This window comes from Olea europaea, chromosome 5 (assembly GCF_002742605.1).
Source record: "Olea europaea var. sylvestris chromosome 5, O_europaea_v1, whole genome shotgun sequence".
In the NCBI taxonomy this organism is placed as follows: Eukaryota; Viridiplantae; Streptophyta; class Magnoliopsida; order Lamiales; family Oleaceae; genus Olea; species Olea europaea.
In genome coordinates, this window is record NC_036241.1 from 16,110,033 (window position 1) to 16,182,121 (window position 72,089).

A 72,089-nucleotide genomic window follows, 5' to 3' on the forward strand; every position below is an offset into this window, starting at 1 on the left:
GGGGCAAAAAATCGCTCCCAAACAAGCTGTATATATTGCCCAATTTCAATGCATTTTCATACTACTGCAATATCGTAAGTCGTGATTTTTTACTTTCGTTCTCACATGTATCTCGTGCTAGCATGAAAACGGCCAAAAAATGCATTTTTATCTTCAAACAAACAGGGTTTGACACTAAATTGTAGAGCTGTAATTTCATCTTCATTAAAAAATTTATAAATTTTTATAATCAATCAAACTTAATTTTCAACCATACATTTCAATGGATCCACAATACTATCTATTTTCCACTACTCTTTTATTTATAGATTAAATCGTTGATAAATTCTTCCCAAAAATTTAACTAAGCCCATGTTTAATTTGGATAAAAATTTAGATTTTTAGTAGTAAAAGTTGATGAAATATATATTTAAAAAGTTGACAAAAGTTGTAAGTCATATAAAATACGTAGTTGAAAATGAGTTTGAAATAAGTTTTGAGTCTAAATCTCGGAGACAATCAATTTATAATAGTAGATTTTGTTTTAATCAAAATAATGAATGTCCAAAATAAGTTCTAAATATTTCGAAATTTTGGGAAGTAAACAATGTTTGGCCATACAGTGTTTTGTCACTTGAGATTGAATAAAAGATTAATTCACAATAATTAGTGGGATGTTTGATTGATTAGGGTTTGAAAATCAGTCAAACTAGTCACTTTCTAGCGTGTCAGAAAAATCAAATTACTGTAAATGGGCATTTTGGTGGGTGATAGATATTAATTCGTAGTGGACACGTGAGTTGAATACATTTTCTTTTGCCACAAAAATAAGTGGATTTTGCATAGACGTCCCTATATTATCAATTAAAAAAATTGTCACATTTTCAAATAGTAATGTTATTTATAATCGCTCACTGCAGTAGTCATTCTATGTGGCGTCTTACATAGTTGTTTGTGATTTGATGTATTAACGTGACAGTTTTTTCTTACCTCATATATCAAATTACTAATCGCTATATGTATGTCACATAGAACGACTGCAATAGTGAGTGATTGCAAAGAGAAATATTTATTTTTAAAAGGTGTTCAAAAATATCTTTTTTGTGCAAAATGTCCAAATTACAGTTGTAGATACCTCATTGGGTACACTTATTGCTCATTAATACTAATTAATATCATGACATTGCGTGTGTTTGTCCTACATTTTTGCCCGACTAAAAATGGGAAAATTGAATGTTAGTCTGACACCATGGGTCTTTCAGTGCAGTCCCATTTACTGCAGTTTCTACCCCATTTTCCCACATTTACCCTTTGAATTTTGATAGACTGCTAGGATCATTCCTACTTTTGGTCCAATTGAATAAGGGCAAAATGGAAAATGTGTGGTAATTTATATACATGTGAAATGAGGGCAACCACAGTTTGACACGAATGCATTAGTAGGATAAAAATGGGCATCAAACAGGGGCGATGTTTGACTTATGTAAGAAAAATCTATGAATAAATCTAATATATAATAGATAACAGAATTGTTAACCAAAAAATAAATAATAAAAATTATTTTGTAATCTTTCCATTAGGTGCTAATCGTAAATACTGACAGTTCAACTGTCGACCTAGAATATGAAGACCAATAGAAATAAAATTCGAACTCTATACTTAGTAAATGCCTGAAAAGATATTTGAACTGTCAGTCTCACTGGTTTGCTACTATTCAGTATGATTTATTCGTATGTACCACTTACATGATATTAAAGTTTAGGGATGACAAAAAAATTCGTCAAACCCAACACGAGGCAGGAATTACCTGCTTAATCGAATATTCGGGTCGAGTATGGGTACCAGAGGTCTCCTCCCATTTAATTTTTTTTTTTAAATTCAATACTTTAAATGGAAAATTTCATGAAATTTCATCAATTCTAAAAGAACATGGCAAATAAGATTATCTAAAAAATATGATAAACAATAATTTAACTTTTAAAAAATAAATTAATTAATTAAAAAAAATTAATAACTATATTATTTTCTTATTTTAATGAGTTGGGACAATAAAATGAAATATCAAAAAATGAAAAAAGGAGGGCAAGGACCCTGCCTCTTCCCCCGACCCACCTCGCTTTGCCTTAAACGGGTAGCGAGGTGAGTATAGGGGTAAAAATTGCCTGGCGGGACAGCTCCCAACCTAACCAAAACTCACCTTGTTTCCTTCCCTATTAAAGTCTAATGTATAAATTGTGCCAATGTTTATCATTGATATTTCAAATTTTCGAGTGTGAACAATAATCTAAGATTATTCGTATCGTATAGGAGCGAGTTGAGCACAATTGATCCGCATGTTCGAACCATGTTCCAACACCAAGCATGTAAAGTTGGATGGTGCTTAACGCTTGGAGTTGTAATTTATACATTATAATATTGATATTTGTTGTTTATGGTAAATTATCATTTTCGTGTTATAACAGTTGCAACTTTTATTTGGGTGCAAAAAACATTATACTTTTTACAAAACATAAGATTTCATTAAGGAAAATGATAGTCTGACAGGGTCAATTGCACAGACCCTGCCCAAACTATGAGAGGGTGGGCTTTTTTTTTTGTCCTAAAAAAATGGGCGTGGGCTCTCTTTTTTGAGAGATAGTCTGGCCAGGGTCTGGCAAATGACCTTGACAGATTAGCATAGTCCTTTCATTAATTGCGAATTTTCAAGTAGTAAACTAAATAAAATATTTGTGCATAATGATTGATCGGACACGCAATATTACGGTTATACATTAACAGGTAATCTTCGATAAAAGTAGAAAATTTAAATATAGCCGATTACATGAAACATTGTTCGCCTACGTCACCGTCGTCAACATTTGAACTTTTGCTCCCACTAACTTCCTCCTTATAGTTAGAACTTATGACAATGACCTCGAGATCAACTCATCATCACCGGAGTCATCTTCGTAAAGGACCATGTATTCAAAAATATCATCAATTTCAAGGTCTAATGATCGAGATGATTGGTAAGAAACGTCATCCAAGTTAGGAAACAAGGGCTTTAGTAGTATTGTTGATCATCTAAAGTATTTACAAAAAATTCCTTACAAATGATATTTAGATAATTCAACCTGCTACATAATAAAAATATCTTTCACACATGAACATGAACTAAATAAACATAAAAATAAGTTGTTTGACGTATATGTCACGATATAACTTCAAAATAATACGAAAAATTATAAGTCCAAAAGCAACACATAATTATCTGAGTCAATGAAGTCCAAATGTGTACTATTCTTCCATCTCTTCCGACCACTCTTAATGTAGGGAGTTCAAAATCCATCTGCAACTCCATTAACATGAACAAATTCCAATGTCAGCGGATGATTTAACATTTAATGAATTCGTATGACATAGTGAAGCACTCAAACACATTTTCATTTTATTATAATTGTTGAAAAATCCAGTACCTATCTATTAAGAATGACTGATTTTCACAACAGATATTCCGTCTGTACTTTAAAGAAACACCCCAAGTACAAACATGAATAAGATTTTCTAATCTACATTAACCATAGAATGAACCACATTGTAGCAAATTGAATCAACCATACAATAAAACATAGATTAAACCACATAATGACCATAGAATGAATCACATTACCTAAGCTATGAATCAACAAATTGAACACGCTGTAGTAAATTGAACATATCAATCCACAAATTCAACCTACCTTGCTAATCCTACAATGAATATGTACATTCTAATAAATCACAACGGAAATGTGTATTCTAATAAACCAAAAATTCAACCTACATTCAAGCACACCCTAAATCTCTTACAATATCTTAATTCATGAGAGAATAAATCACAATGGACATGTATATTCCAATTTGGAGGCAAACCTGCCACCTATTAGAGACATATTTAACTTGCTGAAAAATTATACATTTTTGGCCAAAAATTCAACATTTTTGAATAATATTAAAAAATTTAAAAATCGTAAACATTAGTTAATGGAACAATGGGAGATGAACATATCTTGCATTAGAAATGAGAAAAAAAATCCAACTAATTTCTTGCCGAAGTTGCTTTTGAGGATACAAACCTTTTGCCCTCTAATAATTTCAATGTGTATTATGGAAGGAAAAATCAACCACTTCAGAAAGAAGTATAAATGAGGAATCGATTACTGTGTAGTGGGGTGTTTTATCGACTATGGGAGTTGAGTGGTTTGGTGTTAGTGCGAAACTTGCATGCGTATGGAATCATTGACAAGTAATAGAATTGACTCCCATAGAGAATAAATTTCAATTCAAATTTACTAATTATATATGGAATTCCAAATACGTAACACAAGAAATAGTTTTTGATTTGATTTTATACTAAATTATATGAGAAAGCGGTAAAAAGTATTTTTATATCAAATTATGGCTTATATGTGATTTGGAATCCACAAATTGTTATCAATTTCAATTCTTTATTTGTAATTTAGTTCCGTTCACGCGTTCTTGTCAATCGATAAAGTTAATGAGTTTAACTTTCTTTTTCAAGACAAACTAATTCTATCATAACCATGATCCGAATATATTCTTAACTTGAATTCAAATGGTTAGAATGCATTAGATTTTGGATTACCTATATGATTGCACAAGTGATAAATGTTATTCATAACATTAATGCAAATATGTTGATTTTGCCGCGTTCTAAAGTTATTGTGAGTTTTCCAACATTACAACAATCAATTAATTATTTAATATATAGCCAATCAATTAAATAATATAATGAACATGCAAAATTAATCAAGAAATGTAAGAATTAAACTAAATTACTAGTATTGAATTTAAAACAAATAAACAATAGGATTCATCTTATATAATACAAAAAAGGGATCCAGCCTAACATGATTTTAAATAAATTACAAGAAGAATAACAGAAAAATATCACTTGGAACATGAAAAGAAAATAAAAAGATGTTGATTAAGTTCAAAGTAAATTCTTCAATTTTTTTGATGTAATTAGCCTTCAATTCTTGTTAGGGCTTGATTTTTTCTCCCAAAAGTAATGAATTGACATCTTATTCTTGATAAATTTGATAATAATAGTGTATGAAGAGGAAAAAGAGAGTTCTCCAATATGTAGCCCTTGTTTTGTATTTATAAAAGCCAGAAAATAGATTAAAAACACGTTCAATTTAGAATCAAAAAGAGTTTGAATCGCAAAAGGAAACTCCTAATTCATTTGCGACAATAGCCCTCGCGCGCGCTGACATAAGTACCTCGCACAAGCCGTTGATCCAAATGGATCTCGGGTCATGAAAATAGTGTACTGTGCTCGCATGCAAAAATATCCCCAACATTTTCGTCGGTTTACCTCTAGTCGTCCCTGAATAGTTTTCGGTATATTGGTCATAACTTTTTCTTCCGATATTCGATTGAAATGATTCAAAGTACGTTAGAAAAATAATCAAAGAAATACAATTCTTTTATAAATAAAATTTCTCCAATTCAAACATTTGGTATCCGAAAAATGAGTCTCAGGTTGAGGCTAAAAATTCGAAGTATAACTTTTCAACTGAAATTTGATTTGTGAGAATATTTTGGCTCTATTTTACTTCTTTTAACTCCCATTGCATCCAATTGATCATACGTGATTTTTAATCATCATTTTATGGTTCGAGTCAACTAATAGATATTTACACTTTGGTTCCCAAACTTTGGACTTCTTTAATTTCTGCCCCTTTTTGTTCTTTCTTCCAATGGTACTGATTTGCCTTGAGTTTTATCTGTTATTAACATTTAATTAAGTCATAAATCATCAAAATTAATTACAATTAATCTCATTTAACAACCCAGACAAGTGTATAAACAATGGAGGAGGACTAGAGGAAGTAGAAAAAGAGGAAATTCCAGCAATGGGAGTGGGTTGTGGGTTTAGTACATGGGTGTGAGGTGGGGGTTTAGTGGGATGTTTTCAATTTCTTGATACGAATTTTTCAACTAGTTAAATCAAAATTAATGAAGGATGTGCAAGGTTTTAAAATTTGTAGAAGGGCAAAAAAGTTCAGAGTGATATTTTTGTCCAAAATTATTAAAATGAGATATTTTTGTAAATGCTAATCCAAAAATGACACGTGGTGCAATTTCCTCAAAAAGAAGCGAGAATGGTGGAAAAATGCCTGTCCTCGTTCTTCGGGGGGGAAAAACGTCTTCTTACGAAAGACTGTCCACGTACGTTTTAAGGAAAGAAGAAAGAATTTTCTCGTGAATAAACAGTAACTTTTGGACGACACCTTGGTGTTTGAACCGTTGTGTACGTGAGCTGTCTTAAGTTGAGAGATAGAGAGCATGTTTGGGAGTGATTTTAAGAATTGATTTTTTGATCGTTAAGAGAAAAGTGGGATCCACCTGTGAGAGAAGAAATCAAATATGACGGTTGGAATAATGAAATAACGGTCAAAAAATCAATTTTTTGGATGAAAAAATTGGGCCCAAACAGGCCCAGAGTCTGATTGAAAGTGATTTTGAGAATTGATTTTTTAATCGTTAGAAAAAAATGAGGTTCACATGTGAGAGAAGAAGTCAAATATGATGACTGAAATAATGAAATAACTGTCAAAAAATTAATTTTTTGGGTGAAAAAATCGAGCCCAAATAGACCCATAATTTAGAGCTTGTTGGGAGAGGTTTTTTAAGAGAGATAATTCTTAATCTCTTCCAAATAAGCACTTGATAAGTAAGGAAACTTTATGAAAACTTTGAAGAAACATTTGATCACAATTCATTGAAAATACGAAGAAAAATATAGTCGTTATGGACTTTACACAAGAGATAGAATTCAAATTTGATAATTTGATGTGATGAATAACGTTCATATTTTTCATTTTAATGGAGAAAAAAATGAGAAACAAACATGGTATGTTTCACTCCAAAATATTAATAAGAAATTAGATTTGAGTTATTAGAAAATTATTTTAAAATTAAATATTTAATTTCTAAAAATATATAATATTTTTTATACAACGATTTAACGACTTGCTTCTTTCAGAATTTGCGTTTCTACTTATCATATATCATTTTCTTATGATTTTAATTAAAATCACCATAAATATCATAAAATGCTGAATAGCATAATTATTCATACAGGAAAATAATACGACTCTTAATTTAACATTCACAGAGAAAATTTAAATATTCAGTGCTTGTGCATAAATTCTTTGATCCCTGCAAAAAGTTTTTCTGTTTCTTTTGCTGTATTTGGATCCATGTCAACAGCAATCTTGTTCAAATAAAAGCTGTGCCCTACTCCATGATTGATCAGCAGTTCCACTTCTTTGTTAGCCCTTTTCATGGCCTCATAGAATTCCATTTCAGTGTCCTGGATCAAATCCTGATCCGCCACGCAGTACAGATATGGCGGCAGATTCAGGTTCTGTAGCGGCGGCGCCGCCTCCCCCATTGGACAAGTTATGGGGTGGTCCTTGTTGCTTCCAATAGGCAAAGCCATGTTTAAAAACTTGTCCACCATGTTGCGAGTTAGAAAGGGCGATTCCGGTTGTTCCATCTCCGATTTGCTCCGCCTTGAACGGACGAAACCGGGGTGGATTGGAATCGCGCCAACTAGTTTAAGCGGAGTCAAGTTTTCATTTCCAGCACGCGCCGCCACCTGGTGTACTATGTTGCCACCGGAGCTGTCTCCTACTAAGAAAACGCGTCCAAAATCTACATGGTCATTGAACCAGGGCTCGTAGGCCTTGCCCTGTGCTAAAGAGCGAAGCCAGAGGAGTGCATCGAACCCGTCGTCACAGGCGGCAGGGAGGCGGTGCTCTGGAGCACGACGGAGGTATACAGAAACAACTATGGCTCGAGTTATACGAGCCAGGCGGGTGTAAACAGCATAGTACATGTACCAGTCAGCCTGGCTAATGCAAAATCCACCACCGTGGAAGTGAAGTAATATAGGAAGTTTGTCCATGTCTTCTACGTTCTTTTCGGGTAAATAAATTCGTACCTTTTGGCCCGAATCTGCATCGATAATGATGTCTTTCATAGCAATTCCATCTACAAAGTCATTGTGTGGCAATACAGGATCTGCCATGAACTGGACCTCAGGTGGTCCAGTCCACGTCCTATCGACTGAGCCATCGTCGAAAACTGTTAGCCATCCCGATACTTCATCAACTATCTTTTTTTCTTGAACCATGGTCTTAACCGGACTAGCTGAGGAATAGGAGGGATCGAGGGATTCTAGACAATTCTACAAATAATTAAGGCTGGGTTGAGTTGGGTAGAGGAGAAATAGGGTGCCATTTTATAGACGTGGGAGGGAAAATGTTAGCGAGATTACGTCAATATTATAATTGACAAGATGGGTAAGCTACAGGAAAATGTTTAGCAATGACAAGGGTAGTTCCATGCTTTTATTCTTTGGAACTTACTTTATAGGAGAAAATTTCAATTTCTTTTGAATTGCTTTTTCTTTGAGTTCACACTAATGGGTATGATTGTTGGTGGCAGTTTCTATTAATGTAAAGAAAAGGGATTTAGTTAAAGTGAATTTTGTTAGTTGAGTTTGTTAGAATTATTGTGAATTTGATTATCATTTTGTTCGACAAATAATGTTATGAATCGAGTTTTTTTTAGCGATGTAGTTCAATATATTTGATTAATTTGTATCACAGACTTTAAAGATATCGGATCATGTATGAGTTGCCGAAATTATCGTGTGAAAATAAATTATTCATTTGATTGAGAACACGGGTTCGTCTTGTTATAGAATTGAAAGTGGTATGAAGGGTAGGGTTGAAGAAATATTTTTTTGAAAATTGGTATAACGTAGAAGGTTCAAAACTTAAAATTAATAATTTTGTTTTATAATAAAATAACATTATGAGGAAGATTAATATTAATATAAATTTATTGTTCAATGATAATGTTATCATTAAGTAAATTAGTTTTGATTTAGTGGCTTCTAATCACTTAACATACACGTTAATAAAAATCATTGTCATTAGATCATTGATTGCAACAAAAAGTTTTAAAAATATTGTCAATAATATAACATGTAATCTTGTCCAAATTTACTGATAATTTCTAGTAAGATACACGATGAGACTGAATCTCATAAAGCTGATAACTTGTTCGTAATTTGACCAGATGTTTAGAATCAAACAATTATCAACATAAAAGAAGAGAAAAATGAGATTTAGAGGTTTTTATTTATCATTTACCAATCTTGTAACATATGTCAAAGTGCGAGTTGCCTGTGCCTGTGAACTTTAATATGTCAAATGACCCTCATTTAATTAACATGTATAAGCAAGGCGTGACACGAATATCATCTATAAGGAATCATGTTACAAGTACAGAATTTTTTGACAGAAATTCGTTACAGATAACACATGGCATTGTATCATTGAAAGACGGAAAAAAAAGGTCCAATCGCACATTGTCACGTCAGTTTCGATACAAATTATGTAATGTTTTTTCTTTACTCACGACTTTATAGATAGGGAATATACGGAAATAGTACACAATGAGTTGTTTTGGCATTTTATAATTTAATTGAGACAGTCTGGCTTGCTTTTTTTAAATAAGGATTTATTTAATATAAATTAAATACGTAATCTCTATCTTATCTGAATTATAATAACATAAAATTAACAGCACTTGTCCATCTTCTATTGTTACCCCATAAAAAAGTCCGCCAGTTCAAATTGGGGGACCTCGCAAACATGTAGAAATGGAGCATTATAGCTACTTCGTTAACTTTCTAGCTTAACTATACCACGAAATGCCCAGTTCCTTACCTACAAGAAGAGAGCTACGAGCGAATGACTAATCGATTATAGGTACGAGGCTAGAACTCAAGTTCGATACTAGATCGAGATGGGCTCAAAAAACCCCACACCACGAATGGAAACGGAAGCTTTTCAATTTACTTCCTTACTTCGGACAAATCTTCATTTGAAATGAATTCTTTCATAGCTGCTCATTTGTGAACAAGTATTAGTTTTCAATACGAGACTATGTCTTTAATGGGGACAATCGATCAAGAAGCACATCGAAGATTGCAATCTAATTGAAAATATAAATATTATTCATGTAGTAGATGTGTAATAACAAAAAGTACATGTATCTTGACAACGAGTTATGTTACTTGTACGTAAAAATTGTACATAATGGATTACGTAAAATGATGTAGAAGGAAAAGATTGGATTAAAAATTTGACTATATTTTAAATTGACAAATGATATCGTGACATTTAACATTATGTAACCCATTAAATAAAGTTTGATATACATGTAACAATGTCCTTTTAACAGCAATCTCATAAATTATAAAAATATAATTTAATACGTTTATACGAGAGGTCAACATTAGCACATATAAAATATTGAGTAGATCGTGATTTAATTAATTCATTAATCATTTCCTACCTTCTGCTTCTACTTTCGCTTAAATAAATGCAGCGAATTATTTATTTGTTTTTTTTATTGGCATTGATAAGTAGTTTTTTTTTTTTTGATATCCAGCTATCCACCTTACAGTGACTAAATCCTGGAGTCTACACCTTGGCCTCTCAAACTGCAGACAGGTTAAACTGCAAGTTGTGCCCCAAACTGACCAGTGCTCAAGAACCCCCCAACTGATCTGTCAAAGTGTCAAGCAAGTCGTTTCCCATCTTTGCACCTTACCTTTCAGTAGAGCTCCTACCTTTCAGGATAAATCCTGCCTTCCAAAAATCGAATTCACGACCTCTGATCTATCAACCTTAAAGCACCCTCATCTTTGTCAGTTGGGATGTGCCCTGGGAGGCAAGATTGATAAGTAGTTATTATAAGTATAGCAACTGGATGAAGACAACATAAAGTGTCATTTCTAAGAAAATTCTGTTTAATTTGCTGGAAGAGACAGTAACTTGCCAAAAAGAAAAAATATATAAAAACGAAAACTCTACCTGCAATTATATATATATATATATATATATATATATATATATATATATTCCCTTTTTATATAACAGAAAAAGTAATTATTTAATCTTCATGAAATATAAAAAGTTTAATTAGAAAGTAAACATGCTGCAGGATAAGAGGAAACTTCAATCCCTTTTTTCTTTCTTTTTTTTTTTTTATTTTTAAATATACATCTAATTATTGTCATTTACCCGGATTTATGGGCATATTGACTTGTGCCCCAGAGAGACGGTTGAAATATGCTCGCTTAGCGTTTATTTTCATGAAAAGAAATTATGTCTGAACTTATCATTTCACCATTTTTTGACATTTGAGATGAAATAAACGAAAAAGATTGGTCTATTCGACGTCTTTTGCATCTACTCTCACAAAATTAACTTATCGAAATCGATCCACATATTTAAATTTCACTTTTTTTTTTTTTCATATTCTTCATAGTCCAATATTTGTTCTCGAAGATCTTTGTTTCCACATACCCGATCTCGACTTTTTGTTCGAATTGAAGAGAAGCGATGCAATTTATGGCCTTAAAAGTCAAAATGAAAGAAATTTCTAGTTGGAATTGCCATCAATAGGACAAAGTATTATTTTGTTCTTGTGAATTCATTGAGGAACTTATTTATTTTATTTGTGAGTAGACTATAATATTATTTTAAGACAAAAACATTCACGTATAAAAACTTACGTGTTGGAAAAATAATGTTGTAAGTAGGTAAGTAGTCAATTTTAAATGGCGAAGTTGGAATGTTATTTCCTCCCTTTGCAGATTTTCTTGGTAATTTACTTGTTCAAAACTATTTTTAGACATGAATGAGCAAAATTAAGTCAAAAGTAACCTAATTTGTGATGAGAAGTTGAAAGAGAAAAATAAGAAGATTAGCTTTACATCCGAATATCAAAAAAATTCCAATGCTTTAAAAGTCATTCGTTAGTTATTTGGATTTGAGTCTCGAGCGAAAAATCATACGTATAGAGTTTGTTCTAACAAACTTGAAGTTCGAGATGTCTTTGAAATATTGCAAAAACTTTAAAGATCAAAACGAATTTCAATGTATGTTACTATGTCATTTTTTTTTCTTTTTTTTTACCCCTACATCGATATTTATTCAAAAGCAAATATGCCTCCGGGATGTAATAGAATGAGATAATGTCTGTGTTTTGCACAAACGAAGATATTTCGAAACCAAAAAAAATGAAAAAGAAAAAAAAAAGTGAGAGAGAGAGAGAGAGAGAGAGGAAGAAACTAAATACTAGAGAAGACTTGTATTGAGTCTATGTAAGATGATAAAATAAAAGCTAGCTTTGAAATAATTTAAAAAGGCATAGAAAAAGTAGCGAAATATCAAAAAAGGTTAAACCCTAATCTTAAGGGTCCCCCATCACTCTTGTCCTGGAGCATCGTGAGGGAGGTAAATCGCAGGTTATGCCTTCAAGAGTATAGGGTGGAAGGCTGCTTGTACACTTGTACTTACCCAAGAGCCAAATCCATATTTCAGGATTCGAACCCTTGACGCAGTAAGTATTGTCTTGTCATCTCTTTAAGATTTTGAGAATTGATTTTTTGACCGTTAGGAGAAAAGTGGAGTCCACCTATAAGAGAAAAAGTCAAAGCTGGAATAGTGAAATAACGGTCAAAAAATCAATTTTTCGGGTGAAAAAATCGCTCTCAAACAGGCCCTGAATCTTTAAATATATATATTTTTTCTTTTATATAAGTATTTTCTTGTCATCTTCAAAGAGAAGAACGAATCTTTGAATAGATTTTTTTTTTTTATAACCTTCCCAATAGTTCAACGTTTGAAGAATTGACTCTTCCTTTCGAATTTGGAAACTGAAATTACAAGAAACATCCATAAATTTCAAATTTGTAAAGAAGAAACCGTGAATCACGTAATAAAATATCCCCTCGAGTGAACAAGGAAGCAGGCAAAATGCATGTTCTCTACTTCTCTATCCACCCAAGCGATGCGTTTTCCTCAAACAAGAAAACTGATCGTTCAAATTACTTATACAAACAACTTGTCTATTTATTTATTTCAGCCTTGTTTTTGTGGAGATTTGAAGTCAGGTCGCATGCCTGATAAGATTTCATTCTTACCACTTGAGTTAAGCCTTGATCTCTGAATAATTGAACATGTACAAAATGTAAGTCCATCAAAATGTATGTTAATTACAAGATAATTACAACTGTGATCCCACACATTTCAACTTCTTGTAGCTCTTACCCTAACTTTTTTAATTATTGCACCTTATTCTTTAGAGAAATGCTATTTGGCCAGGGTCATTTGCAGAGACCCTGGCCAGATTATCTCTTATGGTGGGGGGGGGTGATATTTTTCATTAAAAAATGGGTTGGGTCCCATGTAAGACAGAATCTAATCAGGATCTGTGCAAATAACCCTGACCAAATAGCATTTCTACATTTCTCTATCCTTTATTTCTTTTCTCCTTCGACTGCACACAAGTAAAATATTTGGGATTGTGACTATAACAAATGAAAAGTTAAGGTAAAAACTGCAACAATTTAAAATATTTGGGATTGTGACTATAATTATCCCTTAAATTAACATAAGAATTAGAATTAATGTCTATGAAATGCATAATTTAACATGAGTGGAATGTTAATTTAGTTTAGAGTAATGCTAGTCATACAGAAAATTACCGATAATCACCATATGTGATATATATACATTGCAATTTGTTATTTGAAGTATTAGGTAATAAAAAAATCACCATATTAATGCATCAAATAAAAAATTATTATATGTATGTCACATAAGATAACTACCGATAGCCTTTACTATAAATAACATTTTCTTTAGGTTACATAGACATGAAAAGAGAAATGCATAATTTACTTTGAATGTTAACTAATTTAATTAGAATTATTAATAGTGAAACGTAATCACCCTATATGTTATATACATGACAATTTTTTATTTGAAGTATTAGGTAATAAAAAAAAATCACCATATTAATGCATTAAATAAAAAATTACCATATGTACGTCACTTAAGATCACTACCGATAGCCTTTACTTCGAATGACATTATTCTTTAGGTTACATACTTGACTTTGAATGTTAACTAATTTAATTAGAATTATTAATAGTGAAACGAATAAATGAAGATGAATGATAATTACGATACATGACTGTGAATTTAAATAATTTAGAATTAATCTATAATATATTAAATATAGTGAGAATGATTTTTTGGACAATCCTAACCTTATCTATAAATATTAAATACCACATCAAATGGAAATCAGTTTTTGAATGATTCTAACCTTACTACAATTTAATTATTTCAATAATACCTCACTTTAGTTACCATCCACATTTGATAGATTCATTTAACTTCTGTACTTTGAATTACTGATTATTAATTCTCAATTAAATAACATTTACATTCATTCAATTATTAACTAATTAACATTCATGATCATCTTCATTTATGTATTTCAATGTTATTAATTCTAATTATAAGTTAATTAGAATTTCACACTCAAAAATGTGTTTCATTATTCAAGTCCATATATGCTAGTTAACATTCAATTTTACTAATTAGAAATTAAATAAATGATATAACATTCATTGTCATGTATATATTCCATGTTATTAATTATAAATTAATTAACATTCTCCCATATTCAAATATCACTTTTTTAACAATTATAAACCATTTCATAATAACATACAAGCACATTCAACATTAATTAGTAATAGAAGATACATACATGAAGATGAATGCTAAATCTTATGCTTAATAAATATATCATTTATAATTTTTTATATGTACATCGATGATAATTAAGTTGAGAAGATCCTTGATTACAAAGTTTAAATATGCGTTGAAAAAAAAGAAAGTAGGATATTATTGAAGTATAAAAGTTATTCTCACTAATGCATGTAGCATTTAATAGATTATAGATTTAGGGTTTAATTCTATATCTCTAATAGTTATAGAAAATGATGGACTTAACATAAATTTTTATATACAGTATTAACATGAATTCATATATAATCTTAAATATAGTTATGACTTAGTTCTCTATTTAAATTGTCTATCAATAAATTCTATTTCATGCATAGTTATTAAACTCGACTTAATCCGGGTGAAATTTTTTTTTGAATTGACAGTTAATATAGCCAGTTATTATACAAGATATTGACACACAAAAAGCCAATTTGACCTGGTAAAAAACTAGTCGACCTACTGATCAAAAACCAATAGTCGATTTGGCTAATTGATAATTATAAGTTTTTATTAACTATCTCTTGCTCAATATTACCTAGATATTTGGAAAAAATATCTCATTTTATTGTCTTCTACGTTTATAATTTTTCTCTCGTCATGACGTCCATCTTCCCACCGATTTTCTTTAGCTCTTTTGTGCTTATTAGGCAGTACATTCTTGTGATTGTGGGAATTATATCGTTGCACAATGATATAGTTTGTTGAGTTTATTATTTTGAGTAATAACATGATATTTTATTCAATCTCGATATGACTTTTTTGGTTATAAAATGTTCTTCGTAATTACTATATTTGTTGAGACCGATTGATCAATAATGTAGGAATTGAGATTTAATAAATACAACTTATTGTAATTGAAGTAATTAACAAGATCACAAATAACCCAAATACAAGATTAAAGTAAAGAAATAAAAGAACTGACAGAGGAACGATGTTATTTTATTCAATCAATGAAAAGAGAGAATTACAACAATAATGATTTCAACAAAACTAAAAGAAGAGCCTTGTATTTATAGTATAAAATCTAGCCCTAAAAGAATTCCAAAAAAGGTAAGAAATCTAATGCAATTTAGACTCGTATTTGAGTCACACTTCTAACAATCTTCACCTTGACTCAAATTCCGGTGTAACAAACGAAGCTCCAAAATTTCTCCTCCTTGAGAAATAATCCGTCTGCATCAGAATGAACTGACCAATCTCCTCAACGCAATAACCAAACTCTCCACGATAACACGTTCCCTCGCCCGGCATCCACAAGCGACACCCGAACCCGAACTCGGGTTCCCAAAATTCTTCCTGAAATTAACAATCACTGGACAGGGTCGAAGCACACCCTGTAGCAGAAACCACACCAAATGCACAATCATAATATCCCTTGCCAATATTGTCACCTTCAATGATTTCTAAAGCATTACAGACATCTCCAAAACTGTACCTACGCTTCATGAGTCCATTGGCATTAAAAGAACACAGTGTACTCGCTAAAATGGATGGTAAAGCGGAATCACCAACACTCCTTTGAACAAAGTTCTTAACTGACCCAGAGCCCAACCCGAGAGGTATTGTACCAAATTGAATGTCCACTATGGTACTGAACTTGTCCAAATGTTTCTGAATTGGTTCTGCGCTCCCCTGCAAGATGTACAACTGGGATTTCCTCCGTCCCTTCAGTTCAACCTAGACACCCCTTCGAACCTTCAAGACTCCACCTCCACCAGAAAATTTGTACCATTTTTCATCCAAGGTACTCAGTGATATGAGATTCTTTGTCAAGTCTGGAACATGGCGAACCTGATCAAGTGTCCTCACTGTTCCATCCTGTAGCCTTAATCTGACTCGACCGATTCCTGCAACCCGACAAGATTGGTTGTTTTCCATGATAACTCCACATTGGTTCACTGTCTCATATGTTTGAAGCAAAGCCTTATTGGGACACATATGATACGAACAAGCAGAATCCAGAATCCACTCCTTAGGTTTAGATTCCCTGTCAGATACAGCCAACATCACATCTCCATCATCACAAAAATTTTCAGCAATATTAGTCTCGTTCGAATTACCTTATTGCCCTGCATGATTCGCATGTAAATCACCTTTACCTTGCAACTTGTCGCAATCTTTCTTGATGTGTCCTTTCCTCTTGCAGTAATAACAATACACATTGCTCTAATTCACCTTCGATCTACCCCTCCGTCAATCACCATGAGTAACAAGAGCATCCCCACTCCTAGATGCAGGATCTCCAACCAATAATTCCATCTTCTCTTTTGAGAACAAGGCGTCGTATACCTCCTCAATGGATAACGTGTCAAGACTATACAGAATAATATCACGAAATGACGAAAAAGAATTGGGTAGCGAACACAACAGGACCAAGGCTAGATTCTCTTCATCATATTTTATCTCCAACGTTTCCAAATCTGCAACAATCTCCTTAAACACAGCAAGGTGGTCCTGCAGTGACCCTCCTTCCGCCATGCTATGAGAATATAACCTCTGCTTTAGAGTCAGTTTGCTCGTCAAACTTTTTGTCATGCATAATTGCTCCAGCTTGAGCCACAAAGCAGCTGCTGTCTTCTCCTCTAAAACATCTTGCAGCAAATTGTTGGATAAATGAAGTTGGATTTGTGCTAAAACCTTCCGATCCTTCCGTTGTTTCTTCTCCATAGACAAGTTTGCTGGCATCCTATCAAAACCTAGCAAAACATCATCAAGATCCATCTGCGTCAACACAGCTTTCATCTTTACTTGCCACAGCAAAAATCTTGTATTGCGATCAAATAGCGGAATTTCATACTTCAACGAATTCATCTCTGAAAAATCTCAATCAAATCACGAAGAACTTGCAACCTACAACACCCAAAACTTAAAACTACCGAACGTGCAAGGGGCAAAATAGTCCAGAACCACAATTTTTTCCAAAACTAAAATTGGACACCACCACAAGGTCCGTCTCGTCGTCCGAAGAAAACTGCCTGAAGACACCATCGCGGGAAACCGCCGCATGAGCCGACACTCTCCTCACTGGAGTTCAACCGCCGGCGACCGACCGGAAACGCGCCGACGACCTGTGACCATTTCTGGACCGTCTCTGCCTGCTGAGTCCACTGGTGGTGTTCATTTCTCCAAACTCTTTTTGGTTTGACCAGAAAACGCAAAAACAAATCTAGCAGAAGATCGAAAAATTGGACAGATTTGTTTTCTGATTTTCTGGTAATTTTTAGACCTTTTTCCGATCAGTTTCAGGCCAAAAATCCACCAACAACCCCGCTCTGATACCACTTGTTAAGACCAATTGACCAATAATGCAGGAATTAAGATTTAATGAATACAACTTATTGTAATTAAAGTAATTAACAAGATCACAAATAACCCAAGAACAAGATCAAAGTAAAGAAATAAAAGAACTGGCAGAGGAACGATGTTATTTTATTCAATCAATGAAAGGAGAGAATTACAACAATAATGGCTTCAACAATACTGAAAGAGGAGCCCTGTATTTATAGTATAAAATCTAGCCTTAAAAGAGTCCCGAAAAAGATAAGAAATCTAATGCAATTTAGACTCCTATTTGAGTCACACTTCTAACAATATTAAATGTTATTGAACATATTTTTCATTTTATGTTATAAAATAATTAAAAAATATAAAAATAGAATTAACTCGCTGGTTCAGCCTTCGAAGTTGAATCAACAACCTAATAAACCGCTTCTTCATTTGGATTAACATCTAGGTTGTTTATTATTTTTATTATTATTATTATTATTATTATTTGTTTTTCGGTGAAGGGTTTATTATTTGATTTTACTTCCTTCCCCTCCACGCCTTCCTACCACACAGATCTATGGGCTCAAATCACAAGCCCAACACGGCTGGTCTCCAGAGGCAGGCTAGCCCACTTGTTGGGCATCTGTAATTCGGCCTATATCTTCTGACACTAGTATTTAAGTGTGTGGAAATTATACAAATTCAAGGATTTTAACATCACAATTCAAAAATCAGGATTGAAATTTCATTGTGCAAAAATCAGGTATCAATATAATAATTTAATATTAATCAACACCCGATTCATCTCCAATTCCATTTTTGAAAACCTAATATCTCTCTCTTCACTTTCCTCTCCAGTCGCCGTCTCCATTATCTATCATCTGACTGGCGGCGATGCGAAGTTTCTGAGAGAAGTCACCGCTACTGGCGTTTCCTTATCCCCTTTCATATTTACAGGAAGCTTCTTTCCTATGCCTTGCCACATCACTCAACGGTGCAGTCGTCTATCTTTTCTCTGCTATCGGATCGACGGTGCGGTTGATGCGAAGTTTCTTGAGAGAAGCTATCATCACCGACACTCCCTTATCCTTTTCCATATAAGCTTGGTTCCTACGCCTTCTACATCACTCGACGGTGCAACGTCGATTGAAGAGGTCTGTGAACATGGCTTGAGACACCACATCATCTTCTTCTTGTTGGCGGTGTTTATGGTGGTGTTGTGTCAGGGGACAGTGATGTTGATTTGGTGGTATTTTTTTATTTTTTATTTTTGATTAGGTTGATTTGGGAGGAAATGATGAAGCCGTGCATCCTACCTTTTCTCATTCTTTCTATTGCAATCGAGTGTAAGTGGTGGCGGCGGTTGTGATGGTTGCGGTGGCGAGGTGGTCGTGGTTGTGGAAGTTGTGGTGGTGGTTGCAGGTGTAGGTGTTGGTGGTGTGATCGCCACATGTTTTTGTGTGAAAGTATATTGGTGCGGTGTTTGTTGGTTTTTGGAGTGGCGGTGGATGCGGTTGTGGTGACAGGTGGTAGTCGTGGCAGTTGAGTGGCCTGCTAGGCATAGTTCGATTGTTGTTGTTGAGGTATTTTAGTTAAGTTTGTCGGTTTTTGGAGTGGTGGTGGTGGTGATGGTGGTGTGGTGTGGTGTGGTGGGGTGGTGTTTGTGACCAACCGATAGATCGGGATTGGGTGTTGGGATGTCTGTGACCAACTTTTTGTCCCCTATGTCACCTTAAAATTCAAGGATTTGTGACTAAAAAGTAATATGTAACTATCAAATTTGAAAATATGTGACCTGTGATCTATAATTTTTTGAATTTGTGACAAAATTTTGATTTGTGACATCGAACAATGTCACAAATCTGTAACCAATTAATTTGATGATATGTAATCAGTAAATAAATGTGACTTATAATTGTGAATATGTAAATATTAATCGTATAACTGTGATTTTATCATCATTATTTAATAAATATTTTTAATTAATTAGTTAAAACCTGATTTTCGCATTAATGAAACTTGTAACTTGAATTTTGAACTATGCATACTTAAAGCCTGATTTATGAAAGTATTTAATACTCATCCATTGGATAAAAGTAGATTATTTATTTATTTTTTGATAAGCTCAAAATTAAAATCCAATCTTAAAATTAGATTCTTTATCCTCTCACTAGTCCTTCCCATTTCTTACCTAACGACCATCTAAAAGAAAATTGATATCTATTTGGCTAATTTATGAATTTCTCGTAAATGGCAAACCTCATTTTTAATTATATTCTGATAAATCTACAAATGTTATCCATTTATCCATCCTCAATTTTATTTATTTACATAAAGAAGACCATTTATAAATTCTTTCCAAACAGAGCCTAAAATATAAAAAAGAAAGAAGAACAAGTAGTCTAATAAGAATCAACAATATCAAATTCGATCTAAAACATCACAACTTGTTTAAATTTTAGTTCACTTACAAGCTGAGAAATGGAAGTTTACTTAGAGTTGATCACTACATCTCAAATGAATCGGTTCAATTGAAAAAGAAAATCCAAAGTTAGTTCAGAAATTAGGTAGTGTTTGATTGGAGGTGAAATTTCATGAAAAATAGAATTGGAATTCCACCTTCCAATTTAATGGTGTTTGATAGCATTTTAATGACCTAGAATTGCATTTCCATGTTTTGTGTCACATCAGCCCAAATCCATCAAATGAAAGAATTGCAATTCTCACCAATATGGTGAGAATTGCAATTCTAGGTTATTGCAGCGTTTTTTAAATTTTTTTCGATTTTTTTTTATTTTGCAATGAAGACAAATTCTAAGGGTTATTGTAAAAAATATTTTCCTTTAATTGACAAATTTCATGTAAAACAAAGTCAAACGAACATAAAAAGATAGATGATTTTCTTGAAATTTTTGTTTTTTTTTTGGCAATGGAAACAAATTTCATCCCCAATATCAGTAAATTATATTCCTTTAATTGATAATTTTCATGTAAAATAAAGTCAAACGGAGATAAAAAAACACTTTAATTTAAACATTTTCCACGTGAAAAATTATACCAATCAAACACAATAATTTACGATTCTCAAGAAAACAATTTCCGATCAATTCAATTCCCTGAAATTCATTTTCTTTCCACCCAAATTCCACTTTTGCAATTAAACGGACCCTTAGGTTAATTACAAGATAAAATACGAAAATTTTACTTTGAGTTAACTAGTTCAGCTCCAAAATGATTTAATTATAATTAGAATTGACCAATTCCAATTCAAACCTATCTTTCATATGTATAATAATGAAGAATAATATTATTTGTTGTCGCTCAATCGTCACAAGTATGTCACGTAAGACGATTGTGATAGTGAACAATTGCAAAAGGTAGCAATTGTGTGAGACACGAGGAGGACAGGGCCTTCATTTTCAGAAAAAATGAGATATGAGGTCGGCCGGTTCGATTTGGTCTACTCTGGTCCGGAAAATGACAAGTGAGATACTTGCCTACGACTTGATATAAGTCATGAAAAGACAACTATCAATTCATACGCCGATAAGCATCACCGCCGCTTCGAAAAATCTTAATCACACAAAAAGTTAAAACACTCGTCGCTCTAATATCTCTCCCTCTCTCTCGAATTTCGATGAACAGAGAAAAATGGGCTATTCTTTTGAACGGCATATCAATGCCTTTTTGTGGTTATCATTGATTTCCGTGACTACTTTTTTGCTCAGAGAACTTGCTAAGGTGTTCAAGTTATGGATCAAAGCTCGGCACATACCAGGCCCTCCTTGCACTTCCTTCTACGGACACTGCCGCCTGATTTCTGAATCCAATTTCACTGGTTAGTTTGTAATTTCTGTTTTCTTCTTAATATACGCATTCTTGTGTTTAAGAAACTAAATTTGCATTATGTACGTGTACAAAAATTGGTGCTGAAAGTTCTAGTTGAAGACTAATGGGGAAATGAGCGAGTGAGAATAATATTGAATTTAAATTTTGGAGATTTTGTCTGTAATGAAAACTAGAATATCCTCTCTTTTGTTGTACCTTGTGCCGGGATAGGTGTACCTTGAGTAAGAGGTTAGAACGTGCGTAAACTAGCAGAAGAAGTCGATGCTTTTACCATAAATGGAATTAAAACCTAAAGATGAAGATGGATCATCTCTAGTGCCGTATTGTACCTTGTGCTTCGAGCCTAGTTGGCTGGGGGTGGGGAGAGAGATAGAGAGAGAGATTAATTGAACATGTAATGACCATCACAGTTGATCTTCCATTGAAGGTGGCAAGAAAAGTAAAACGAAAGGGAGAAATTAACTGATCATGTAATCTTAATGTTAGTTGATCTTCCGTAGAATGTGGGAAGAAATTTTTTAAAAATATATGGAAAAAGGAAAAATTAATTGTACGTGTACCTATAACACCATTTGAAGTGTTGTACTTTATGCTAACGGTAGTTGTAAGTTCTGGCCTGCTGGAGTGAAAAATGAGTCTTGAAATGCAGTTGTTGACAAATTTCTAGACATTTTGTTTTCCTTGAACTGCATTAATATAAATTTTATATTCGTAGAGATACCAAAAGAACATAAATGATGCCATACACTTTGGTTTTAATTTTCCAGACCTTCTGTCGGAGTCACACAAAAAATATGGACCGGTGGTGAAGCTATGGTTAAGGCCTACTCAACTTTTGGTGTCAATAAAAGATAAGGAACTGATCAAAGAGGTACTTTTAAATGCTGAGGATAAGCTGCCTCTGACCGGAAGGGCAAGCTACCTGGGTTTTGGAAGATCTAGCCTTTTTATCTCTTCTTTTGACAAGGTGTGCTATGACTGGCCTTCTAATTATCATTTTGGCATTTTTTTCATCTTTCAAGTACTTTATGTGAATCAGTAATCAAATTTTCTCTGGCATTGCATATATTAGTATTGATGCTGTATTGCTTGATGACCATACAGTTACAAATAAGTTTCATTGAATTGCAAATAAGTTATAAATAAGTTTCATTGAATCGCTAGTAAGAGCTTTATGTAACAGGAGTGAAAAAATTTGACAAAGTATTACAATGGAAATTTAATTCAAATCTGAAATGACCAATTCACTTACATTTTGCTCTATCAGGGTTTCTCTTCACATTTGCGTTGCTTGCTGCTGAATAATGTATATGGAGCGCATTTGGTCATTGAATAAATGAAATTTTGACAAGTAACTAATTAAGTTCATGCATAAGGCGATGATTTTTCGAATTTCTCCTTCCCTTTTGCTAATTAGTTTTCTAGTTTGCTTAATCATGCTAATGTTCAGTTTGGTAACCATAATTCTCCATGTTAGTGGGCCCTATCATTTCCCCCTACAGTTGGTGATGTTGTATCTGTTCGTTTATAATGTTTTCGTTTGGATTAATAATTCGATTTCGACCCTGGTATTTCCAATTTATAAAGGGTGAACTAACATTCACTTCATTTTACTGAAAGCTTTCTTGAACGCTTAAAGCCCAAACTAATCTGAATGCCATATTTTTTCCTAATTTACTTTAAATGAATAAAAGATGATCAATACGATTAGTGCAGCTGTGGTACGTCAAGTTTATGGCTTTTTTACCATTTGTAAATTACCTTTAAATACTTCAGTTAGATCGCATTCAAATGCTTTTTTCTGTCTAGTCTAGCTCAATTACTCAACCTACCACAAAATGTATGATTTGCATAGTAGGCCATTTCAACCATGAAGGTAGGTGATAGGTACAATGATGAGAAATCATGTATACAAGATTTTTGCACCAGACCTCTTAACCTCTGATCGAGCTATGGACATGAATAAGAGGTGGCTGGGGGAGGAGGGGAGGGGCTAAGGGCTTCCTTTTCAATCAAGCTACAGCAGCTATTGATGTGAGTTGTAAAGTGTCTTGGTATATTTTTTATTACGCCTGGCCTAAATTTAATTGGGAAAAGGCCTAGTGCCTGTGGTGATAATTGATTGGTTTTGGCCTCTAATATGAAGGCAGCCCTTTAAGCATAATTCAACCTCATGATGTATTTCCATCTACAAGTTAATATTGTTTATATTATTGCCACATGATAATGAAAGTAGTAAAAGACATTTGAAGTACACTTTAGAATGCTTGCTTGGGTCTACTTATTATGTTAATTGCTGCACTTATGTTGCTTATATGCGAATTTTGTAACGTATAGCATTATCTGGATTTTTATGTCAAACTAATCGTGTATCGTTTATCTTTCTTGTCATGGCTAATTAAAAATGATTATAGGTATCTGCACTTGTATCATTGTTATTTTTTGATATATGTCTATTCATTATTTTCTACAGGTGGAAGATCAAAGGAAGTCCTTGGAAGTGGAACTAAATGCGTCATTGCTTGAAAGAGGGAGTTCAGTTCCTGCTAAAGTTGTGAAGAGCGTCCTGGAAAGGGTTCAGACTCTCGTGGTCGACGGAGGTCTACACTGTGAAACTATTTCCCAACATCTGTCTTTTACTCTCATGGGAGCTACATTGTTTGGGGATGTATTTTTGACTTGGTCTAAGGCAAGTGTATACATAGAGCTACTCATGAAGATTGCCAAGCATGCTTGCTTTTGGTCATCATATGGTGTTACCCGTTATTGGAAGCAGGAATTTTGGACCTACCAGCAATTATGTTCCGAGTTGAAGGGGTTAACCCAAGAACTTATCAGACAATGCAGACAGAAATATGAATCAGACTCTCTTGAACGAGATTTTGATAGATATCACATGAGACATGAACCATGTGCAGAGATGATAAGTATGATGTTTCATGGGTCTTTAACTATGTCCACACTTATTGGTAACATCTTGACAAGGCTTGTTACACATCCAGAAATACAGCATAAGGTGACTCTCTTAACATGTTCGTTTTGAGATATTTCAATGTATACTTCTTCAGCACGACGCTTCTTGTAAAGGCTTGTTTAGTTAAATTTAATAACAATGAACGATAGCCTCACCATGGAGATTCTAAATTACTTTGTTACTCGAGGGCCAGTTGTGTAGTAAATAAAAGCTTGAGTTCTCAACCCATTGTGTTTATTGTAAAGGCTACCCAGATTATATTTGCTGAATTTTTTGTGTTTATGGTTTGTTTTCTGATAGATTTTGCAGATTTTATGTTGTTGCTTATTTTTTCCCGTGAGTCATTTTTTTTTGTTGTTGTTGCTTATTCATAATTTTCATCAAGTACCAACAGAAGTACACTCTTGAGATTCCCGTTTGTCTCATAGATGCTCAGATTACTATAGAAATTTTTTGTATTGCTTCAGAATTTTATTCCTCGAGCTCCTTGTATTTTCAGAATTAAGATCAACGGTCACACAAAATCCAACAAGTCTGAATGAAGACCTGGGGATCCAAATTTTGAGAAGTTGATCTAACAGAAAACACAGCCAAATTATAAAGGACATAGTTCATCAAACTTCGACTATGTTTTATATCTTTTGTGGGATATTAATTGCTATCTTTCATGACATATTTGTTAGGGCTATTTATTGATAAATCTCTAGTTTCTGATTTACATGTCATGGATTTGTATAGATTCAATCAGAGATTATTATGGTGCGGAAAATATCACAAAGACATGATCAGCAGGGTGTTGGTGGGCTTCCCTTTCTATTGGCAACTTTATATGAATCTGCTCGTCTTCTTCCTGCTGGTCTTTTCCTGCAACGATGTTCTTTGAAACATGGTAGAAGAATTTTTTTCTGCCATATTGGATTTTCCCTATATAACATTATCTGTGGCTGCCTGCTTTGTTACCTTAATACTCTTCCTTGCCTATGCATTTTTACCTGGGGTATTTTTGGATCTGCGTCGACATACTTATATCAAACTGTTATGAGTTAGATAAAGTCAAATTCTCTCAACATATTAGGTTTTATTTTGCCCAAATGTATTTTTCGTGTGTGAACTCTTCCACGGAGATGCCTTAACCCAATACGTTTGGAGACAATTGTAAATGATCGTCTGCATAAAGACGGTAATTTATATGTGCTATCTTTTCTCATAGTATGCTTTCTCTGTTTTCTTATTCATCTTTCTGAAATGCAATTAACATTTATTACTACTTTTTTCTTCGGCCTCTTTTTTATTTCTTATCATCACTTGCGTTGGGTAGCTAATCAGGGTTATCGTGATAGACTGATAAATATGCTATATATCTGCTATACTTGGATTTAGAATATCTATTGTCGAAGCTCCTAAACAATGCAACATCCATAGAATATAATTGTCTGATTGATGAATTTTTTTGCAGTTCTATTTCTATGTGACAGACTTCTTTGCACAACATATAATTTTATACTAAAAAATTGTTATCAAATAGGTTCATTTTTTTTAGGGAAAATTGCAGCTGAGGTACCAAACCTTTCGTTTATTAGCAGACTTTGCCCAAACCTTTAGTTTGTGCCACCGGAGGTACCAAACCTTCAAAAAATGCGCACCCAGAGTCCAAATTGACAGAAACCGTTAGTTTGACCATCAAAATCGTTAGTTGACCCCAAAATTGACATTGACCAAAATTTTGACTGATTTTTAAAGGGTCAAATATGTAACTTTATATTTTTCATATAAAAATTTAAAATAAAAGAAATATACTTCATCTTCTCCACTTCACCCTACAAACATCTACCCCAAAACCAAAAACAAGGAACCACTCACTTCACCCTACAAACACAACCACCCCAAAACCAAAAATCAGGAACCACTCACTTCCCTACCTGCCAGCCGACCGGCCAATGCTACCCCTTCAACGCCAGTCAACCGCCCAACGCTATCCCTTCACTGCCTTCAAATTCTCCAAATAAAAAGTCGACCGCCCAACGCCATACACATTGCTGCTCCGCCTTACGCAGCCTTGTTATTTTCGCCTATCACCTCAAACAACGGCTTGACAAACAGCGATGCCACCCCATCACTCCCTCCTCCACCCTTCAAGTACAGTGCAGACAGCGAGCCAACTATATCGCAATATGCCTCCCTAACCTGGGAATCTGAATCCTTCAGCCTCATTGCCAAATGGGATGATAAAGAAGATGAAGATGAAGCAGAAGACGATCTCGGAGGGCCTGATTGGTTGGAAGGATTTGAGGGTTTTGAAGATCTTTGGGAGCTCATTTTTAATGAAATTTTTGGTCAAGAGTCTCGAAACAAATTCGATGGGAGATTTTTTTGCTTCTCCTCAATGATTGTAACTGCATACTAACTAAATCCAGTTTTCTCTTCGACGTCACAATTGTATCTTCAATCATCTGAAATACAAATTTCAGCCAAAAATAAAGGGAAAAAATCATATCTAAAATTCATAAAAACGAAAATTCCAAATTCTTAAAATTGGATTTGGCTCTAGGATTGGAGAAGAAGGGAAGTGTGGCGCAAATTCTTGTAATGACTGGAGGTTGAGACGGTGGTGCTGGTTGTGGCGGTGGATGGTGACGGTGGTGGTTTTTGGGGCTCTGGGATTGGGGAAGAAGGGAAGGGTGGTGGGTGGTTTTATATTTTGATTTTTGTTTTTTTAAATTTAATTATTAATAAATATTATAATTGTCTTTTTTGTTAAAAAAATGTAAAGTTACAATTTTAACCTTAAAAAATCAGTCAAAATTTTGGTCAATGTCAATTTTGGGGTCAACTAACGGTTTTGATGGTCAAACTAACGGTTTCTGTCAATTTGGACTCCGGGTGCGCATTTTTTGAAGGTTTGGTACCTCCGGTGGCACAAACTAAAGGTTTGGGCAAAGTCTACTAATAAACGAAAAGTTTGGTACCTCAGATGCAATTTTCCCTTTTTTTAATAAAGCACCATCACAGTTCCAGTGTGGTTTTTAGGCTCCATTGAGACAGGATGGATGGGGTTCGGATTCCCCTACCATGATATAAATGAAAATAAATAAAGTTTTAATCAGTATTTTTTCGCAGTGTCATTAGCCTTTCTTCCTCTAATTCTGTTGAGTCCATAGTTACATAGACGACAATGTTTGCTGATACGACTTAATGTTACATGTTAAATGCTGAAAGTATCATAGCAGTATATTATCAGGTTAAAAAGATTAATAGATTTTGTTAATGTTACCTGTTAAACAAGTTACTGGTTTTGGGCAGAAGCAAAATGATTGCTCATAAGCTTCTTTCAGATAAGCACTTTATTTTCTTAAAAATCCAGACACTGTGTCAAACTTGGGATCATTGGAGAAGTTATAATCAATATTTTGTTGAGATTCATGGAGATTGTCGCTGAGTTACCCAAGAAAATGTACTATCAAGATATTTGAACCCTGTGATTTTGATGCCTAATAGGGAAACTAGAGACTAGGAATGAAAAATTAGTTTGGCTAGTCTGGTCGTATCATATGACCTTCAACGAGGCTGTGATTACCAAAACTTTCATAGCTTTCTTTTGAAATGCTCTGAATTCTGACATTATCAGTGTAGAAGTGAATATGCAACAATTGAGTGCCATTAGCTGACTGCTTATAGGAGATGATAATTTGAGATGTTTTACCAGATGAGCAATCTGATAGGATCCTGTTGAAGTTGCTGTTCAATCATAGAATCAAATACAGAAATGAAGACAAAGGCAGAAGCAAATGAAGGCTATTGGAACTTGTAATATGATATCTATAATATAGAACCACTGTAATTGGTAGAATTATGATAGCAGGAAAAAAACAGCAGTAATCTGTAAAAGTGTATCTCTATATTCTAGTAACAATGAAAAGAAATAACAGGGTATTTGGCATTCGAGAGGCCAATCTCTCCACTAGACTTTTCCATATTTCAGTATGCCTCTATTCTCCCCTGCTTCCTGTTTATATACTGGGTTGTGTAACCACCCTTTTCAACCATTTCTGTTATCCCCATGTGTTGGTTGATTATTTCACTTGTCAATTTCCTTTGCTGCTCTTATTGGTTTTGCCATGATGCACCGGATATCATTAATGGAGCCTATCACAATCCCCAGCATATTTGTGCTTCACGACACCATTCAGCTTTTGAAATTTTTGGATCCTGGATGAGATCGTGAACTAGCAGAAGTTAGGGTCCTCCTGAGGTCAAATTGCCGTACACTGCTTATTAATGATGTCATCCAAATTTCTGGTACCGGAGTAGCTTTTATGACAATATATTGGGTCATTATTGAAATTTTAAGATTCTTCCTGGACATAACCGCTTCTAGATTTTTCATTGCATATGTCGTCGTTTACTCAAGTATGAAGCAGTTAAATGTAGTCTTCTCTCCTGCAACTCCACGTATGTGACTAATTTGTTTTTCTCCTCTTTTTTCCTCTTAAATTTTTGGCTGGTGCTATTCAATGAAGACATGAGTCTCAATAATGGTATTATAATACCAGCTGGGGCAGTTCTTGTTGTGCCAATTCAGTTGGTTCAAATGGATGTATCCAGTTGGGGGAATGATGCAAGCAAGTTCAATCCATATCGATTTCTTTCCAGGATTGAAGAGACGTGATGCAGATCAGAAAAAGTCATTGGCAGGTTAGGTTACTGCATACCATTGTTGTTTTCTGTGAAATTTGTTATATTTGGAACATTGCATCTCATGTATGTGAAATAAGTTATATTATCATGACCTTGGCCCTTTATATCATGGTCATTCAGTTGCTAATTTCCACTGGAAACAACAAAAATAAATTAAAGAAGTGAAAGTAAGTACTTGATTTTAGGACAGGTTTAATGCAAATAAAGTAAAGTGGGAACTATGGAATGAATTGGAGTTCAAAGTTATTCTGTTACTCTATGTTATGATGCTTATCACAGCTGTGTCAACCTCATGTTTTAAGTTCCTAATTGGGACATTAAGTTTCAAATATATATTGTCCCTTTATGTGCATGTGTGTGTTTGAGGCACTTTAGATGAATGAGTCGTATTTAACCCCTCTTGGTGGCTTTTAATTTGAAAAATCCTATGTTTTGTATAGTATTTTTTGGAGAATGTGTAGTTAAAAATTGGGGAAAAGTTTTTTGAGTTCACGTGTAGAATATTTTATTGTGTGAATGTATGGTTGAAAATGAGTATGAGAAATAAATTAAATTAAAGGCCACCAAACATGGGCTTAGTGTATGACTGGGACGCATTATGATTTCCTTATAATTTAATGGTTAACATCACACATTAATTTTAACAACATATTTCGTAGGACCCACAAATTCATCACTCATTTCTATCATATTATAATTTCTGCAACTTAAGTCAAACTAATGAAAATTTAGTTGGCACCAATCATATATATTGTTTTCTCTCTATGTGATATTATTACCAATTAAACGATGCTACATTTATTTGACATATTTCATGCTTCTTCGGCAGGATCTTAGGTCAATATCTTAATGTAACTCCAATTTACATATTTTGAGTACTCTTCTTCATGTCAACTGTGTCTGTATCTCACCGTGCACTAGCAACAAATTTTTTTCCTTCTTCCCACTTTAGGGTATAAAATGGTGAAGACTCTTCCTGGTAACTTATATTGGGTGTTTGCTTGGGCTGTAAATTTGTGTTTTCTCCTTTGTGATTTGTCAATGTGTTTTTCACGTATTTGTGTCTTGTTTTCTGTTGGGTCATATGAGTCCGACGAGTTTGTAAGGTTTCTTCTCATTGTGCAAACTAGATCTTGTTGATGAAGGGGATAGCTCCTATATTGTGAAAGACCCAAGTGAAAATGAAGCTTTTCTCCCATTCGGATCTGGTGTCCGTGCCTGCCTTGGAGAAAAAATAGCAATCCTTGAAATTTCAACACTAATTGCATCTCTTCTTGAACACTACGAGGTTTGCTCCGATTCACCACCTTTCCTATTGAATGTTCGCATTTGTTAAATTGTGCAATAAACAGATGCCAAGACAGATCTTGCTTATGTATCATGTAACCCATTCTGCATAAACTTGTTGGAGTTTCGAATGACATGGCTGAAAATCATTTCACTTGGTCTCATGTTTGAGCACCATCGAAAACCACATGTATATCTGTTCACTCAATGAATGGCATACTTTCTGTTTGTTCCAGTAAAATTTAAATTTTGTTGCATTCTGCCTTCTGATCATCGATCACCTTGTTGAGTCGTCTTCTCGAAATATTTAGTTGACTTCTGCCACTTGGCATTGTAATGCAAAAAAGTGATAATTTTACTCAGCACCTTCATTTTAATCCGCACTCTTCTGCAGGTAAGGCTTCAGACGGGATCTGAAAGCAATCCAAATTCTATGGGGAACAATTGTGTTCCTCGGCTTCTTCCAAATCCCAAGATAATTTTTTTGAAAAGGCAGAAGTAAATAAATGGAGCAAATTTTGGTATGTGTCAATCCTTTTTCCTTCTGAACTACGTGGGATGCAGTTTTTGGGGCTCATTTCGCACTCAAAGCAGAAGGATGTTATGTGAGTATAATATTTCTATGTTCATAGTTTTTCCTCAGTCTTTGAGATGGCCTGCTGTAAGTTGTACCTTATTCCATTTGCTTCCCCCTTTTTTTTTTAAACATGATGTGGAAATAATTGGCAATGTAAGCATTTCTGTGTATGTATAAAAAATACATTTTTTATTTATATTTATAGTTTGCACACTTTATTTTAGTTATTCATAACAAATGACATTTTTTTTGCTAGAAAAATGGCAATATATAAAAATTTGCATCATAAATAACTAAATAGGTCAAATACCCATAATTTGAAGATAACAAATCATATTCTATGTTATGTTACTTAACACTTTACATACCATTTTTATTATTCTCACTTAAAATTTTCTCATAGAAAAATAAAAAGCAGAAACTGAAAAATTATGCATGGATGCTTTAAAATTTGTGAAGTTAGAAAAAAATATTACCCTATAACGTCAACTTAAAAAAAATAAAATAAAATCATATCATATATTAATTTACTTAATTGTTGAACATAAATTATTTATTGGAAGATGACCAGTAATTTCCCTTCGTACAATTGATGCATTTTTCAATATTAGATTATTAGTATTTATTTTCTATTTTTCATGTTGTAGTTCAAAGAAATGAAGACCGTAAATTTTGTAAACATTCTTACCATCTTATAACCAACTTTCTTTTTTTTTTTTTTTTTAATAAAACATCAAAAGATTTTAGTAATTAAATTTTGAAAAATAATAAAATAATTAAACAATCGGTGTCAATTTTATATAATTTAACATATAGGGCGTGATCTTTAAGTTAGAGTATGCTCTGGTTTGTTTAGCTATTTATAATAACAAATTTGTAAATACTTCAATTTGTCATTTCAATCTTCCCATTTTTTATTTTTTATTTTTTATTTTTTTACCACCAACTAAAATACATTTTGCAAAATAAGGTATGCAATTGTAAATACACTCTAAATGCAAAATGTATTTTGTAAATTCCCTAAAATGAATGAATAAATATTTTTTACAATTGAGAAAATGATAATTATATTCATAGCTTAACACTAATTTTGTAAATGTACCACATTTTTTTTTGCAATGCACTTCCTAACCCCTTTTTTTTTAATACTTATGTCTTTAATTTTATTATCGCGTTCGTATCCTTAACATTCTATTAATTGGTAGTTTCTACTAAAAATATCTATTAGGAGGATGTAAAAAGACTTATTTGCCCCTTATATAATTAAATAACAAAAAACAACAACTATAAAATTCGATAAAATATTTAATTACCACTCTTGTCAAAATATTTGAATTGAAATTGTCACAATAGAAATATGCTAATTGAAAGTTAATTAAGAATGTGAAGAAAAAAGTTGAAAACATAAGTACAAAACTTGTGATTATTTTTCCTTTTTTGTTCTATTTCTACATGTCATTGCCATCACACAATTTATAGTGACGTTATTTTATTTCCATTTATTAAAATTTAATATTATTAAAAATTTAATTAAATAGATACGCCTTTTAAGAAAGAAAATAAATTTATATATATTTCAGTTATGCAAGGAAACTTGTGAAGAGAACTCAATTAACAAGTCGGAATTAAAGCCTAATTAACAGTAATCAAGAGTAGTTTTTACTGATTTATAAGTTTTAATAGGATCCAAATGCAAACTAGTTTAGAATATATAAATATAATAAAAATTTATTACACGTTAAAATTGTTAATTATGTTCTAAATTTGGTTATATAATGCCAACCAATGATTACAGAAAGAGATACGTTTCCATATTTAAGTGATTTAACATTAAATATATCTCTATATGAACTTCATAGCTTCGTTATTTTTTCGAACTTGAGAGGAAAAATAAGTGGTTTAGCAATGGAAACCTTAGACAAGGCAATGAAAATGAAGGAAAAAGTTGTGGAACAAGGGTCCCAATTGAAGGTAGACGATGAACGTACTTCTCGTGTTGTGTTAGATCTCGAGCTTTTTAATCCAGGATCTTCTCGTACAAGTGAGTCATCAAAAGAGGGGCGACGATTAAAGCCTAAAGTATTCACATGCAGCTTTTGCAAGAGAGAATTTTCGACTTCTCAAGCACTTGGAGGGCATCAAAATGCCCATAAACAAGAGCGTGCATTGGCCAAAAAACGACATGGCCTAGTAATGGAGGCTGCACGACCAACACCTCCTCCTCCTCTGGGCGGTGGCCAACAACCGTATCCCTACCGTCCTTACTCCAACATTCCTCATCATCAAACGATCCCTTTTTGTGGCGCTTCGGATAGATCACTTGGTTGGGTTCGATCTGATTCCTTGATTCATAAACAATCTTATAATCCATGGTTTTCGTCTAACCATGAAAAGTTGTCTAGGCCAATTTTTCTGAACTCGTCGACATCATCGTATGATAAGCTGTTGGGGCAAAATAATCAAGAACTTCAATTGGGACATGCAAATAGTGATCAAATTGATGCAGCGGGAATTGATTTGAATCTAAAGCTTTAATTTATTCATTTTTTTTTTAAATTTCTTGAATTTTTACAGCTTTGATTTACTATTTATTACATTTATCCATTTTTCTTGTAATGAATGAAATAAATTAATTATTGAATTGAATTGCTATTCTTCATCAATTTGAAATTTTCTTATTACTATGCGATGGCATGTAATTTAATTACTTTTTTTTACTGTCTTTCTCTCCCTAAATTAATGAAAGCAAAGACTTAATCAATATTTTTTTATGAAATCAATATTAATTTTTAAATCAAACCTTTTCCCAAATAGGTTGGAAAAGCACTCAAAAAAAAAAAAAAGTTGGAAAATAGTGTTTGTACTTGAAAGCTCTAAAAGGTTATGATAATTTGGGTTGCAAAATTTAAAAGTTTACTTTCAAGTGAATTTACTTGTAAGTAGAAAACAAAAGTCTACAATAAGGGTTTGTTTGAACCACATTTTTTCAAAAAAATACATTCTTAAACAGTGATTTAACATCATTTTAACCACATTTTTCAATAAAATAATATTACACGCAAATCCAAAAATTTTCTTTATTTTTTAACCACATATTTCCCATCAATGCACTATTCAAAAATTCATTTTAAGGAAAATAATGTGTCTCAAACAAGGGCTAAATAACTTTTTAAGTGTATTTCGAAAGTAAAAACATAGATTTAGGAGGGAAAAAAAAAGAGTTACTTAAACTTAAGAGGAAAAAATTCAATGAAGGAAAACATAAAAGTAACATTACCTTTTAGGCTTCGGCAAATATACTAAGAAATTGGTATAAAATGAAAGCCATTAAAATCTTTACGGAAAGTCTAATTTTCCTTGGTTAAATAGAGTTCAAACTAGGTACGTTGGCTTTTGTTTTCCTTTTATTATCTAGCTCAAGAGTTTTCTTGCCTAATGCTTAAAAATTGTGACATAAAAATAAAAATAAATTATTCACTCTTAGGTTACAAATTAATATTCAATATATGCTTAATATAACTAAAGCGGGTAGTTTCATATGAGCCTATTCGGTAATGATTATAAGAATCAATTTTTTTATCATTAGAAATAAAAGTAAATTCTTTCTGTAAGTGAAGAAGTAAAAAATGGCGGCTGATATAGGAAAGTAACGATCAAAAAATTGATTTTTTTGGAATCAAAAATCAAAACCAAACAGGGTAAAATAAAAATAAATTATTCACTCTTAGGTTACAAATTAATATTCAATATATGCTTAATATAACTAAAGCGGGTAGTTTCATATGAGCCTATTCGGTAATGATTATAAGAATCAATTTTTTTATCATTAGAAATAAAAGTAAATTCTTTCTGTAAGTGAAGAAGTAAAAAATGGCGGCTGATATAGGAAAGTAACGATCAAAAAATTGATTTTTTTGGAATCAAAAATCAAAACCAAACGGGGGCATAAAAAATAGATGAAACAAGGTGCTGTTTATGACACTAACTCTCGAGGGGCACAACGTAAAATTAATTTTGCACATAAAGAAACAAATTTTCTCTAACAATTTGGTCGATTTTGGGTTCGATAATCATCCCTACTTTTGCATGCAATTACTAATTGCTTACAATCTGGATAGATTCATTAAGAATGGAAAGTGGTAAGCTAACTATAATAAAAATATATACAAACTGGTGACTAGGAAATTCATATATATTCATACAAGTCCCTTGCTTGTCTGCACTGAAAGAGGTATTTTTATGGTTATGTTGATCATAAAGTTTATTCACATTTCTATATTGACAAATTCATAACGTTTAATCAAAGTTATTACGTCAATATAATCACAAGCGATCATTTGAAAACTTAAATAATTACTAAATTCACGCAATAAGTGAAGATGGCAAACATGTCCTTGAGCTCTTTCTAGGTGGATCGCTTCAATCAAGACATTGCTTAAGACCAACGTGTCACACGACAGGTGCACGATAGACTTTGCACTTTTCATCCTTCAGCCCTTCACCTACTTATAAAAGCCTTTCTCCGTCTTCAACTTCGATTCGTTATGCTCATAAACTACAACAAACCTTAAAATCTCTTATCGCCTATGCCAAGAGAGCACTGCATTACCATTGATCCTATAAGCCCAGGGAATGCTATGCATTCTCCACTGAAACAACTGCATGGCACTAGCTTTTGTAGACATGGTTCAATTATTCCCATTTGTCTCTATTTATCGATGGAGAGGTATATGAAGGAACGAATCAACGTTGTAAGAGGTTGCGCACTGGTTTTTGTTGGCAGCATACTTGACATATAAGTTGGATTAATCTCGTTTACCAGGGCCCATGCACCTTGGTTGAACTCTTCTCCTTGGATGAACTCTCATATTACTGAAAGTTCACTTCGATAATAATGGTGAAGACTTCTTGATTCACTAGCCCAGCACTTCTTCCAACTCCGTCTCGAAGAGTAACTAGGACCAATTTAATAACCATTTCATCTTCCAATTGAAGACTCTCTACTCGGGTATTTTGATTTTCACCTAGCAACCCAAGCAGGCAGCAGAAAATTTCAATGTTACCTAACAATGAAAGAACTTGACATCTGTATGTTCCCAACCTACAATTACAGAGTCATGGCTGTTTATCATAGCTAAAACTGCTGATCAAGTATTGTATTGGAAAGAGATATACAAGCCGATCTCAAAGTGAACTCACCACGAGTGTGCCCATATCTCACAAGAGAAATATCGGCCATAAACTTGACACCAATAGCTGGCTAGCTATGCAACCGGTACAAATCTTTGGAGAAGTGAAGATAAATCTAATGAGAAAAAGGATAAGCTGTCAAGGATAAAAACAAACCGTTGCTCCACTACTTTTGGCACCATATAAATCATAAATAAGATTTTTCTTCAACAGTAGCAACATTGATCCTTGCATTGTCTCTGAAGCATTTTCAGCATGTACCATGTCTATCGCAACTGGAGCAAAATAGTCCTTATACTTCCAATGCATTCTGCAAGCATGGTAAGGCATTGGCGCAAGCAATTGCAAAAGTGAGACGCCAAGAGCATTGAGAATGCATCTTTGCAAAATTTAGCCCCCGTTTGGCCCCCATTTTTTGGAAATGAAAATGGGTGAAATAGTACTTTTTTGAAAAATGAGTGGTTGAAAAAGAAGGAAAATTTTTGGTTTATGTGTAATATTATTTTATGGAAGATTGTGTGGTTGAAAATAAGAGAGAAAAAATGGAATGTAATTTAATGGAGGCCAAACAAGGGCCTAATATGTACACCCTTACTATGTCCTGTCTAGTACTTGAATGAATCCAAGAAAAGACCGAGAGTTAGGCCAGCCTTCCAATAATTGCTCATGGTGATCAAGTTTCTTATGTTATCCACCAAGGGAAGTGAAGACTTATACATGAGAGCCCCTATACCCTCCACTACAGCTACAGTTAAAGCAGCAGATAGAATGTCCCAGTCCCCTGTTTGCCCTATTACAGTTGCAAAAGCGGTAGCACAATAAAAGCCAACCAAGAAAAACATTAACTTGACAGGAAGATTTTTCCTCAATTCCTTGATTCTAGCATTCAACTTTACTTGAAGAGCTTGGATGGCCCTAATAAGCCTAGTTCCACCAGTGTCATTTGGTGAAGAATTTAGTCTACCACCATCGGCTGCACTTCTAATAGACCATGCCATCCTCCTAAACAATTGTAATATAAGTTTTAGCTTACATGCATGCATAAATGCACTTTAAAAACATAGAATCTAAGATCTTTGTTTATCTAAACAATGACATGGCATCCGTTAAGAATCTAATTATTTTTAATAATCTCTACGAGAGTCTTGAAGAAACCAGTGTAAGAAAAATCAACATTACTATTCTAAATACTCAAGTTGTCGAACATAGAAGTGTGAGCCACATGACAAAATGTCAACTGCAAGTGCAAAAAATTTTCAAACGAAAAACAGTGCAGCTAAGGCAATCAGATAAATAGATGGCAAGAAACCTTGATCTGGAACTTCTAGGTATTAGGCGTTCGAAACTTGTCAAATAGCCAGGTGATGGCATTTTAGTAGCAATTACCATGAAGAAACCTGAAAGCCAAAACGCAGAATTAGTTTGAAGCTTTAGCCCTCAGTATTTGACTACACCAAGCATTCTGCTCACTAAATTGAATTTGTTATGCACTTTATTGGAGTTAGTAGCTTTATCGTTCAATAAAAAAGTAAAGAAACTGAAGCAGCCTAATTATGTTTAATCTATTCAAGCCACACAACCCAATCACAAAGAAGTTTCAGAAGCAAATTTCCTTTGGCATCCAAGTTTTGGTCCTCCAAATTTAAAGAATGGCCCAGTACCATTGTAAAACATAAAGCTTCAGAAGCAATTCGTCATCATTTTTTCACAATTTAAGTTTTAATGCTAACATCGAAAAGTTAATTTCTAAATATTTGAATTATCCATACTTCCTAAGTTTGATAATCTAGCTTTTCTATATAAAATCATCTACAAATGAGAATTAATGACAGCACTCATAGATTAACTATTTTTGGTAAGAAAAGAGCAGATAATAACATCCATATTTGCCCATTGATAAAGGATAACTGATAAGTAAAACATGGCGGCCAGTGGCCACAAATGGTCAAAACATCTAATAATAAAAGAAAATGATGAAAATAAAGAATGAACAAAAGGAACAGAAAAAAAAATAAAATACATCCAGTTATCTCAATAAATTCCACAGACAAACTCGTCAATTAAGTCCAAAGGAGAAATTTTTACCCACCTTCGAGCGCAAAATGGTAAAAGGATGGTACCACATTACAAATTTACATGCAAAATATAATACCCTACCAAATAAATTGTGTTCTGCCCCCAATAATTTGGACATTACAACAGAATAGGTAATAATATTAAATTACAACAATTAGACGTGTAAATATTCAACCTTCTTGAAAATTAAGGCTATTACTTTAATCTTCTGTAACCTAGCATTTCTATTTCACGGCTCTCTTTTCCTCCAAAAACACGTTTCAATCCACGCTTAGAGAATTCTCTTAATTTTCAGAAAAAGCAAGTAGAAAAAATTCATACTAAAACGGTCTCCTTAGTCCTAATGGAGTAAAATTTTAATTTCAGATTATAAAATTAAATTTTTAAAAAATAGGAGAAAAATAATTAATGGGTCGACAGAATTTACCCGATCGGAGACCTCGACGGAGAATTACCAGAAAATTAACTAGACTTAGTTTCGTTCGAGGTTATGCCGTCTGGTTATTAGCGGTGGTTGCGGGAAGATGCGTAAAACCCTTCCAGCAGGGAGTTGTTAAACAAGAGTCGTCACAGCAATTTACTGCTTTCTCTTGTTGATTTTTGTGGGTCCCATCGCCAGGAATCAACCCATCTTCCAAACAAGTTAGAACGATTTACGAAAATTGGCTTTGCATTATATTTAAAAAAAAAAAAAAAAAAAAAAAAAAAAAAAAAAAATGGGTTAAACCCTAACCTTAAGGGTCCCCCACCACCCCTGCCCTAGAGCATCATGAGGAAGGTAAATCGCAGGTTATGTCTCCAGGGGTACAGGGTGGAAGGCTGCTTGTACACTTACACTTACCCAAGAGTCAAATCCATATTTCAAGATTCGAACCCTTGACGCAGCAGCCTCAAGCAAAACTGGATTTCTCCACCCTCCTCTTTTACCACTTGGAGATGTGCCCTGGGGCAGCTTTGCATCAATCCTCGAAGAGAGTGTTTTAGAGTTAAAAAATCGAATCGAATCAATCACAGCATGACTTATCATGGATAGTAAGAACTGAATGACCAAACACACACCGGAAGATATCATTTCTCTATAGACGAAAATACAACACTTCATAAACGAAATTTATGTTTGGCAAAACTTAAATTAAAATATAAGCTTGTCAAATATACTTTTTATTTACAACTACGGCCATGCTACATATACAATTAGAGTTGACAACCCCAATTGACTACCACACACACAAGAGTGGGTCCAAGATGAATAAAAAAAATCGTGAACCCCCTTCTTGTCAAGAGGTTGTCAACTAAGGTTGTACAACTAGCAAAATTCTTACAACTACTTAACCCACTTATGATCCATGTATACCCGTTAGATCAACATTTTATAATCACTAAAAATTTTGATTATGCTCTAAATGCTTGTTTGGTAGGGATTTTATTAATTGAATTTTTGACCGTTAGAGATAAAGTGAATCCTACTTATGAAAGAAGAATTCAAAAATAACGATAAAAAAATTGATGTTAATTGGATTAAAATTTCTACCAAACATGTTCTAAATTACATTGTGACAATATCCATCATAATGTATATGTCTGAATGTGAAAAAGGAAGTGGAATCAGAAAAACAGTACATGTAGACATGTACAGATGTACTACATCTTAAAGTATCAAAAGGCAATGAAATCAGAACAATAGTACATGTAACATCTTAAAGTATCAACAAGGCCAAAGATATATGGATAATTTTCTAGAGGGCCAAAGAATATAAAAATATTCTTGGCTCTTGTGATTTCTGTTACAAGTCCTTAAAACTGAAGTTCAAAATGCAAACTGTCACATAAGGAATATTAGATTCTTCTCTGACCAAACTCCATTGACATAATGGCACACATTGTCCTAACCACAGCCATGCTACTTAATAACCGTAGTTGGTGCCATAGTACGAAGAGTAGCCTCCAGTTTGTCCTGCAAGACTAGGATTTGAAGGAGGTGTATATACCGAACCATGAGTTGCATAAGAATTATAGCCTTGGTCAGCAGCAGGAGCAGTCTTTGATTGTGGGGCTGCAGCTTCTGCCATGAAATTCTGTAGTACAAAACCATTATAATTATTTGATGAGATTCAGCAACTATTTGAGCATATTCAATGCCCTATTAGTAATGATAAAGTAAAACTGCATTATGTCCAGGTAAACATTAAACCATCAGTTTCTGCCATTTTAGGTTTCACAACGGCCCAACATCAGTTTCTCCTCATTTCTCTTCCTACTCCTCACACCCCTAACCAAAAACAAAAGGGTAAGGGTAAGAGTAAGGGATGGGATGTGGTGTTAGGAAGGGTTGTGTTATTTCAGCAGGAGTATTTTATCATAAATAAACACCTTAGCTTCTTGATAAGACTCAATTGCAAAGAAGCTAAACATCAAGAGATAGAACATCTTTCAACTAATTTCAGATCTTACGGCTTACATGTAATCCCAATTAATAAAAAAGCAGCAGCATCTCAGTCAAAGTATACCATGTACATAATTTATTTCGAAGTTCATAATAAAAACTTGAGTCTATTCGTCAGCTTGAATCCATGATAAGCAACTTCATTCATATGCACAAAAAGGACAAAAGATCAAGGCATGGTTGAGCAATCACGTGCATAAAAAATTCTGAAAGGGCCAAAGTTATAAGAAATAGATGCATACATTAGAATTATAAATTTAAAGCCCGGGTTAACAGTATTACCTGAATCAACTGCTGAGCTGTTTGGACTTGAGAAGCAGTTCCAGTAATCTCAACTGTCATCTCCCCAGGAACCCCCCTAGTTTCCTGTATAGTAACTGCAGCACCACTAACCCGCCGAATATAGCTTACATTTGCACCTGCTGTACCAATTACAGCATCAGCATAAGATAGTGAAATCTGCATTTGTTGTGTGACCTGCAAAGTCGCAAAACTCAAATCACTCAAGGAAATAAAACATATACGTCCTTTTCCTTTTGTCTACCACTGTTTCCATATAGTCTTATCCTATAGCACACTTTATGAGATTTGTTCTGATGGGCTCAAATGTCCAAATGAATAAATAATTAAATCTGGTTCTAGCTAACCAAAAACTCCATTCAGAAATCACCGCGAACAAGTATCAATCAAGAACAAAATCAGCACTGCCACAGGCCCAACAACCAAAAAGAGAACACACAAATACTGATTAATTATTGATCCCAACTGTTCTCGCCTAGCACTAAATACTACTTAGGTACCTGCAAGTATGAGAAAAAGGAATGATGACTTCAGTTTTCATCTGTCAAGGTATTTATTAAGCCCCTGTTTGAGCTCCATTATCTAAAAATTCATTTTGCCTCAAACTCATTTTTAACCACACATTCTCCCAACAAAATAATTTTGCATGTAAACTCAAAATTTTTCCTACTTTTTAACCACAAATTCTCCAAAGAAAAAACACTATTGTAAAATCTATTTTCCCCTTATAATGGGGCTCAAACATGGACTAAAAATGACAATTTTTGAGTTGATCTAATTATTATGAAGTGATACTCAGCTAGGCAAGGCCATGGCAAGCGATAATTTCCAATCAAAATAGCTAGCATTCGGCCTTGATAAATGATCAGTTAATAGCTGAACAAGTAGTTCCTTCAGTTCCTGTTAAACCTCATCTGCGTGCAAAGGAAAATCATATTACACTACGGATAATTTTTGCCACTTAAAAAGGATGGAGCTCATAGCACAGCAGTGCTTTTTGTGTTTGAAGAAATTTCATAACAGGAATGCTAATTTAAAGTCAATCGTCTCTCCGCATTTTTTTAGGATTCACCATCACCACTTTAGTCTACTTCACATATCTAGTTGAGGTAAGTGCAACTTCAACAACAACAACAAACTAAGCCTTGTTCCCAATAAATTTGGGTTCAGCTGTACAAAACCTTTCTCACCAACCCATTTGATCCACCATAAATCCATGGCAAGTAACAATGAAATCGGAACTTCTGCAACCACATAAAGCCATGTGAATTATGGCCCCGCCCCTACCCCTTCCTCTTCTAATTCTAAAAGCACCAACCAATCTATTGTATCAATAAATTTAACAAAGGAAAGGGAGTCTTAAGTTAAGATACACACTAAATTAGTTCTTATCAAACAAAACAGGCTGTGGAAATTGACCTGCAAACTCAATCTAGGGCATAACTTCAACCATAACATAGTTGAGACTTGATAACTTGCAAAGTATATGCATGCAAGAAACTGCAAAAAGCTTTACAAGACTGCCAATTCTGTCGATAAAGCTGTATTGCTCCACTGATTGATTCAACCTACCTTATCCGACATTTGATGAGGAAGAAGAAATTAAGATAAACATAGAAAAACCAAACCCACGCGAAGAGTAATGAAGGTGTGAGAAGGTAGGCTTGATCTATGCATTGTCATTCCAGGTCCAGCCGTGTTGGAGATAGTTGTTATAAAATTGATAGAACCTAAAATGGATGAAACGTACTTGGTTTCCCAGGATGAGTGGCGCCTTCTTTATTCCTTCTAAGTGATAGGTTTGGAAGTAGGTTCCGTGAGTCCAAGCCAACAAGAAAAAGCACAGAAAGCGAAGCTGCTGACAATATATAAGGCCACTATTATAGAGAGTTCATGAGTACCTGCAATTTCTTCCCTTTTTACCAGCAAGTATTGTCTAGGCATAATTTACGAGAAACTTATCTAGTAGGGTTTCAAATTCTTTGTTCATGGCTACGTTCTATGATGAGATTTTGAAATTTATATATAAACCAATATCTGCTATTTCTGATTCATATTTGCATCAACATAGTAGCGTTCATATCAGTCGCAAAGAAGAAGAAGAACCTGAGTGATTATTGATTGCATGGGCTGGTTTGATGATGAATGCACTGGCATTGGCACTTCTCTTCCATAATCAGATATACCCTGATGAGGTTGTTTTTCTGACAGAGATGGCATGTCAGCTGAAGGATAATAATTATCAAATTGCCTAGGAGGTGGCATGAAATGAGGGCTGGCCCCATATCCAGGACCTCCAGCTGCATTAGGAGGAAAAGCTTGAGGAGGCGGACCCCAAGATTGGGCAGGAGGCATATGTTCCATCTGCGAATTGGGCATTTGCATCTAACAAGAGAAGCAATAAATGAGGTTCAGAAATATATTCGCTTGATTAAAAATCTGACCTGAAACTGGACTTTCTAATGAAAGGCAGGCTTACTTGCATTTCGATTATTGGTATTATGCTGCGGTCAACTAAAAACTTTCTCAGATGACAAGCAATTAATTCAATTGCTTTGTGTATACCTGTCGGCTCTCCTACAACTTCCACAATCCTATCATCTTGAAGGGCAAAAACAGGTAGGTCTTCTGCAATGATTTATGTCAACAGTTAGAATGATACGAGACAAAAGGAAAGATTTAACTAACTACATTTCTACGTAGCACATTAGCATTTGACTATGATAGTAATTGAACGTATATTTGGCAAAATCTGTCATCTTGTTCAGTAATGAATAATTGTTATACAAAGGTAGTTAAAGAATAAACAGAAGATACAAGAAAAAAGGTTAAACAGAAAACCTAGGTCAAGACTTAGGAACTGAATAAATTTGAATTACATCAATAATATATAGTATATAATTTATTCTCTGATTTAATATTTTACTCTGATTCAGCAGCAAATCAAAATCAAATCTACTCCTAATTTTTTGAAATAAATGCATATTCCTCAAATAAACGCAAGCATTAAAACTAGAAATCTAAGATTTCTATAGAACAAGTGAGTTTCTTGAAATTAGAGAAGCTTAAGAGAACGAGTCATGTAGACTGATCATTAGGAAGGAAGGTCCAGTTTCAGATATAATTTATAGATTTAACCTGCTCTCTTCAGTTAATTTAGTTCATTTGCTCAATTATATAATTTATTCAGTCACTGAAAGTAGCAAATAGATGAAATGAAGATTATAATTCTAAGCATGCTTAAAAACCGTGCAACATTGCACACCATCTTACTCTACTGCTCTGCCTCAACTTGCATCCTTTTTGATATTTTCCAACACATTATTCAGATTATCGGTTATTTTATACCAAATCCACGTAAAGCAAATATTATGGACTGGAGATGATGAAGAATTACATATTTAAACACTAGGCTCTTGATGAAAATCAGCGAAGACAATAAAGTTGACTAGAAAAAATTGAAGAATTGCAGATTCACGTCCTACGCTGTTGAAGAAAAACAGCAAACACCAGCTTCAAGAAAACAATACGCAGGAAGTTCTTTCTACATAAGAAAGTACACAAAAAGAATTCCATGAATCTAAAAACATGAGAAACTACATAGAGAGATGCAATACCACCAAGCAGATTATTAGAGGATTGATGTGATCCTTGTCTTGATAAAGTAACAAAATAAGATCATCATTAAAAGGTAAATAATTATATTCATAATAAATTAAGAATCACGGATATGGACAGGGTGGAAAAGATATAAAACTACACAACATTAAGAAGCCTAACATCATTTTCAAAAAATAAAAAAATAATAAAAAAGAGTACAAAAACTAAGATACGTCATATGACATTTATATTTTTTGTAACATCACCAAAAAAAAAATTTATTATCCTGATGGAAAACCACAATACACAAGTTGAACATATTTACACTCTGTTTGAGCTCCATTTTTTTTTAAAAAGTGAATTTTATAATAGTGAACTTTATGGAGAATGTGTGGTTAAAAAGTAGAAAAAGTTTTGGATTACGTGTAAAATTATTTTATTGAAAAAATGTGTAGTTAAAAATAAGTTTAGGAAAAATGAGTTTTTGGGTAATGTGGCTCAAACAGGAACTTACAATTATAGAGAAAAATAATATTAATAACTATAAATTGGTAAAAGCTTTTTGAATTGCAATACTCAAGATGAGATAAAAACAATAGTTGATGGAAGAGAGCACAGATACCAGAGGATGGATTTTAAATCTTTGGTAATTACTATTTGCTTCATCCTTTTCCACAATATTTAAGTCTTCTTCCACTTTGCATCCTCAATAGAACCTAGAAGTTTATTTTATTAAAATATAAAGTTGTGTTTTAACACAGCAAGTGTCCTTTGGTGTGTTTGGAGCATGTCCAAGATCAGAAAAATAGTAGAGGTATACTGAGCATATGCTCCATGGCAAATCAATTTGATGGGCTATGCGAATGGCTTGTATGGGCTTTGTCAGCTACTATTCGGCAACATGAGTTTTAAGCATTTTGGGCCAATAGTTTAGACTCAGGACATTGCAAGTCATACCTAGATCACCCTCCCTCGTGTGATGGTAATAAGCCTGAGCTTGTGTAATAAGCAGCTCCCAGTGCTCCATACAGTATCAGAATGGTTCAAGTTCCAATAATGTTTCCATCATCTATTAGAGCACAGAAGTGGATGCTAAACTAAGGTGCAACAATGAATACCTATTCCTCAAATGCCTCTTCAAAAGTTTCTGTCTGTCAGTCTCGGAGTGTTGAGAAGATTCGAACACTAAGGGAAATTTCTAAAATCTTAGAAATTATCTTATTTTTAGCTTTTTATGAAACAATTAATATTTGGAAAGTTATGGTATATTTTTTATATATAAAATGGATCATAATTCTATAAGAAAAAAACTGACATGTTTCTAATCCTTAAAAAATAATTAGGTTCCAAGATTTTCTTTTTCTTTTTTTCTCTTGCAATAAAATTTTTTCAAATGTGAAACTGCAAACCACACCCGTTGTTTAGGTGAAAATTATGGGAATGGTTTATATGGACATGGGTCCAAGTTCTTACAATGGGAGTCTCTTCATATTTCAATTTTTTGGAGTGTCTCCATGTTTGATGCCCACTATAATGTCTTTACTTCCTAGGATACTAAAGCTAAAAATAAGTAGAATATTTGATCTAGTTGAAGATGTTTGTTTCACATTTCCTGTTCATGAACGAGAAATCACATTTTACTACTGGACAACTTGTGATGTTACCAAGGCTTCTATCTCATGAGTTGCCTGGCCACAAAAAATGATCAAACAAAAATTCATTTTCGTAGCATGTCATTTATTTTCAGTAGAATGAATATTCTTTTTGTTGATGTCAAATCATGAAGAAGTTTTTATTCCTGCGCCTTCAGAGAAAACTTTTTCCAGTAAGAGTCATCTTGAACATATACAAGAATATACTATCTCCCTCAAATTGACTCAATAATTTAGTTCAGTCTCTTCAATTATGCAATTTTTTTTATTTTTTTTTAAAGATTTAGAGGATACATTTCATGGGGAGGATACAAGTAAACATTAGAAAATAAAAACTTGATTCTGACTCATTCAATTAGGCAGAAGAAGTTGTGTATATAAAAAAATAATAAAAAAAAAAATTTTAAAAAAATAACAACTACTGATTTAAAAAGATGTCAGCGATTTCAGAAAAGGGTAAGACTGTGATCAGGTTGCCAGGCTCTCTGGTCAAATTATTGGAACCAAAAAAAAGGGAGCGGAGCAAGTTCTAGTCAAGGGTCGCCTGGGTTAAAGAGAAAAAGACACTATAATGCTAAGCCAGAGAAGCAATGTAGATACAGATGCAATTCAATTTCCCAATAGTAGAACTGCACATAGAAAAGCATATGAAAAACCTGGTCCAAGAACTCTAACAATACAATTAGACTCTTCCTGAATGGATTTCACTGTTGTGCCTTGTTTTCCTATCAAAAATCCCGCTTGTGCAGCTGGTACAAGTAGCCTTGTTGATACCTTGCTCCCTACAGCTGCCGGATCATGAGAAGAATCATTGTCCAGCCCATCCAAAACCTGTTTGTGAACCCTAAGTAGACCATCTATTGCAGATGGAAGTGAAACATTAGGGTCTTCCTTGGCAGATACCATAACCTATACAGAAGGCAAAAAAAAAGGGGCAGCACCATCGATGTTACAAACTTTTCCATAAAAAAATATAGAACTCATATAAACAAGAGAAGAGGTCCCTTTTGTAAGAGTGATCAGAAAAATCTAAACAGTACTAGGATGCATAAAACGCTGGGCAGAGATCAGAAAGCCGGAAAAATTTTAAAATGTTGTGTTTTACAAGTACAATTTTGTCTCATTAAATTATGTAAAGGGGAAAAAAAGGGCACTGAAGGATTGGATGAGTATTTCTGTTAATACATACTAAGTTGGGAAGGGAAATGGAGATAATTTCATCGGAGCTAAAATTGAAAATTTAATGAAATCACCATAGTGGAAGGTGAAACTCGTAATTCTGTACAAACACAAAAATAGCATATCAACAGTTTCACCAGGGTTGTTGACAAATAGATGTTTTGAGATGATTTATTGAATACTCTTATGGATTGTAAGCCCACGTGAGGCAGGTTCGCTGATATGTTTACATAACGAACTGAGCCATGGCACCTTCAAGGGACATCACCAAGGTTGTCAAATCCCTAGCGATACCAGTAGTTAAACAGCCCATGTTTCCAAAGCCAAGCTCATATCTGCCCTAGTCTCATTAAAACATTCACCAGAAAGTGACAAAGTTTTGACTCGATGCCCTCATTGTGAGGATTTGTTCCATTAAATAGAAAATTAGGGTACAAATCATGTACTGATTTCTATCAATTACAGCTATTTTGGGTCTATCTATGGTATGTTATATTTACATCGTATATACACTAATTATGGAAAGAAATCCCTTAATTGCTTCCCGTTGATAGAAATTAGGACTTCCATTTTATTCACCTGACAAAGAAGCGACTTGTGCCACATATACAGTGGCATGCAAAGCTCCAATTGCAAGACATATAGATGCCACCTAGCCTCATGTACATCTTTTTAGAGAATAAGCAAAACACCGATGTTTAGTCAATGGTGCTAGTATTGTAAAACTGGCTGAAAATTGATATCTAGAAAATCAAAGAAGCAAATGTGCCAAAAATACACTAGGAAATAAATGCAAAGACGTATATCCATCTTTTAAAAGTAGAAAGCATGAAGCAAAGCATTTCATGTTTCATGGACCAATGCTTAAGCACTAACACCATTGGAATTAATTCCCGTAGACCATAACTGTCGCATTGCTTATATTTTTTTCACGCACTCTTGCAAACTCGTGCATGAATTAAAAATAAATAGTAAACAAATACTACATAGCAGAAATAAATATAACAGTTTATAACTGTTTAGTTGGTATTTCCCTAAACACATATAGATTCAGTTCAATCTATGGCTATTAAACAGTGTACTGCAGCTGATATAAAATGCATACCAACTCCAACTAGAAAGATGTAAAATGAAGATTTATGCCAATAAACTAATATCTAGATTATCCTATCAAAAGAACATGAACTAGAGAAGCTGACAGAAAATTTCTTAGCCAGCTCAAACACTAATTTGAACTTGTGAAACTACTAATAACAGGCAAGGACGCTTAACACACGTTGCAACAACTGAAATGTCAAAATTAAAGAGAGAATAGAGACTGAAAAAAAAAAAAAGCACTAATAAATTCCGTACTCCTAGCCAGCCAACAAAAAATCCACAGTAATATGTTAAGTCACAAAAATAAAATTTCACTTACAGCTCTTTCTCTCGTCCCTGGAGGGCCGTCAAGAACCTTAATCCGAGCTTTTGTTTCTTCACATGTTTTCTTAATGTACTCTCCCTTACGTCCAATTATACTGCCAACCTTTTGTGCAGGCACCAAAATCCTGAAAACACTCTCCCCAGGCCATCCAGGCCATTTCTCACCCTCCGCAGCAACTGAATCATCTCCAAGGTCCAGTTTATTTTCTGAATGTGAGTTATCCAGTATTCCATCTTTGCATTCATGTTCATTTTCATTTTCATGTACATCCACATCTTCATTTTCGATTTGTTGCTCTTGATCTTGATCTTGCTCTTGCTCTTGCTCTTGCTCTTGCTCAATAAAACTCTGATCAAGTTCAGCCATGAGCTCTGTGCTGAAAAATATAAATGTAAAAGTAAATTAATTCTGCTCAAAAGCAGAGTGCAAATTAACTATCCACAAACTAATACATCACCAGTTCCCAATCATCCTTCGAAAACAGTCAAAATTGGATATGAAGTAGTTAAAGTTTTTGCACTAGAAAGAAATGCAACTTAACCACTTTATGAGGTCGTCTACTGAGAGACAAGCAGGCAAGGAATCATATGAATGGGAATATTTGTGAGTAACTAAAATATGATATGAAACGAGAAAGAATGAAAACACAGAAAGTTTGCTTTAAATTGTTAAGCTGAGAAGGTTTTCCTTGTACACGGTTTATCATTAGCATGACACGAATAAAACCAGGAATTCCTTTTGATGCAATCAACCCATCAGATAATCAGCTGTAAAAATTGGAACTACACATACATGTAATGCACTATAAGAATATAAGCAGGGATCTATCATTTTCGTTAATAGAAGAAATATGTGAAAGAATTTTATCATATCTCCAACTTATTATTTTGTCGTACATATATGTCAAAAGCATGAGGAAATAACTGTAAACGTTATTGCTTCAATATACTTCGTATTCTCCAAAATATATCGTATATTTTTAAAAAATAAATAAGGGAAGAGATGTAGTAAAACAAATTATACTACCACCTCATTACAAAATATCAATTTTCATTAAAATCAGCACATTTTGCTATAAGACAAAATTGACTGATTTTGTAAAGGACACAAGGAAAGCTGCATATCCTATGCAATATTTTAATATAACTTTAAAAAATTCTAAAGTTGCAATTTGAATATGATGTTAGTGTGTTTCAAGGTCATCTTTTGCAGAGCTCTTGCAGCAAGTTAAAGTTGAAAAATTGCACAATTTCTTCGATGAAGAAAAACACAAGAGAAGGAAAAGAGATATTCTGGTATATGAAGTTCTTAAATTGATCTTACCCCTTTTCTTCGCTGCATGATAAAAAAATAAATAAATGATAATAAAATCGTGATTGCATAGAAGGTGTCTTCCAAGTTCCAATTTATTCACAATGCAAGAATTCCTAGAACCAATTTAAAAGTAATTACTAAAGATAATTCTCTAACAACTGAAAATAATGAGTACTAGCATGAAGCTTCAAATGAAAAAATTTAAAAATAAAATAAAAAATTGGAGGGAACCATAGACTGAGACATAGAAGACAAATGCAAAGGAAGCTAGAGAGTTAGTTTCCCATAGAACTCAAGGAAAAATGAGTTAATTCAATAGCTCAGTTAGATTTCATTGTATAAAACTAAAAACAGTGCTTAAAATTCAGACTTGAAAAACCAATTCCAAAAAGAAAGAAGACAAATTTCATCCGGACTCCGTGCTTCGTCAGAAACCCATTAAACAAAACACAGTAATCAGCTTAGTAAGCAAGAAGAGATACAATAATTGTCAAACATTACTTCACACTAAAACCCATTAGTGAATTAAAGATTTAGAGCCTAACAAAAGGTAAAAAAACACATAAAATTAAGAAGCAAATAGCAGTGTAATAGATTTGTGTAGTTACATTAATGGTCGGAGAGAGAGAGCACCGCAAGTGTATAACAGAGTGACAGGAGATAATTGTTGCCCTTTCGTTCTGTGATGTATCTCCAATTAGGTTTTAGGAGATTTTCAAATTTATTTATGTCAATGAAGAGAGCGCCCGAACGGAACCCCTAAAGAACGAATGAATCGTTAATTTATAGTCTCAATTTTCTTTAGTTCTTAAAAATTAATAAAGAAGGTGCGTTATTAGGTGCTTTCCTCTATTTAGTCTTTGTTTGATTTAGCTAATATAAAAATTGATGAAATACGAGTTTATTAAATTGATCAAACTTGTGAATCTCATAATCAGTTGAAATGAGTTTTAGGAAAAATAAATTTTGGGTGTCAAAGGGGTTTAATGTAGCTCTTATTTGATTTTGCTAAAAATCATATTTTTAGTAGTATCTTGATAAAAGTTTAAAAAATGTGTGATTGAAAAGTTAATCAAAGTTGTAAATTCATGAAATGTGGAGTGAATTATCCAAACAGTCATTAAACTTTGCAAAAAAATTTCACGGGATCACTGAATTTTAAAAATCATCCAATTTATCACTGAACTTCGCTAAAGGTTTTCACGAGGTTACCGAACTTTAAAAATCACCGCATTCATCACTGAATTTCACAAAAAGTTTCTACGGGAGTTACTGAATTTTAAAAATCACATAATTTATCACTGAACTTTGCAAAAGGTTTCCCAGGGGTCACTAAAGTTTTAGTGACCCCTGAAAAACATTTTGTAAAGTTCAGTGATCTCGAAGAAACCTTTTACAAAGTTCAATGATGAATTTGATGATTTTTAAAGTTCGATGTCCCTGTGGAAACATTTAACAAAGTTCAATGATCATTTGGGTAATTCACACTGAAATGTGTGATAAAAATAAGTTGTGAATTTGACTTAAAATTTTATCAAAATTTTAACTTAACCAAATAGAGGCCTAGACTTTTAAAGATTTTGAGAATTTAGAAAGTTTAGGCATATTTAATTTGGACTTTTTAAAATCTCTATAAGTCATGAGGCATTCAAATAGACAGTGATTTTTAGAGAATTCTCTACTTACTGGACTTTTTGGTGGAAAAATATAAATAACAAATCTCAAATAAAATCTCTTATATACTCTAAGATTTGTGAATATTTCAAAGCCCAAAAAAGGTCATTTTTCTTTCAATTCTAGTATTTTCTCATATCTCTTTAATTTATGATTACTCTATATATATATATAATTACTTTTCAATTGAAATTATATGCAATTGTTTCAAAACATAGAATTCAATGCAATCGATTTTTATTTTTATTTTTTTTTAGGAACAATATGTGTTATTAGAAATAAAGTTAATTTCATGAAAAAAAAATGGTTATGTTCTTAGAATTTGATATTACATTTTTTTCATTTTTTTATTTGCAACAAAATTGAATGACTGCACGATGAATACTGACTTAATTCAAGAAATTTTTGTGGGCATTTATGGTTCTCGAAAATGTTAATTAGATAATAAGAAAGATTGTAATTTTTTCGGTAGACAATGAATTTGCAAAATGAAAAGTCTTTTAAAAAACTTTAATCAAAGTATACAAAAGTACATGGAAGACTTTTATTAATTCTTAACAAGTTCATAGAAGTCACTTAAAAGAGTATCTTAAAAAAGTCATTTTTACATAGTTGTTTTGTGAATAAAAATACGTGAAATGTGATATTATGCCGATTATCATCAAGTTATACCTATTTAAAAACTAATTACATGGAATTGACCAAATTGGGCATACCATCATACCCGTATTTAACCTTTGATTTTACAATAATTTAATTGTCGTCATCCTAAAATTAGAGGTAATAGAAATAAAAATTAATCTTGAACTGAAACTTTACACATTATCTAACTAAATGATTTCCAAGAATAATGTGGCATGTGAATATGTCCAATTAGGCTATTATATATGTAAACATGTTTAATATTGTTACCAATTGCAAAGAATTTCAGTATGTAGATGTTGCATCTCACATGTAAATTGTTGATCAAATGCTTGATCTAATTCTCCAGTGAAATCCTAAAGCAAACTTGCAGATTTTTCTAGTTGTATTCCTCATCATTTGAGGTAACGATGTCAACTGAACTAAAATGACTAACTTTTCACTAAGACTATATTTGATAGCACTTCAATTCCATGAAAGATGGAAAATTTTCAACCATTTTCCAACTAATGGCTTGTTCGATAGCTAATATTTTCTTGGCAATTCATTTTCTAGGTTTAGGGCACGTGACCTATTTTTCCTTGTTTTGGTGGAATTGAAATTCTTATGGTTTTGGTGTCATTTTGTTTTCCAGGCAATTTTTTATTTTATTATTTTATTTTATTTTTTGCAATGGGAACAATTGTAAAAGATGACATCCCTTAAATTGACAATTTCTATATAAAATAAAGTCAAACGAACACCAAAATATAGATGATTTTGGATCTTTTTTTTCCACAATGGAAACAAATATATGAACAATTGTAGAAGTAGATATCCTTTAAATTGACAATTTTCATAAAAAATAAAGTCAAATGAATACTAAAAAATACTTTAATTTCAACATTTTTTAGGTGAAAAATTATATTAATCAAACACTATTAATTGACAATTCCAGGAAAATAATTTCTAGGGAATTCAATTTTTCAAAATTCGTTTTCTTTCCACCCAAATTCCATATTTGCAATCAAACGAACCCTAAAGGTCTTATTGAAAAAGTGAAAGGAGTAATATGATTATAGGGATGATTTTTTTTCTTTTCTATTTTTATTTTTAAATTTTAAATTAATTTTCTGCATGAAATATCATGCTATGTTACAATTTCACTGAAAAGTATTTATATCATGAATTCTTTAATTATTTCAAAAGGCATGCTCAAGTTTGAACCGATTAAGCCCTTATATGATTTTGAATTTTTCAAAATCAAATTTTCTCAAACTTATTTTTAACTATATATTTTTCTAATAAAATAATTTTGCATGTAGACTCGTAAATTATTCTTACTATTAAACAACATATTCTCCAAAAAAAAAAAAAATCGTTTTTTATAAAATCAATTCTCAAAAAATAAAAAGCATACTGTTTCACGCGGGTTAGTCTCTAACAATTAAAAAGGATCAGACGATTGTGTAAGGGACAAACCTCTTGAGACAAAATCCCAAAAAGGGGTGTTCTTTTATTGGCGATAACTTTACAATTGGAAATTAAAAACAATGTGCCTCCAAGGGGCGCAAGCACACGAGTTACTAAAAGAAAAGTGTTTAAGTCTAAATTAAGGAAATTAAAATTACATATTCTCTGATCGAGAGTTTTTGATTCGGTCATTTGCTCTATATTTTTTCTCTCTTTTATACTTCATGGATGATCTCTTTGTGATCAACCGCCTAAAAACCGCTTGATTGTCCTATAACTGCCCACTTTCCTCGTAATGGGCAACTTGTCATGAAAATTGTCTTTTTTAACTGCTGCCATTACTCTTTGTCGTTCAACCGCTTTCGATTGAATTCTTTGAATCGTGGAACGTGATAGGGCTACTTTAATAATTGCTTTGATAACTGCACGTCTTGATAACCACAACGCTTTATGTTTGTTAAGACCTTAGGCGACTTGAAGGTTTGAGCGAGAATAGAGTAACAGCTCTGAGCGACTGTATGGCACTCCATTCGCTCAGATTCTGGGCGACTTGCAAACTTGGGCGATGACGTTACCGCATTCTTGGGCCTCCCTATTTGGGCCTTCATCTTGATTTGTTTGATTGGGCTTCGTTCTTTGGGCTATCTGATTTGGGGATCTTCCAATTGGGCTTCACTCCTTGGGCCGTTCGATTTGGGTTGAATTTTTATGTGTCAACAATTACCCCCCAATATGGCAGAATTAATAATAATTATTAAATTTTGCCATATTCACTTTGTGTTTCTAGCAACATTCGAAATTTCCAAGAATTTCAATCATTGTTTTCTTCTATAACTTGAAAAGGTGCGTTGTTTTGCAAACCCTTATAACCCCCAAACACGCCATTTCACTGCACCACTAAATCACGCCTCAAATTTTTCGCGTCTCTCTCACGATTTACTGTTCATCTTTTGCTTCCCTGCTACGTAACCCTGAAAAACTTCGTTCCATCTCAAATGGCTACTTCTTTAGTTTTGATGACTTTCAGAAACTCCTGAGTCGTCCATACATAACTCCGAGTTTTCTCGCGCCCGCCGATGTTGAACGCAATGAGTTCTACTTAGGTCCTTTCTTCAACAATGCAGAGGCAGTTGAACAGGCGGCGGTGGGTCAGCTATTTCCTTGTACTCACGGCCCTCCATTTCTAAACTCTCTGCCGCTGGGGCCACTTCGTGAAAGAGGTATTCGCACTTGGCCTAAATCTGATGTAGCTTTCCATAGGTGGCATGCTCGCCTTGTGGGTCATGGTCCTACTAAGGCACTTTTTGATAGCGCTAGGATTTCTGATTTGTTAGAAATCTCTATTCGCCCCCCTACTTTAGATTCAGCACTCTTTTCGATTGCTTTGAGTTTTTGGTCTTCCAAGTATAATGCCTTTATTTTCCCTCGTGGCCCCATGTCTATTACCTTAAGGAATGTTGGGACCCTGGTGAATCTACCACCTTTGGGCGATACCATTTTTCCTGGTATCTTGGTTTCTGGTGGCGCCCCAAAGTTTGGTAAAAACTACACCGAATCTTATTCAAGCCTGCAAACCCTTCACAATCATTCGAGCGCTGAGCCTTCCCACACTGAGCAAGTGGCCTTCCTTCTAGTTTGGCTTTGTAAATATGTTTTGTGTGTGCCAAGCATAAAACCCTCCCTGAGTTACTTACCTATAGCGCACGAATTGACGCGTGGCAGGCCTTTGAATTTATGTTCTTTGTTTTTGGCTGCCCTTTATAGAGGCATGGCCTCTCTTCAAACTCAATTGAAGAATGGTGCATCTATCACTGGCAGTGGACCTCTTTGGTTCACTCAACTGCGGTTGAGATCCTATTTTCCATTGCTTGGTGCTCCATCAATTTCTCGCTCCTCTGCTAGCTGTTATGGGCTAGCCATTGAGCCCTTGGCTCCTGTAAATATGTCCAGAAGTAACATTTTTTCATTCTTTTATTCTTTGGATTCAATCTCTTCCTTTTTTTCCTTTTCCTCCTTTTTTGACTCCAAACTATGTACATCCCCCTTCCACTATAGACAGCGCGAGCACCTCCCTGCTTATTTGGATCTAGTTTTTAACTGGGAGGGAGTTATTTTATGATATTTTAACTGGGACCAATGCCAAGGCGGGGGTAGAAATTTATGCTCCCCAATTTTTTGCTCACCAGCTTGGTTTCGGCCAAACTTGGCCTGTTCCTCCTTGCTATTCAAGGAACTTAATTGACCGTTTTCATACTATTAATAAGGCGGAGGTAGAGGCTATAAATGCTCGCAATCTTCTTTTAACCAGCCATTTTTCGTTAGCCCCTTTCAATTCTAGCCACACCATTCACCCTCTTTTTGAACAGCTCTGGCCGTCAGTGAAGCGTAGATTATTTGCGACTGACGTCAATCGTGCCTTTCATTCACTAGATCAGCCGAGCATTTCGTCCCCTCCTCCTGTTTTAGTCACTCCTTTGTCCGTTCGGAATCCTTCTCCTTCTCGTCGCACTAAACAGTCTGCTCGTCCATCTTCTTCTCTCCCTGCCAAGCCTACTACAGCCAAGAGTGCCCTAAGCCGCAAACGGCTAGTCTCAGCATCTCCCATTCTGGAGGATGATGTTGATGATGATGATGATGCCCTTTTTATCGTCTGGAGGAAGGTAATTAAATTGGTTTACTCACAAGCATACTTTTCCACACTTGAAACTTTTCTGTGTGCTGATAATTTTTTGCATTTCTCAGAAAAGCTCAGCCTCTCCTTCAAAGGCTTTGGCATCGACAGCTCCTGCTCCATCATCCTCCACTGAGGCTGCTTCATCCAAACCGGTTGATGAGGGGGCTACGCTTAAAGAGACATCTTCAGTCCCAGAGTTCTCATCACAACCCGTGGATGAGCCACCTTCTTCCCAGGGCGTCAACCCCCCAAACATCGAAGTAGAAGGTAATTCAGTCTTTTGATGTCTTACCTTTGCTTGTGCCGTTGGTTTCTGATTTGTTGCTCTTGAGTTTTGCAGATACTCTTATGAGTCCGCCCGTTGTGGCAATATCTTCTCGCTCAGACAAGGGGAAGTCCTCACGAATGGAGGAGTTGTTGGTGGCAAACTTGGCTGAGGACATGCCATCTTCTACGATTGTTGATGAGGTAGTCTTTGCTTCACTTCTATTTCTATCTTGGTCGTTGTAGTGAGAATCTTTAATATTGGCAATTTTCTTTGCAGGATGCTGACAAAATTGTGCGTTCTATCCAAGATTTGTTCGCTTCCTGGGGGCAAGTCTAGACGTCTCGCCTTGCTCCATCTGATCGTCCTGCTGCTTCGTCAGAGGAAGATTTGAAGTTCCTCAAGGAGTTGATATTTGAGTACGTGTCCTTCATGGATATGGACATTGGAAGGGCTAGTGCTGCCAGACACAAGGATAAACTTGAGCATTTGAATGCGAAGCTGGAGCAAGCACTGACGCTTCCGTCGCTCAATCTTTCTGTCGATTTTAAAGCGACGTTGAAGGTTATCCACTTCAAGGTCCTTTCTTTACTGGCCAAGAATGCTGAACTAAAGGCCAAAAGTACTCAATATCTTCGAGCCGTAGCTGAGAAAGAGTCTTTGCGTATGGAGATTAACAAGGCTGAGGACGAGTTGAAAGAAATCTCTTCCGAAGTCATGGTTGAAGACTCTTTGATGGTTAATATGGCTGCTCAGATGAAGGAACTTCAAGCCAAAATGGATGACTGCAGGGCGAGAATGGCTGCTAAAAAGCGCAACTTCTACTAGGGAATTGAGCGAACTAAGTCCTTGGTGGAGCAGTACAAGAAGTTGGAAGTTGATGATGATGTCGAGGCCGAATTGAACATCACTTCCTCTCGGCAGAACGAGGATTGGGAAAATCTTAAGGAACGAATTCGTTCAGTATGGGGTGGACTGTAATTAAGACACATGATGTCCTTTTTTTTCTTTTGTAATTTGATTTTCCCTTTGTAACTTTGTTCATCATTAATGAACATTAACTTCTTGTACATTTATTTGACGTTTGTTTTTTAATCGTCAATTCTTCAAGCATTTAACTGCTTTGTGCTAAAAATCTTGTCCATTTTCTTTTGATATTTCCAACACTTTTCCCAAGACTTTGGGCTATTTAATTCAATTTACTAGGCAGAAATGTGGCTATTCATATTCTGTCTCTTCATCTCCACCCCCCTATAAATGCTTCGCATTTTCCATCTTCCATCTTCATTTTCTTCTTCGAAACTAATTTGCTGCCATTGTTTGGCATTCTGATAATCAATCCGATCCGAAAATGGACTGTTTAGTCCGTCCATTTTAGTATTTGCCTTGATGTCACCTTTGGTGTGAGAGGTATAGGAAATATTTTCTAGCCAGCGGCAAAGTTTTTACCATCGAAATTCTTCTCATCGTCTCTTTGTCCTTTACAAGGAGTCGATGATAGAAGGCAATTTTTGGGATACTAGCGGGCCACCTTGCTTGCTGAGAGTGCTTCTCAGCTTGCTTGCTGAGAGCGCTTCTCAGCCTCTTTGCTCGCCATTGCAACGATGTGTTTAGGAAGGTGGTGAGGCCAGTCCACCCTCTTACTCGGTGATCCCACCGTTGCAGCGATGCATTTAGGAAGGCGGTGTGAGGCTTACTCAGCGATCAACCGGGAGATTAGCTTACTTTTAATTGTATTTTGTAGAGCATCCATTATTTGTATTTTTGCATTTTTGTAATGAACGTTTGATAATAAAGGACTTCATTTGAACGTATTTCGCTCAGACTTTGTTATCCTTTAATCGTTCAACATATTTGATTATGCTCTTATCTGTTCACATTCCCATAAAGAATGAACATATTTTTTCAAATATTTGCCGTTAATGAATCTCACGTGCTTGGTGCCATCTAAATCTTCCAAGTGATATGCTCCATTGGGCAACACACTGTTTATTTTGTATGGTCCTTCCCAATTGGACGACCACTTCCCGTACTTTGGATCTTTGCTATCCAAAGGGAGTATCGTCTTCCAAACTAGTTCACCCAGGCTGAACGACTTGGCTATGACTTTTTTATTATAAAACTTAGCCATTCTTTGTTTTTGAACTTGCAATCTATCTAAGACGTCCAACTTTAATTCGTCTAACCCCAATAAATTTTGAACTAGTGATTCGGCATACTCATCATCATTCAACTTATGTTGCAAGCACATTCTAATCGATTGCACGTTGATTTCCATAGGCAAAACGGCCTCCTGTCCATAAACAAGTTGGAAAGGAGTAACTTTGGTACTTGACCGAGGTGATGTCCTATAAGCCCATAAGGCCTTGTTCAGACATTCGTGCCAATTTCTGGCATTTTCATCTATCATCTTTCTGATGATATTTTTTAGAATCTTATTAGAAGATTCTGCTTGTCCGTTGGATTGAGCGTAGTATGGTGTGGAGTTTACTAATTTAACCCCAAATTCGCTCAAAAATTTGTTCACTTGATCCCCATTCAGAGATGTTCTATGATCTACCATTAACGTTTGTGGAATTCCAAACCTATAAATGATGTGATCACGGATGAACTCTATAACATTTTTCTGGGCGATCTCTTTCAAAGGTACCGCCTCTACCCATTTGGTGAAATAGTCGGTTGCAACTATAACAAAAGTATGTTGCTTGGACGATGGGGGATAAATCTTCCCTATCAGGTCTATCGCCCAACCCTTGAACGGCCAAGGTTTAATAATAGGTGCCATCTCTCGTGCTGGCGCCCTTTGTCTTGGACCATGCTTTTGGCATGCTAAACAACTCTTTGCATACTGAACGCATAATTCTCCCATCTTTGGCCAAAAATATCCACCCCTAATAATTAACCATCTCATCCTTTGGCCAGGTTGATGAGCTCCACATATTCCTTCGTGCACCTCAGCCATGATCGTCTTGGCTTCTTGCAAACTTACACACTTTAGTAATACACCATCAGAGCGTTTCTTAAACAACTCTTCATCTATTAGTGTATAATTCAGCAAACACAGCTTCATTTTCCTACTAATCCCTCCATTAGGTTCTTTAAGGAATCATTTAATCTCTATTCTCCAATCCATTGCATCTCCATCTTGTATGCAGTGAAATTCAATCTTTTTCGCTCTTCTTTCAGTCACGGGCAATATGATTCCATACTCACAAGTAGACTTCCAATTCAAAACCTTTGAGTACCCTGAGGTCATTTGGGCTAACTCATTTGTCACGTCGTTATATATCCTATTAACGCATTGAAGTTCTACTTGATCGAATTCTTCTAATAATTTTTGGGCGATCTCATATTGACTTATAATGGAATCACTTTGGCATTTAAAATCATCGATCAATTGATGGATCACCAATTGAGAATCGCCCATAACGATCACATTTCTTACTCCTATATCTATCATTAGTTCTAGGCCTACAATTAAGGCTTCATATTCGGCCTGATTGTTGGTGCACATTCTGTCTAAAGTGAATGCGAACTTGTAGCAAATCCCTAAAGGATTAATCAATGCTACTCCTACTCCTGCACCTTTAGAGGTTTTTGACCCATCGAAATACAACACCCAAAATTTTAACTCGAACGAATTGATTTCTAGTTCGATTTCTTCAGGCATGTCAAGGCATGGATGATCGGCTAGAAAGTTAGCCAAAGCCTGATTTTTTACTGCCTTTTGAGGTATATATTGTATTTCGAATTCTAATAAAGCTAGTGTCCAAAGGCCTACCATTTGGTGTAAAATAGGGCGCGAGAACATATACTTAACTAAATTTACTTTAGAAATTAAATAAATGGTTACGGGCCGTAAATAAGCCCTTAATTTTGTACATGTGAAATACAATGCAAGATATAATTTTTTTATAGCAGAGTAATTACATTCACATTTTGTTAACCGTCTACTTAAGTAGTAAATTGCCCTTTCTTCACCAAATTGGTCTTCCTGTGCGACCATTCCAGCTATTGATTCTTTTTCAGCTGATACATACACTTTCATTGGCCGTCCTTAGATTGGTGACACCAACACTGGTGGACTTGATAGATATATATTCAGGCTTTCAAAAGCCTTTTGATGTTCTTCTTTCCAGACGAATTCGTCCTGATTTTTCAGGTTTAAGAGCGGCGAAAAGACTTTAGTTCGCCCTGCATAATTAGAAATAAAGCGTCTTAAAAAGTTTACTTGACCTAGAAACCTTTGCAATTCTTTTTTGTTGCTAGGTGGTTTGGCCTCTAAAATGGCCTTCGCTTAATTTTTATCAAGTTCAATCCCTCTCTTGTGTACGAAGAAACCAAGAAAATTCCCTGCATTAACACCGAATGCACACTTCAAGGGATTCAACTTTAGCTTATATTGCTTCATTCGCTCAAACGAACATCTTAACTGTTCGAAATGGTCCTCTTCTTTAATGGACTTGACTACTATATCATCTACATACACTTCAACAAACTTGTCTATCATATCATGAAAGATTAAATTCATTGCCCTTTGATAAGTTGCCCCTGCATTTTTTAGGCCGAAAGGCATAACCACCCATTCAAAACATCCAAGAGACCCAGGGCATCTAAAGGCAGTTTTGTGTATGTCTTCTTCAGCTATATAAATTTGATTGTATTCTGAATACCCATCCATGAAAGAATACATGACATGTCTGGCAGTTGAATCTACTAAAGAATCCATCGTGGGCATTGGATACTCATCTTTAGGTGTAGCTATGTTTAAATTTCTAAAGTCTATACACACCCTTAGTTTACCATTCTTTTTTAGTACTGGCACGACATTGGACAACCATTCGACATATCTGGCTGTTCTAATAAAACCTGCTTTCAATAATCGCTCTATCTTTTTCTTGATTTCAGGGAGTACATTGGGAGCAAAACGTCTAGGAGGTTGCCTATGCGGTTTAAAGTTAGGCTTAGTTGGTAACCTATGTTCCACCAAGTCTCTATCTAAACCAGGCATTTGTTCATATTTCCAAGCAAAACAATCTTTGTACTCTTTTAGTAAAGCGATTAATTTGTTACTAACCTCTTGGTCGAACATTTGGCTGATAAATGTTGGGCGATCTTCTCCTTCATTGCCAATATTTACTTTGATCAGAGGGTCTTGTGCTTGAGCATATCCAGATTTGGCAATCCGCATCACTTCGTCGTCCAGTTCCCTTGTAAGTATTTCATCTTCTAAACAGTCCACCTTGTTGACTTCTTGGCCAATGCTTTGCTCTAACTCGAATACTGCCAACTTGTCCTTCAGCGCTTTTAGGGCTGTCTCTTCTTTCGCCTTGTCATTGCATTCCTTATTGAAAGCCATCAGTCTAGCTTTGAAGGCCTGAATGTTGGCCATTTGCTTTTGTAACTTAAAGTCCATTCAAGACTCCTTAATTATTCTTTTGCCAATTACTAGCTCTTCCAGGGCCAATATATTTGGCCTCATCTGTTTGAACATTTCAGTGAGTGCGTCCACTGAGAATGGTTCTTCGCTTTGCGTGACAACCTGAGTTTCTTCCCCGTCTTGTACTACCCTGACAGGTCCATAGTTTCCTTCGTACATGAACTTTTCCACCGAGTTTGCTTTTGCGACAAAAGGCCTATGATCGGCCTGTACCACCTCTGCTTCGCCTTTGTTATTCCAAAAGATCAGGCATTGATGGAGCGATGAGGGTATATAGTGACTTCCGTGTATCCAATCTCTTCCTAGTAACACATTGTAACTAGTAGGACCATCTATTACAAAGAAGACAGTGGTCCTAGTAGTCATCCCTATAGTTATGTCCAATGGCATAACTCCCTTAACTGAAGTTGCTCCTCCATTGAAGCTCGTGAGGATGACTTCTGTAGGAATCATGTCACCCTCTATTTTTGCGAACTTCCTCATCATCCTAGATGGAATGGTGTTTATAGCTGCTCCATTGTCGACAAGCACTTTTGCCACTGGGATGCCGTTAACTAGAGCTTTAACGTACAACGGCCTCAAGTGTTTAGTCAATTTCATGGCTGGCCGTTTAAAAATAACCTTTTCGGCAGCCTCTATTTCTACTTCCTACTTGTTTTCTATCGAATTATCCCCCTGTGATAAGTCGACGTGCATTATATTACGCTGATCTTCTATCTCCTGAACTTCCTTCCTACTTCTTTCTAATGCTTCCTCATCAGTTACCCAACCTATGGGAGGGGGTATTATTCTTGGGGGTGACCCATACTTTTCAGAGCGAGACACTCTCTTCTTCCTTTTGGGTGTCCCGTACAGTACGTAGAAATCGAAAGGACGCCCTAATGGTTCCCCCAACAAGTCTACTTCGCGAACTCTCTCTCGATGTAGTTGCTTCAACAGAGTATTGCGCGATACTCCCCTCTTTCTTCTTTCTGCTTCTAGGTCGATTTCTTCTTCAATGTCTGTCATCCCGTCGTCCTCTTCATCGTTGTAGGCCTCTCTAGAAGTCTGGCCTTCTTCACATACCAGCACGCAAGCTTCTCCTTCGTTGTCCTCCCTCTCTTCTTCTTTTTCTTTATTCTTGAATTCATTGTCCAGTAAGTAATTATTGGCCACGACAGGAGGTAACGTACCAAACTGGATGGTAAGGGGCTGATCTTGATCTTCTTCCATCCCTTCTGTCTCGCTCGAACTTTGATCTCCCAGAAAAAGTTTCTGGCAATTCCTTCATTGATTCATCTGTACCGGTCTCTTCACTGTTTTTGAGGACATTTTGATTGGCTACCTTGAGTAGTTTAGACGCTTTAGGATGTGGCACTCCCTGTTGCTGCCTCATCATCCGTCCATAATTTCGTTGGAAACGCCTTTGTTGGGTTCTAGTCATCTCGTCGAAGGGTATTGCCCTTCCTGCATTATACTGGAATGAATGCCATACATTTGGCCGGCGAGGTGGCGGCCTGAATGTTCTTCCATTATCTGTTGGCCTGAACTGCCTCTCAAAAGGCGGTCCTCTATAGAATGATGTACCTCGCCCTCTACCAAGCTGAGTGTTTGGGAAGAAAGTAGGGCGATGGGGATGCTGCCATGTCCCTGGTTTCTCCGTATTTCCATTCACTTCTCTTTTACACCTTGCACACAGGACGTCTTCGTTTTTATTTGGTTCTTTCTCCTTGATTCATTCAAAGACGCTGGGATTTGGTCTAGGATCCTCTTCTCTATCATCTACGACCAACTTGAATTTTGGTAACTTGTTTTTGAATCCAGATGTCACCATGTTTACTCCAAGTGGCTATGGGAAAGGATTTTCGTCCACTGCCATCTTCTTCTTATCATCGAACGTAATTCGTCCTGATTCAATGGCATCCTGCAATACATGGCGGAAAACCAAGCAATTGTTAGTCAAATATGACCATGCATTATGCCACTTACAATATTTTTTACCCTTAATTTGTTCAGGGTTTGGCAATTTGTGCTTATCGCTCAACTTTATCTGCTTATCCCTATATAATTTATCAAATATAAGGTCAACTTTGGTTACGTCGAACGAGAACGTTCTAGCCTTTATGTTTCCATCTTTTATGGGCTCATCTTTGCCCGATGGTCTAGGTTTGACCATTATGGGACAAGTATATGTATCTCCTTTGACCAATTCGGCCAAACACATTTCGGTCTGGTCGTATGACTCGTCACTGATGGTATGAACATCAAAATTTGGGTCTTTGTAATAAGTCCCTTTACTAGAGTTTTTCATCTGTTCTTCCTCTCTTATCAGTCGTTCATACCTAATCACATTAGCACTTAACTGGAAGAGGTCAGGAAATTCCTTGTCTTGGAATTTCTTCTTTAAATCGAAGTTCAAGCAGCCCTGAGCGATTTTGACAAATTCTTTTTTGGGCAGAGGTACAAAACACTTGCTTCTTGCTGTCTTGAACCTTTGGAGAAAACTTTCTGCCCATTCGTTTGGCATTTGACGTAGATTCGTCAAATTAGCCAAAGTGACTTCAGACTCAGTTTTATAAAACTGAGCGTGAAATAACTGTTCCAATTGTTGCCATGTTTGAACAGAATTCGCTGGTAAGTTGATGAACCAGGAGAAAGCTACTCCTGTTAATGAACTAGGGAAAAGCCTCATTTTATGGTAATCGGTTACATCACCACTTTGCAATGTGAATCGTCCTATGTGTTCCAGAGTAGACACCTCTCCTAAACCGGTAAACAGTGAGAATTCTGGCACCTTATACCCTCTAGGCCATGGGTATGCTTGGTCTACCCAATCATGGTATGGTTTTGTGTAAGTCGGCCTAATGACGGGATGCACCCCAAAAGCCATCTGATCCTGTACGATTTCCATAATCTGATTCCTCAACATGACGTTGGGGTCATATGGAATTCCTACAGGTTGGTTAACCGGTTGATTTGCATGAGGCCTGATGTTTGGTCCTTGATTGGCAACAAAATTACCATGATTAGGGCCATTACCATTAACCTGAACATCTATTCCCTCATTAACACGTGGAATATTCTATCCATTGTTTAGGATATCATCTCTTATGTTTGGATTACCCTCCAAGTTAGGCATACCACTACCATTGTTCTGATTTGGCACTGTAGTACCCCCTTGGTTTGAAGTAGAGGGACCAGAAAGCGGTTCTACCCCTTGATTCGGATTTAGGACCGAGGGATTATGTCCCACAATTGTCCTAGTTTGAAAGTGATTTGTAAGAGGTATAACCGGTTGACATATTTGGTCTACTAATTTATTCATTGTTTCGTTCAAAGTGTTTAGTTGTTTGGCCATGTTGTCATAGTGTACATTCCCATTTTGGGTAAATCTTTCCATATTATGAATACTTCGAAGATTTACCTGTTCAACGACGTCTTGTGTGAGTTCTCCAAGTAATGCACGCATGGTTCGAGGACTCAACTCCGTCATTGGTTCGTAACGACTGTTACTGCTCTGATTTTGTCAATCTGTTCGTGGAGAGGCATGCTGCTCCTCGTATCGCTCGATCACAGACTGGATTCCTCCCTGACTTGCTGCTTCCTTATCGGATCTCTGAGGCATATTGTTTCACCTTTTGTCCTTTCAACACCAAACATCACTGTCCCACTGGGCGTGTCAAATTGTTTCGCGCGGGTTAGTCGCTAACAATTAAAAAGGATCAGACGATTGTGTAAGGGACAAACCTCTTGAGACAAAGTCCCAAAAATGGGTGTTCTTTTATTGGCGATGACTTTACAATTGGAAATTAAAAACAATGTGTCTCCAAGGGGCGCAAGCACACGAGTTACTAAAAGAAAAGTGTTTAAATCTAAGTTAAGAAAATTAAAATTACATGTTCTCTGTTCGAGAGTTTTTGATTCGGTCATTTGCTCTATGTTTTTTCTCCCTTTTATACTTCATGGACGATCTCTTTGTGATCAACCGCCTAAAAATCGCTTGATCGTCCTATAACTGCCCACTTTCCTCGTAATGGCCAACTTGTCATGAAAACTGTCTTTTTTAACTGCTGCCATTACTTTTCGTCGTTCAACCGCTTTCGATTGAATTCCTTGAATCGTGGAACGTGATAGGGCTGCTTTAATAACTGCTTTGATAACTGCACGTCTTGATAACCACAACACTTTATGTTTGTTAAGACTTTGGGCGACTTGAAGGTTTCGGCGAAAATAGAGTAACAGCTCTGAGCGACTGTATGGCACTCCATTCGCTCAGATTCTGGGCGACTTGCAAACTTGGGCGATGGCGTTACCGCGTTCTTGGGCCTCCCTATTTGGGCCTTCATCTTGATTTGTTTGATTGGGCTTCGTTCTTTGGGCTATCTGATTTGGGGATCCTCCAATTGGGCTTCACTCCTTGGGCCGTTCGATTTGGACTGAATTTTTATGTGTCAACACATACAAGCGCCAAAACTTGTGCAACTAACTTTCATGGCCCTTCCCTTTTCTTTACATTTCTTCTACTTATTTATAGATCTATGTTTCTCTTTGGACGTGACTTCATGGAAGAATATGATCCGATATCTTATACCCGCTCTAAAAACTTCTAAAGTTTTCATGTCAAAAGGATAACTCGTAATAGTTTTCGCAAGAAGCAAGTGAGCTTGGTACCTTAAGGCTTGTTCATTCATGTCGTACTTGGTTGTATGCTCTGCTTAATGTATACAATTAGTTGATAGATTTTTTTTAAATTTTTTTCTTTTTTGGAGTATAAAGGGTTCACTGCATCATTTCCTCTCCAATTCTTGCTTTATTTTGCATGAAATAAATACGAGCATATGGTGTTACAACTTTAAGCGTATAAAAAATCACTGCGACTTTAACTGATTCTCGACTTCTTTTCGTCTCCATTCTTCTAAGGTATTATACTTTGCTTAGGTACACAAAAGGACATCATTGAGCGTACTCGTCTAACCGAAGTTTTTTGTTCAAAGTGCTCTAATATCATATTCGCGTCGATGTATGTTTTGCAAAGCTGCTTGTCTACAACGTCAACAAATAATCCAAAATTTCTTAATTGTTTCATTGTTCGTCAATTTGTGCACTCGTCGAATACTCAATAGAGCTGTTGAGTAAATGATAATTTTCAAATTATTTGCTTCCTGAATATCTAATAAATTTTACAAGGTTTACTTCTTCGTCAGAGTTTGGTTGCCCAAAAACAAAGAAATCCCCATATTTTTGTCCTTTAAAAAGATTTCATCACATAACCCCACTTCAATCTTACACTAATGGATTAAGCTGATTCATCTCACTGACCAACCATTACCCAAAAAAATAAATAAATAAATAAAAATAATCGACAGATATAACGAACAAGAACAAATCCTCCCTCATGCTGTGATTACTAGCGAGAGTTTACCAACTAAAAACTGAAAGAAATAAATAGGTGCTTCGTGGAACAATAATTCACTTTGTACATCATTATATAAATAATGGTATACAGATATATGACACATTATATGGAGTCCACAATTTTTCAATCACACGTTTCATTAATTTTTATTGAAATCTATTAAATATTTAATTTTAATTTGCACCAAACAAGACATAATATTGAGTTTCGATCTCCTCCAACCACAAGCGCTATACTAGGTACAACGTTTGAGATATGTGTTCAATCCAATTCTACATCTTATACATCTAAGACTAGACTAGAATGATCGTTCTAAATTTTTCTTTTGGCATATATACTAGTCTCGAGAGAGAGAGAAAAACGGAATTAAGCCCTGCTAGCTGTCAGGCTTTTACAGGAAACACTTGGCAGTTTTAACCGGAAGTTGGCAAAAAAAAAAAAAAAGGCCGTTAGGCTCAATTTTTCCGGCCGCAGAAAATATAGCCGTTGAACTGAACTTCTCCCTGCAGTAAATAATTTTGACCGTTACCTTTTTAATTTCAAATTATTCATCTATAAATAGTTAAATGCACTTTTTTCCATTCTATTTTCACCCACTTCTCTCCACTTTCAATACTGTAAAAAGTTCAAAAGTATTGCATCAATTTGTTTTTACAGCAAATTTAATTTACTATTCCATATCCATAATATGGATCCGAGATCTTCCAAAGACAACACACATTCTGATGATGACTCTGATTCATTCAATTCAAGTTCTGCTCGACCGATTCGGGGCACCCAAGATAAAACGAGAGAAGGATTATCGAGTTTCGTAGTTGCGAACAGATTACCCTTTCAACTTTCAAAAGGTATCCACTTCGATGTTCATATGCAAAGGTACACGAATCGTTGCTTAAGAAAATTCTCGAGCGATACTCGTAAATCTTATTGTTCCAAACTTTTCAATGAAATGCGAGAAAATCTAAAGCTGGAACTCAGTAATTATAAAGGTAATATTTCTATTGCTTGTGATTTATTCACCGGAAGTAACTATAAATGTTACATTTGCGTTACTGCTCATTACATTGATTCCAATTGGACTATGCAAAAAAGAATTATCGCGGTTAGGATGTTAAAAAATCCGAGTAAAACTGACCATATTTTTAAATATTTGATGGAGATTTTTAATGAATTTGGAGTGTTAAATAAAATATTTTCACTTGCTTTTGATAATGTATCTGGGTACGATGATGTGATTGAGATGCTTATTACATCGTTAGAGCCTCCATTCGATGCTAAATTATTTCACGTGAGTCATTTTTTTAATATTATAAGTTCAATTGCTCGAGATGGACTTGCACTAGTTGAAACACATGTACGTAATATTAGAATGGCTCTTAAGTTTATATCGTCTTCTCAATCACGCCAAAAAGAATTTGGTGAAATATGTGAATCTTTTAATTTGAAAAATAGAAGATTTGTTGATGATGATACAAATCCTAGATGGAATTCCACATATCTTATGTTACAATCTTGTAAAGATTATCGTGATGCCATCACGGATTTTTATCATAAAAAACAAAGTCAATATTTTCTAAGTGATGACGACTGGAATATTGCTTTTACTTTTATGAAATTTATGCTTTGTTTTCATGTTACTATTAAATATTCGTCCCCTCATAGTATTATTCTTCATTTCTATAACATTTCAAAATCATTCTCTGAATATAGAAATAATGAAAGTATTGCCCATATTTGTGATACTATGGAAAAGAAATTCTTAAAATATTGGGAAGATATACCTATATTATTTGCATTGTCTATCGTGATGGATCCTCGTATTAAATTATCAGCTCTAGAATATTATCTTAATCAAATTTCAAAAAATTTAAATATCGAGTCAAAAATAAAGATTGATGATGTAAGTAGCCTTTCGCATGAAATGTATAGTAATTATGCTACTAAATATAAAAATATGAATCATCGTGACTTTACTTATGAAGGTGAAGATAAAATTTTGTTGTTGCTTAAGGAAATTCATAGTTTAAGATCTAATTCTTCTACCAACGAATTATCTACTTATCTTGAAACTAATATTGCTCATGAAGACTTGAATTTAGGTGTTCTAAACTGGTGGAAATTGCATGAATGGAAATACCCAATACTTTCCATTATGGCACGTGATCTATTAACACTCCCAGTGTCAACGCAAGCATCAGAGTCTGATTTGCGTGCACGGAACAAAATACTCGAAGAACGAAGGAATCTACTAACATCAGAAATGTTTGAATGTATGGTGTGTTTGAAGGACTGGCAAAATATGGAACTTGACGCTATTACATACAACAACGAGTATTTTGAAATAGAAGATGATGATTAATATGTCGATTCCGTTACCGTTACATGTCAAGTTGAAACATCATTAGTATTAATGTACAACTGTAGCTTTATGTGAAATACAGAAGGAGGATCAAAAATTGGGCATTGAATTTCCAAATTTATTTACTTACTAGCAATAATGGGAATTTTTACAGCAGCAGTGATCATTCGGCAGAAGATGGGGACAAGTAGAGTAGTTAGCATTATTATGAATGTGATTAGACCATGTTTCGCTAATTTTTATTGACACATTTTGTGAAATTCACAAGTACTATTCAATTATTCATCACCTTTTTCTTCTATCTTTTTTTTTTTTTTTTTTTTTTTTTTTTTTTTTTTTGTTAATCTAATTCCACTTATAATTTAAAAGAGTAGCTAGGACAACAAATGATTGATATGCTGTCAAGGGGGAAAGTTTACCGTTTTAGTGGAACTTTAAAATGTATTCAAATAGACAACGTATAAAATGTTGTGAAAACATTTTATTTGAATAATATTTCGTCGTGGGCATGTACAAATAGAAAAATTCTACTAAAATATCATATTAGAGATAAAAGGATGGTTACGGTTAGCTAATCTACAGCTTATATTGTCCTTATTTGGAAGAAAATAAAATTTAGATTTTAAGCCAAAATCAACAATTAATTTTAACCACACATTTAATAGGATTTACAACTTTTTAACCACAACTTTTTATCAAATTCTACTGAAAATTTGATTTCTATTCTCTCTCTACACACCAAGTGTTTGCGTCTTCTTTAACACAGAGAACATTGAAATGTTGATATTTTCATGGAGTGAAGTGGGAATTCTAGGCAATCCTCCTCCATGACTCGATGGCTGTTCAGACTTCATGAATCTCGACTCCTAAAAATATAGAAAGAATAATGTTTGGTGATTGAGATTTGTGGCTTCTAGTTGGTGATTCAAATACCTTCAGTGATTCTCGACAACATCATTGGCGACATTGCTATTGGTAATGCTGACAAAAAGTGTGTAGGTAATACCATTATGTGTCGTTGTCACTAATCATTTTAGATTTAAATGATTTAAAAATAAAGGATCGAGTCGAGTATAATCTATTCTTAACTTCTAAACCACCACCCGACCCAAGTCGCTCTACAATTATAAGAACTCAATCTGAACTGACCTACTAGTGAAAATTTTCTCGAGTTAGTTCGGGTCAATCTGATTAGTCGAGTATGTGGTTAATTCGTCCACCCCTACTCGATGACATCACTACACTGCCATCGGTAGTTGCACACAAATGTGTGTAAATTTCGCCGGAATTAGAAACAACACATTGGTTTTAAATCAGAATGAGTAATTGTCATATCCACAACTTGTTATTTCAATAAATCTGTCCAGATTATCTACAAATAATGATATGAATCAAAATCAACAATTATGGCCTTCACCAGAGCTTTGATAGAAGTCCAAATAGCAGGGGAATTAGAAAGGCATAAAAATGAGTCCAAAATGACCTGATCAAGTGTTTTCACTCTTTGATCTTTTATTCACACAATAATTTTTTTTATACATGCACCATATTTTAATTACAAGAAAAGTTTCGAATATTTGCTCACTTTTACTTTTATATCCTCGGCTTTTTGTCTCGTTCCATAGTCATTTTTAATCTTCAATTAGTTAACATATTTTAT

The 72,089-nt window shown here is 34.6% G+C and overlaps 5 protein-coding genes across 11 annotated transcripts; 2 read left to right on the top strand and 3 right to left on the bottom strand.

Annotated features, from left to right (window-relative positions):
• Positions 1-7,040: 7,040 nt before the first annotated feature.
• Positions 7,041-8,319, bottom strand: LOC111394833 (probable carboxylesterase 6). The gene has a single exon (XM_023020849.1). The coding sequence runs from the start codon at positions 8,165-8,167 to the stop codon at positions 7,160-7,162; it is 1,008 nt and encodes a 335-aa protein (XP_022876617.1). The 5' UTR covers positions 8,168-8,319; the 3' UTR covers positions 7,041-7,159.
• Positions 8,320-21,418: 13,099 nt separating this feature from the next.
• Positions 21,419-31,549, top strand: LOC111394834 (11-oxo-beta-amyrin 30-oxidase-like). Of its 2 annotated transcripts, XM_023020851.1 has the most exons (7): positions 21,419-21,807; positions 22,586-22,785; positions 24,292-24,834; positions 25,531-25,681; positions 29,310-29,457; positions 30,619-30,775; positions 31,169-31,549. In XM_023020851.1, the coding sequence occupies exons 1-7, from the start codon at positions 21,621-21,623 to the stop codon at positions 31,274-31,276; spliced, it is 1,494 nt and encodes a 497-aa protein (XP_022876619.1). In that variant the 5' UTR covers positions 21,419-21,620; the 3' UTR covers positions 31,277-31,549. The 2 variants fall into 2 exon arrangements, with proteins under 2 accessions (XP_022876619.1, XP_022876618.1); XM_023020850.1 differs by lacking the exon at positions 31,169-31,549 and having other exon boundaries at positions 29,310-29,484; positions 30,618-30,715.
• A 1,707-nt stretch (positions 31,550-33,256) lies between these two features.
• On the top strand, positions 33,257-33,886 carry LOC111394315 (zinc finger protein 1-like). The gene has a single exon (XM_023020064.1). It carries the CDS (start codon positions 33,257-33,259, stop codon positions 33,884-33,886), a length of 630 nt encoding a protein of 209 aa, XP_022875832.1.
• A 1,743-nt stretch (positions 33,887-35,629) lies between these two features.
• LOC111394835 (ycf20-like protein) lies at positions 35,630-39,262 on the bottom strand. 3 transcript variants are annotated; one of them, XR_002702746.1, is made up of 4 exons: positions 39,045-39,261; positions 37,851-37,938; positions 36,551-37,543; positions 35,630-36,452 (listed from the first exon to the last, which is right to left on the bottom strand). XR_002702746.1 is itself a non-coding variant. In XM_023020853.1 (3 exons), the coding sequence occupies exons 2-3, from the start codon at positions 37,928-37,930 to the stop codon at positions 37,147-37,149; spliced, it is 477 nt and encodes a 158-aa protein (XP_022876621.1). In that variant the 5' UTR covers positions 37,931-37,938; positions 39,045-39,262; the 3' UTR covers positions 35,630-37,146. The 3 variants fall into 3 exon arrangements, 1 of the variants encoding a protein (XP_022876621.1); XR_002702747.1 differs by having other exon boundaries at positions 35,630-36,472; XM_023020853.1 differs by having other exon boundaries at positions 35,630-37,543; positions 39,045-39,262.
• Positions 39,263-40,213: 951 nt separating this feature from the next.
• Positions 40,214-51,296, bottom strand: LOC111394836 (flowering locus K homology domain-like). 4 transcript variants are annotated; one of them, XM_023020856.1, is made up of 8 exons: positions 51,137-51,296; positions 49,209-49,590; positions 47,269-47,521; positions 43,840-43,988; positions 43,467-43,745; positions 43,111-43,215; positions 41,343-41,537; positions 40,214-40,692 (listed from the first exon to the last, which is right to left on the bottom strand). In XM_023020856.1, the coding sequence occupies exons 2-8, from the start codon at positions 49,578-49,580 to the stop codon at positions 40,522-40,524; spliced, it is 1,524 nt and encodes a 507-aa protein (XP_022876624.1). In that variant the 5' UTR covers positions 49,581-49,590; positions 51,137-51,296; the 3' UTR covers positions 40,214-40,521. The 4 variants fall into 4 exon arrangements, with proteins under 4 accessions (XP_022876624.1, XP_022876622.1, XP_022876623.1 ...); XM_023020854.1 differs by having other exon boundaries at positions 43,111-43,218; XM_023020855.1 differs by having other exon boundaries at positions 43,111-43,218; positions 51,162-51,295.
• Between the last annotated feature and the right edge of the window lie 20,793 nt (positions 51,297-72,089).

Coding starts and splice junctions, on each gene's coding strand:
- LOC111394833 (XM_023020849.1), bottom strand. CDS start 8,167: ATGGTTCAAGAAAAAAAGATAGTTGATGAAGTATCGGGATGGCTAACA.
- LOC111394834 (XM_023020851.1), top strand. CDS start 21,621: ATGGGCTATTCTTTTGAACGGCATATCAATGCCTTTTTGTGGTTATCA. Junction 25,682..29,309: donor ACGATGTTCTTTGAAACATG/GTAGAAGAATTT, acceptor TATTCAATGAAG/ACATGAGTCTCAATAATGGT. Junction 29,458..30,618: donor TCCAGGATTGAAGAGACGTG/ATGCAGATCAGA, acceptor GTGCAAACTAGA/TCTTGTTGATGAAGGGGATA.
- LOC111394315 (XM_023020064.1), top strand. CDS start 33,257: ATGGAAACCTTAGACAAGGCAATGAAAATGAAGGAAAAAGTTGTGGAA.
- LOC111394835 (XM_023020853.1), bottom strand. CDS start 37,930: ATGGTAATTGCTACTAAAATGCCATCACCTGGCTATTTGACAAGTTTC. Junction 37,544..37,850: donor CCTAGAAGTTCCAGATCAAG/GTTTCTTGCCAT, acceptor ACAATTGTTTAG/GAGGATGGCATGGTCTATTA.
- LOC111394836 (XM_023020854.1), bottom strand. CDS start 49,580: ATGGCTGAACTTGATCAGAGTTTTATTGAGCAAGAGCAAGAGCAAGAG. Junction 43,989..47,268: donor TGTTAGAGTTCTTGGACCAG/GTTTTTCATATG, acceptor AAATCATTGCAG/AAGACCTACCTGTTTTTGCC. Junction 43,746..43,839: donor TACCAATAATCGAAATGCAA/GTAAGCCTGCCT, acceptor TTCTCTTGTTAG/ATGCAAATGCCCAATTCGCA.